A 71,534-nucleotide genomic window follows, 5' to 3' on the forward strand; every position below is an offset into this window, starting at 1 on the left:
AGGGCTATCAAATCATCACCTTTCACAAACAAACAAAACCTCTCCTAAAATTTATCCAGGATCGGAGAGGAGGGCAAGTGGGGAAGGGAAACCCAACATTTAAAAAAAAAGTTTGTGTCCCTACCTCTGTCAATTTTGTCTAAATCCTGTGATGAGAAAGGTGGAATCATTGACAGTTGTCCTCTGTCATTTGTTTGAGGGGGTTTGGTCCAAGTGCCAGTTACTTCCGTTTGTCTGCAGTTTTACAATCCTTGATATGGTTAGGTTAGGTGAATTACAGCTCCAAATCAGAGACGTTCTCAATTGTTTTCTTTTGCACTCAATTGCTAAGAGAAAATTGGATTCAGAATAAACAGAAGACACGAGTAGGTAATATATAAGGGTGTCTGCACAGGGTAGGTAGGTAGCTAATACATAGGACCTGTGTGTGGGTAGGTGATACATATGGTGTGTGCAGGCCCTCTTTGAGGTCCAGAGTGGCCTGGGTCACTTCCACCTTTTGAGGCCCCTAGCCCTAATAACAAACAAAATAAGGCACCAGAAAGAGTGAGGAATAATCTGTTGTTTTTTTTTTAATTTAACACATGCTGTTCTAGCCTTTCCCCTGTGCACATGCACTCATTACCGAGGGCTGCCCCTCAAAACAAGGTGGGAAACCTATCCAATGCCAAAAACTTCACAAGTATCTACATCTGAGCCCCCCCCCCCTTTGAGCTTGAGGACAGGACCAAATGCAGCCCCCCCCCCCCCCCCGGCTCCCCACTTCTCCCCCCTTAGGCGTGTATAGAGCGCACTGGGAGCCGAGGTAGGTAATGTCTCGGTGGGTACCCATCTAATATATGGGGCATGTGTGTCGCTAATACCCTCTGTGGGGACTTTCCCAACACAGGCGGGGAGCACCTGGCCCTGGCCTGACATCGCCCCACCAGACCCTGAGGAGCAGACGCGGGGGAGAGGCTTTGTCAGCCTTAGGCCGAGGCGGGAGCCACAGGCCTCTCCGCGCCCCCCCTCCCCCCGCCGCCTCACGCTGAGCCGCCTCCCCGCGCTGGCCTGGCGGGCCGGGGCTGCTGCCATGCGCGCCCCTCCCTCTGCCGGCGCGGCGCAGGCCAGGCCGCGGGAGGCAGGGCGCGGGCCGGGCCTGACGCCCCTGCATCGCTTCCGGGCCCGCGCTCCGGACCCCGCGGGCCGCCTGGCGGCCAGGGCAGCCGAGCCTGCGAGCGACCAGCGCTGCGCCGAGCCGGCGGCCTACGCCCAGCAGCCGGGCTCCTGCTGGGGCTGTTCCGCCGGCCCCGCCCCGCCCCGCTCGGACTCGCCCCTCATGAGCCTGCTCGGGGGCTACCGCAAAAAGCCCGGCAATGACGGCTACGAATCTTTGCAGCTGGTGGAGAGCAACGGTGAGTCCTGCGGCGGCAGCAAGGAGCGAGCCGGCGGCAGCAAGCAAGGGGTGATCCCGGCCGTGCTGGCCGCAGCCCGGAGCCCGGCCCGACAGCAGCCGCAGCCGCAACCTCTGGACGCCAGCAGCAGCACCATGGACAGCTCAGGTAGGGGGCCTCCCCTGCCCGCCCCTTCGGCCTCCATGTGGGTGGGGATCGGGTTCCAGACCCACCCTCCTGCGCCGGGCCCGGCCCTGGATGGATGGGATCCTGCGTGGCGCAGAAACCTGAGAGGGGCAGGGCAGGGTCCTGCCAATGTAAAGAGTTCTTCATCCCGGGTCAGGAATAAACACAGCCAGGTGCTGCTGTGGCCTGCTGATTGATTGGGGTGGTGGTGGGGGGTGAAGTATTTTTCCTGGGGTTGGTGGTGGGGTGCTGCTGAGACCTCTTAATGGCAAGAAATTTTTGAAGCTGTAGCAAGAAAATGTAGGCGGTTCAGGATGCAACCTGTGCATTGCCTGTGCGTGGTAGATCTTTCACATGAGCGTGCTTACGAGAGGATCTAAAGGAGACATGCATTGTGGTGGCGTTCAGCTAAATCTACGGAATAGGTAACTACTATCCTGAAGATGCTGATGCAGTGTTGCAAGCATCGCTTGAGTAAACAATGGTGGAGTGGTCTTTATAAGGAACCATGACCATGAATCATAGGGTAAGTGACAATAGAAGTCCTTTGTCCAGGCTTTCATCAAAACTGGAATAATGTTGGTGGTTTGGTTGGTGGTCAGGTCATAGATTCCATGCAGTTTTAGAGGGCTGGAAACAAGAAACATTTCTCGATACTATACATTTAAAAGCAAATGATTATCGTTACAATGAGAAGAAAAGGCTGTTGTGAAATCATTGTAAGTGGGACTGAAATAAAAGAAAAATTTGGGAATATAGTTCTATTAATTTCTTTTGCAGTCATTTGGGAATCATTTTGTTCTAAAAATAACTCCTAGAATTAAATCAGACAGATTTTGATGCATGCTACACTAACTTTTTTGTTTTATTTTTGTTAAATCTTGCTGTGGAGAGACCAGATGGCATATGCAATTGGTAATAGGATATAGAACCCTTCACCTCTAGGGCATATTTTCAAATTTGCCTAAGTCACTAGTGATTTGAACATGGTTATCTTATGGCCTTTCAGTGCCAGCAGAAATAAATTGGTTTCAGTCCTGTTCCTACTGGGCCACATGGTCACATCACAATTGCTATACAGAGTCTTTTCAGAGAACTTTAGAGTAGAAAAATATATTGAGTAGGAGCATCCTTTTGAGCTCTAGAAGTCAAATATAATGTCTAAGCATTCTTAAAGGGTGATCTGTGAAAGTTTGCACTGCCAATCTCCTTGAATACTTATTCTTTGCATGGGGAAGTTCAGTCCTGAGGCATACCTGTTAAACTAAGTCTGGTGCTTTACAAGTAATGAGCAGAATTAAACTTTAAAAATATTAAAATTTCTTCCTTGAGGAAAAGAATTTAGGGCATAAGAAATATCATACAGAGAAATAGTTGCATTCTTGAACATGCGTGGGAGGATCAAGTTAAGCGACGTTTTGCAAATGAATAATTTCTTTCTAGTTTATAACTGCCCCTTGCTCTTGGAGAATTTAGAAATCTACTTTAAGTTGGTAGCATGATGTCAGTGCAAGATTTGCTTGCAATTTTAATATGCTCAGTATGTCAGCTGATGCTTATTCACAGTAGGTTGCTAAATTCTAGCTGTCTAGGTTCTCATATTGATATCCATCTGAGATATTTGGAGGCTATGGTCTACTTAATATGTACTGTATTTTTGACACATTACTAAAGCAATTCGTCTTGGAGGTGATTAGAATAATAGGAATAGAGGAATTAAGTGTGGCAGATGATAATATTTATATCTAGCCAGGTCTGGCAAATATTCTATAGTAAATGTCAAATGGTGACCTTTGCTTAATGCTCCTTTGCATGTTACTTGAGTATTCCTGTGGCAATTGCTCTGCTGTTTGTTCAGTTGTCACTGTTTCTTTCCTCAGTAAAAACAAGAGTTCATGGTGGAGGTTACATAGTGTTTGTTTGGCTATAGAATTTTCTATAGGTTGTACTGGAATTTCTCAGCACTGTTCAGACTGATTTGCTATGTGCTCCAACCCTCTTCTTCTATAGCCTCTTCATGAGTTTTACTCCACACCTGCCTCTCTTTCCATCGTCTTATCAGTACTGTCCCCCTCTCACCCTTCCTTTCTCCCTTATTTATTGCCCCCCCTCCAACCTAAACCACCTTTCCCCCCAAAAAATCATGGAAAATGTAGTTTGGTGCCATTGCATTGTTCACTCTGTGTTATACCTCTTCTTTCATGTTGCATCTGTCTTGTCCAGTTAGATTGTAAATGCTTCAGGGCAGCCATCTACTACTTTCTAGGGCTTCTAGCAAAATAGGACCCCGTTCTTGGTTGACCCTGGGGGACTGCTGCACTGTAATTATCAGGATTAGTAATATCTACTATTTGAGGAATTTCACTGGTGCTGCAAGTGACTGTATCAAACAGTACAACAACATTGTTTTTATGCTATTGAAATTGGCTTATAAAATTTCTTGATAGTGACTTATCTCTGTTAAAAATTAAGACTGTTTTTGGATTGATGGGGTATTCTCAGCAAAATCAGGTTCACTATGATAGTCTGCTTAATACCTTATGTCCATTTCTTCCTCCTTGTCTGAAAAAATTATGTTGACAAATAAGAGATTTTATCAATTATAGCCTACAGTAAATATACAAATTTACCTGGTCTGAAGAGTAAAACAAGTTTTAAGAGCTGAAACTACTAAGGTGCGCATATGATTCCCATTGACTTCCACTAGTGAGTTGCTCTCGAATGTAAGGACATGATTTGTTTTTAAAGCTGCACAAATATGTTTGGGTAGTTGGGTGAAATTAGACAGTCCTGCAAGACAAAGATAATAAACCGTATCTAGTAAAAATTGCTATCAAAGGGAGCACACAGCAAAACTGTTAAGATAATCTCCTCTGTTGGTAACCTGTATAAAATTACCAGTTGTGATATGATGCTGTGTCACAGCAAAGTTAGTGTTAGAACAGGCCAGGGTATCTGATAGCCACATCCAGTGACCTAAATGCTGCAAGATATGCTTGATGATTCAGTGAGTAGTACTCTTCTCTGTAAACTAATGTCTTCATGGTATTAAGGAAAGTTATTTTGTGCTTTCTTTTGGATGAGAGAAGGTGATTCCTGATTTATTTTATATGGATTATATATTGTATATTCAGAACATACAATATATAATCCATGATGGGTTTTCTGGCCAAGTTATATATAAGTCATTTACTTTCTTCTCAGATGACCATGGGGTTTCAACTGGATCTAACAGTCTTCCCTTCCCATCTTGAATTAGGTTTAGTGTTAATATTGGTATTCTGATTCTGGAACAGTTGCCATCTTTCTGCTACAGAACTGGATGTGTTTGGGTGGTGGTGGGCAAAGTGATCAGTGGGTGTAGCTATAAGTGATCAGGTATCTTGGGGTGGTTCAGAATTAAAGATGCCAAGAATGCAATGACTTGGCATGTTTGGTTAAAGCAGTTGTTATTGCACGTTGGACCTGCATGTCTTTGGGTGCAGTGAAAGATCAGGGGCCTGATACTTGACTGCATCACATCACCCTGCACTAGCAAAACTCCACCAAAGGAACATTCTCTGAAACTGCAGAAAACAGTGGGCAGTCAGGCCCCTCACCTCTTTCCTATAGAAGTACAGTTGAAAGATATTTCCATAATTAAGTAGCAGTGCCTCCTATTAAGACAGATTTGATGCCAGTGGCTGAGGAGAAATCATCGCTGCTCTCTTGCAGGTGCTGCAATGGGGAAGGCAGCTTTAAAAATGGTATGGAGCTTGCTAAGAGTTTCACTGATGGGAGGCCTAATGAGTACATTTTCCCTTTGACCTTACCTGGATCGTTTGTAGGCAAGCTATACCCAATTTGGTGGCTGCACTTGTAACCCATATGTCTCCCAGGTGTGGTATATTGTCCCATCTTGTGGCACAGAGGCTTCTTTCAGAGAGAATTATATGTCTGATGTACAGTCTTAGCTTACAGCCAGTTGGCTATTGCAGTAGAGGCTTATATGCTAAGTTCCAGAAGTCCTAGGTTTGTTTCTGCGTGCAGACAGCTGGGCTCTATTGGTGTTATGGACTCGTTAAACCAGGGCACTTTATGGAGCAGGTGTTATCGGTAGCCTTTGTCCCCTGCACTCCAAGACTACATCTGCACAGCAGCATTATTCTGGAATAGCTATTGCAAAATCACTTATTTCAAAATAAACACAGCTACATGCAAGAATACATTTCAAAATAGCACCCAGCGATTTCAAAATAGCATGTCTGGACACCCCATGTGTCAGTGAGAAATTTGTGTGATCCTGTAACTAAATATTCTATCCTCATTTATAGGAACAAGGGAGCCAAATTACAAATGAATACTTTGAGTGGAAAATTGTCCCTGACTTCCACCCCAAGAGACTTCTCTGTATAATTTTAATAGGTACACTGTTTATCTTTATTCAAGAATAATCTGAAAGACCAACCCTTATTGGAATCCTAAACTATGGCTATACTACAGACCTTGTAACAGCACAACTGAACTGATAAAGCTGCACAGCAGTAGCACTGCTCGTGAGGATGCTGCAAACCAATGAGTGAGAGGTCTCTCATTGACGTAATTACTCCAGCTCCCACAAGCATCAGTAGCCATGTCGGCAGAAAAAGCTCTCTGGCCGACATAGCTCTGTCCACACTAGCACCTAGTTCATTGTAACTTATGTCGGTGAGGAGGGTGTCTTATTCATCCCCCTGAGTGACATAACTTATACAGATTCTGCCTCTCTAGTCCAAGGCCAAGTTTCTCACCGTCCGATTAAGGTTTTTCTTTTATAGTTACCAGTCCCAGTGTTCTGGGCTTGTATTTAACTGTAATTTATCCCTAAATGTCTTCTAAGAGTGCAGTAAGCAGTGGAAGTGTTAGTGATGCTGCTAGACAATGCTAAACTTTTGTGTTTCAGCAACTTCTCTGTTTTGGCCCTGCCCATCTCCCGCAGGTGTTGAACTAGAGAGCTTCAGCCTGTGCCCACGTAAGTGGTAGTGTGTACACGGCCTGTACAAGTTTAGTTTAAACTTGAAAAGCAACTTTCATGGCTTCAGCAAGTTTCAGCATTTAATCACTGTGACTACCAATACTTTTTTGCTAACCACAGTGTAAACCTCACAAATAAGGGAAATCTTTCATTTGGTATAAATACACTTGACTTATCAATAAGCGGGAGGGGGAGAATTGCTCATAATGCAGATGTTTTCCTCAGGTTACTTATACCACGGGAATATTTCATAACTCTCCCTTAAAATATATCTGCTTCTTAGAGTGGAATGAATTTAGAATGAGGTCAAAAAAAGGCAAAATTAGCAGTGGAAGATTTGAGCAAGAATGGAAAAAGATGGAAAATATAAAACAAATACAGAAAAAAATAATACCTGTAATGAAATATGGAGAAGATTTTGTGGGTGGCTGGAAGGTGCTAGAGAAAGGGGAACAGGCAATAGAGGAGTCAAGGGAGCTTCTTGCTTCTGCTGTGATATGTAAAATAGTCTCTTGAACTGGCAAGCTGAATCCTGAAGGAAAATGGGTGTTTGGTAAACACACAAATATGAAAGTGACAGTAACAACACACTGAATAAAATAAATGAAATTGCTGTTCACATTAGTCTTGTACAGTGTTTTAAATTATTCATAATCTTAAAATGATCTAAAATCCATTGTAAGTGTAAAGTCAGGATTTCTTTTATTGTCTTAATTCTGCATACCCACACAAAATCTTGTGTGCTGGTGCTTACCCCTGACTGAGTCAGGAAAGAGACATCTCCATATCACTGACTATGAGATAGAGCATCTCTCAGACAATGTCTGCTTTGTTTTGTGTCTCTGTCTTTTTAAAAGAGAAGGTTCCATTTCATAAGCTTCTTTGTTTGAACACTGAATAGCGTGGCCAGATTTTTCTTGCATGTGATGTTTCAGTAGCTTTACATGCTGTTTAATTCTCAGTTTTAGTTTAAACTTGAAAAGCAACTGTCATGGCTTCAGCAAGTTTCAGCATTTAATCGCTGTGACTACCAATACTTTTTTTGCTAACCACAGTGTAAACCTCACAAATAAGGGAAATCTTTCATTTGGTATAAATACACTTGACTTATCAATAAGATGGAGGGGGGGATTGCTCATAATGCAGATGTTTTGCTCAGGTTACTTATACCACGGGAATATTTCATAACTCTCCCTAAAAATATATCTGCTTCTTATTAAAGAGTATTTTTTAGACAATGAGGAAAACTGACAAAGTTCTGCACAAACAGTCATAATATTTCCTAGAATTCTCAGCTAGGGTGGTAAAATGCCATTTAATCGATTAAAGGGGAGGCATGCAAGGTGGCCAGAGGGGGTCCACTCCAGGCCGTCTCAGCTGCTGCAGACCAGGGCTGCAGCACTCCTGGCCTGGGTTTGCCATGGACAAAGGCTGCTCTGGCCAGCCTGGAGGACCCCTGCCCATGTAGGCAGGAGGATTACCAGTTAACCAGTTAACCATTAACATCCCTATTCTCAACATTGTCATGCAGTGGCACTGGAACTCTTTTTAGGGTGCGGATGCTGATCTTTTTGTACCCCTCACTGCCCCAGGCTGAGGTCACATGTGGGATTGCCAACTCTCCCAGATCAGATGTCATTTGATGGCACTAGCCTCCACCCTTGGAGAGTTGGCGACCTAGCCACAGCTGGAGGTGGCTGCAGCACTCCGGGCCAGCAGCAGGATTCAGCATGGAAGTGCAGCCGCCAGGACTGGTGTCCTGTACCCCATGGACAGCGGGCTGCAGAGCCTGTGGGGCAGCAGGCAGCAAGACTCCAGGGAACACTGAAACTGGCAGGGACAGTGGGACCACAAAGGGTCTGCCTGGGGGCCAGGAGATGGAGCCACCCAGTACAGGGCTGGTGGAGCTGGCCCTTGGACGTGGGAAAACCAGAGGGACAACCTAGGGATGCTGCAGCACCTCCTGCACCTTAGTTTTCATGAAGTTTATATGTAGGAAGCCTGATCCCAGGAGCTCAGCTGATCAGGGTAAGTGACCAAGGGTCATGTTCCAAGAGCTGCCTCTGAGCTCTCAGACTTCATTGTCCTTCTCATCTTCGCTTGAGTCAGCAGGAACATACTCCTCTAACGGGGCCTTTTATACAGGCTGAAGGGGGCAGGGTTCTCTAGACTCCAGATCATTGCTGGGTGCCCATGAAGCACCTGAGGTTCTTGTAGTGGCAGGTAAAGTACTCAACAGTTACTCCAGGAGGGAACCTAGCACATGCTCATGCTAGGATGAGCTGGACCAGGACCCTCTAGGAGTTCAAATGTGAAGATCACCTGAAGTGATTCACACTCCGCTCCTGAACCCCTCTGGCCTTATTCTATAACCAGGGGCAGTTAATGCTCACAGTTTGGAGGCAGCAGGGGCCACAGACGAAGCCCCAGAAAAGGTCAGAAAAGCCACAGCCAAAGCCCCAGGAGGAAGAGGAACCTGATTCTGCATTTCTGCTTGGTTGGCTGAGGAAGGCCCCTTGAAGAGCACCCAGAGCCTGTGCAAGAAACAGCACCTGAGGGTGGCTAGTTACAATGCACCTGCACGCTCCCAGAAATTAGCCCCTTGCCATGGTAATGTCTGAAGTGGCTCCTTGCCCTAGCTCCTCCTGACATGGTCCCAAAGCCAACTAAGCTGTAGATCAGTGACTTGCTCAGAACCCCACGAAACACAGTGACGTACACAGTGGAAGTTATGATAGATTACCACGGAGCAATGTGGTAGGGCACCCAGCCCCACACTTCATCTGAGGACTTACATGCTGCCACCAGGCTACGGCTGCATCAAGATCCCCGTCAGGTCTCGGTAGCAGTCAGGCCTCAACAGGCTTAGTCTTTATATCCCATCAGGCCCCCACAGCCTACTCCCCAGTAACAATCAGACCTTTCAGCCTAAGCAGGCCTCAGTGATCTTGGCAGGTCAGTGTTACTCCTTCCTGGAGGTCATAAGGGTGGGGGAAGGGGAGCCCAGGCCCTCCCTCTCCACCTGGCCCCAGCCCAAGGCCCTGTTGGTGGTGGGTATACCCTCAACCACCGCTCAGCAGGGGATCTGTCTGCAACACACTGAGCTCACCAGGCCAGCCTCCTGACTCCCTGCCCAGGACTACTTCCTACCCCTTCAATCCATGGTGTGCTGCTCAGGCAGGTGCTCCCAAGCTATAGCAGGAGTTCCTGCTGCCCAGTGGTGAGCCCCAACAGATTGGCCTCCTTGGCCTTTATACTTGGGCTGCAGTTGGAGCATGTCCAGGAGGGCTGTGGGGTAGGGGACTTTCCACCCAACAAGTCTGGCTCCCACCCTCCTAGCCAGTGCGGTTGTGGTGTACCCTGTCAGAAGCAGTCACTGTGCTCCTGTGTCTGTGCAGTTCTTGTCTGGTACTAGGGCAGTGACAGTCCTTGCGCAGTGCTATCCGGGGCAGGGAGGATGCAGATGAGTTCTGAAAGGGTCCCAGTAAGAAAAGTAGTTCCATGACATTATGGTGTGCGCTGACCCCCCACCAGTCCCCTTCTCTCTCCACCATCATTTTCTCTTCCCCTTATGAATAGGAGCTGCATGAATTAGGGCCTTTGCTCATTTGCTTGTGAGGCAGTCTAGATCCCAGAAAGGAAGGGGAAAGAGATGGTTGTGCGTGGTACATCAGTTCAGTGCACTCCCACTGTGACCCTTTCAAATGGTTATTACCATTCCCGGTTCCTGGTGTCTGTCCTCTCCCCACAATCATCCACCCTGCGGAAGCTGAAGAATGTGAGGATGGGTGAAGCCTTTCTCCAGGAGTTGCCCAAGCACATGTTCATGTCTCTTAGCAGCAAAGAAACACCTGACTTACAATGTTAATACAACATTTCTGGAAATAAAATACACTTGCAGTCCGATTGTTTGCCTGTCCCATTCAGTGTGGTGTGCTGGTCTAGGGCTGGGCTTTCTGGCAAGACAGAGGGTTAGGTGGAAATTTTTACATGGTTTCTCTTCCATGGGCATGCTGCTTGTTTAGAATGCAACCAGTTTCCTCTCAAGTTGCCTCCTCATCCTGCAACATAATTCAGCAAATTTTTGATGTGGCAGAAATCCACTCTGGCTCTTCCAGTTTAACAGCAGGGCAAAAGGGTCTGGTTTACCTTCATAGCTCACCCAACCCCTCACCAGTATATAGAGAGGTGAACATCATCAGAAACATTGCATAGGCAGAGACGGCCATGTGTCCTCTATAGCACTGAAAAGCCACTTCCCTTTATTCATAGAATCATAGAATCACAGTGCTGGGGACCTCCAGAGGTCATTGAGTTCAGCCCCCTGCTTCAAGTAGGATGAACCCCAACTAAGTCATCCCCACCATGACTATGTCAAGCTGTGACTTAAAAACATCTGGGGATGGAGATTCCACCACCTCTCTAGGCAATGAATTCCAGTGCTTCACCACCCACCTGAAATAGTTTTTCCCAGTATCCAACCTACTCTTCTCCTTCTGTAACTTCAGACCATTACTCTTTGTTCTGCCGTCTGTCACGACTGAGAACAGCTTCTCTCCATCCTCTTCAGGAAGTACCTCTTCAGGAAGTTAAATCACCCCTCAGTCTTGTCTTCTGCAAACTAAATAAGCCCAAATCTCTCAGCCTCCTCCTCACATGTTCCAGCCTCATAATCATTTTTGTTGCCCTCTGCTGAACCTGCTCCAGCACATCCACATCCTTTTTATGGTGGGGGCCCCCAAACTGGATGTAATACTCCAGATGTGGCCTCACCAGTACCAAATATGGAGGAACAACAACTTCTCTAGATCTGCTGAAAATACTCCTTCTAATGTACTCCAATATGCTGTTGGCCTTCTTGGCTACAAGGGCATACTGTTTACTCATATCCAGCCATTCATCCACCATAAGCCCTCGGTCGCTTTCTGCTGTACTGCTGATTAGCCAGTCAGTCCCCAGCCTATAAGAATGCTTGGGATTCTTCTGTCCCATTCTGGTTCCTTGAACACAGCTATGTTCTCCAAATGATGCCTTTAAAGAAGGAATAGGTAGCCAGAAACGTAATCCCTGTAAGGAACCAAATCCCTCCTTAACTGTTCCCTACATGCACTGTAAACCATGGAACATTTTAATAACAGTGCTGCAGGTATCCTACCACTTTGCCATCTTCATCTTTGTCTCGGGCTGTAAAAATAGTCAGGAGGAAGGAGGCTGTAACAATGTATTCCTGAGAAGCTAAAAGGTATCAATATTGTAGTCTTTGGCAGTGGTGTTAAGCTATGTGTGTTTGGGTGGGGTGTCTTGTATTTTATTAAATATAAAAAGTAGGATTTTAGTGGTCACAAGTGAAAACAGTTCTAGAGTTACCCAGTCTGCAGTTAAGTCCTTTTTGCTTGAGTTGGTGACGTCAGGGAGTGGCAGCAGGAGCCATCTTAGAAGTGGGTCTGTGAGGTCTCCCAAAATAGCTTTTGGCACAGAAACACTGGCTATAACTGTGACAGGTTGGATTACCACCTTTTGGGATGCTACTTGATGCATTGGGGTGTCACTGAGCCTGTCCTACTCCTGCAGCTTGGGTTTCCTCTGCCATTTGCTGAATTAGGCTCTCTGGCCTCCAGCGGCTCGCACACATGGGTAGGGCCACACCCAGCCGCTAGCACAAATGGAAGTCAGCTCCATGCAAGAGGACTTGCCAGCACTCATGTGCCCACCCCTTTTTGGGGGAAGAACCCAAAATAATACCATCTTTTGCTGCATAGAAAGGTCTGCACAGTGCAAGTTGATGTATATTTTCCATCTCCCTCAATGTGAAGAGAGGTATGAACAGCTTCTTTCCCCTTCCCCCCAGTTTGAATTGCACAAGCTGGGGTATGTTATAGACAAGAAATAGTTGTATTAACTTCAAAAGGTAAATTTTAACGATTCTAAGGGATTAGTAAATGGTTCAAAGCAGATTACTTTATTAAATTAACATGTTGAGTGGTAAATAGGCTGACAGATTCTCAAGGCACAAGTTGCCTTCGCTTTCCCAGGTTTTCTTACATGGGCTAAATATCCTTCCAGCTTGGGACCATCACTTCCCACAGTTCAGTATTTGTTCCTCAGATATTTCCAAGTGTGCTGTTGAAGGGAGGCTGAGAGCCCTCCCCCATGGTGCCATTATCCCGCAACCATCCCTAGAAATTTTGATGCCTGTTGCAGCCCCCCATGGGGGCGTGGGGCAGAGCCAGCTCTGCATAGGGGCCCTGCACTCAGGGCCATGGGGGTAGGAACTGTGGGGGGCAGGAGCAGGACAGGGAGGCAGCAAGGGCTGGGCCCACCCCTGCCTCACTCTCAGAAGCAAGAAGCAGAAGGACACAGCCTTAGCCCTTCTGCTCCCTGGGGCTCCCAGCTGCATTGCATGGGGGAAGGAGCATAGGTGTAGGGGTGGAACCAGTGTTCCCTGTAAGCTTTGCACTTGTGTGGCTGTGCAGGAGAAATTCAGATGCTGCCCACCTGATTACCAGAATTCCCCGAGCTAGGTGTAGGGCTGGAATCTACTGCTGGTGATGCAATTCACACGTGCCTCCCAGCCTGCACTAAGTGTATTTTGCATGGATTTTGATTGGGACCATCCCCCACACTCACCAGCAGTGGGAAGTTGAGCAATATGGCGAAGAGCTGGAAGAATGGAGTAGGCTGGGGTCAGGTTGCTCCACTTCCCCTGATTGCCACTGATGAGTGCAGGGTGGCAGAGTGATGCCCAGCCCCCAGGCTCCTCAGTATTTCCCCAAGCCACACCACTTGAGGGGAAGAGGTGGGATGAGGGGGCAGAGTGATTGTGTGTGTCCTAGGTTCCACAACCTCCTCCTGCCAGGGATGGACCTGTCCCAGATTTCCTGATGCAGCTTCATACTTTGCCTATTGATAGGGACAGCCCTGCTAATTATCCCTCTTTTACATCTCCTTCCCACTTGCTGGAAAGCTCTTTTACTGTGAGCTGGGTCAAACAGTTCTCATTGTGTAGTGCTATCTCCAACGTTTCTGTTTCCCACAGTTCTTGGGGTGAACCTTGTGCTCGTGCAAATTTCCTCAGTAAGCCCTTACCAGTGTTTGACCTTTATGCTGTTGTACCCAAAAGACGGCTTGTGAGTGTTTTGCATTTCACACCATGTTTCAGTAACACATACATAGTTAAACTTCACAACTTCCCATACAACGATAATACATACAGTGCAATGAGATAGGAATGTTTCTAAAAGTCTTGATCTGCTAACGCTACCTCAGGATATACTTTGTACAAAACATATCAAAACTACATGACAGTGGCAAATATTGGGGTCTCAGGGTGTCACAATGACCACACCATTTCTACACAAGAAAGTCCCTTTTTTACCCCCTCAATACGATCTTGAGTCCTGGCAACATGGACCTTTCTCAGGAGTCTAGCGCTTCATGAGGCTCACTGAGCCTTGTAGAAGAAAGGCATAGTAACCTTGTTGGTTCTCATATTCCCTGTCCCCGTCCAGTAAACCAAATATTCAGATTGCCCCATGCACAATTCAGAACTGCCCTCCCACTCATCCTTGGAAATCCCACTATAATTCATGGACTTCAGTTATGACAGCCACCTGGGGGTAGCTTACAGTATGGGCAATGTAGCAAACCTCTACTTTCAGCACCTCAAAGTTGTCTTCCCAGTCCCAGAATGGTTTGGAACTGACTGGGAGCAGTCAGGTTGCTAACTTCCAAAGAGCAGTGGCCTCTGGGGTGGTATGCATTTCCAAAATAGAGGGAGCTGGCATTGGTGCAGGTTGCTTGCATAAGCCTGTTTCCTCATTTGGAAGTTATGCAGCCACTGGTCATCATTCCAGGACTCCAAGACAATGTGGCCTCCAGGGCCAGAAGCAGCAGTTCACTGTGGGCATAGTATTGCAACCCCAGTTTCAAAGACATCTGTCATGGATTTTCATTCACACCCTTGGTCAGTGGTCTTTGGGTTTGAGAGGGAGGAGAGAGTAGAGTGTGGGGGGAAGTTACCAGGGGCCAAGTTACCAGCTTCCTACAGAGGTGGTTTTCAAATTTTTTCATTTGCAGATCCATAAAAAAATCAATTAGAGGAGAGGACGCCTTTAGAAATCTTACACATTGTCTGTGGATTTAATTTAAATGGAGAACTGGATCAAATGAGCAAAACTGTAGCTTAACTATTTCTACTTTCTAATTTGATAATTCATTAGAAGCAGAGATTAGGGTCTAGAATCTGCTCTCTCCTGGATGCCTGAAGATCAAGCAGAGTACCATTTATAAATCTACTATGGACTTGGGTGCTTTAAGTGTCTCATTTCGATGAGATAAATCTCAGAGTGCACAGCTATAACTGCTCATTTCCAGTTTGCAGTTGTAAGTAGGCGTGGATAAAGGATTATCTCTAACACTTGTTAGATGTTGATGGCCCCTCTTACAGGTAAACTTGAGAAATGCAGCACTTGTGGCTCTGAATATTCGTTATCAGTGGCTTAACTAAGTCACCTGTGCAGAGAAGTGTCCTTTAAAAATACCAGCCACCTTCATATTTTAAGTGTGGCCTTATATATGTCCATTAATGCTCATAAAATGATTTGAGAGCCTCTGATGAAAGACACTAAGTGCCAAGCATGGAAAATAGTGTCATAGTCTAAGGAAAGGAGTGAGTTAGGAAATCTTCAGTTCTAATCTCAATTGATTCTCCCTCTGGCCTTGAACAAGTCATAATTTAACTTTCCTCCTTTGTGAGAATGGGGACAATACTGAAGCATTTCATTGACTCCATTAGTAGTTGTGGGGGGCTAGGGAGTGCATGATATTAGACCCCCCATCTATTTCATAGAGCTGTTTGTGTGTTTGAATGTTAACTTGGAAGAGAAGTTCTGGGTCATAATTATAGAGGCAGGTGTGTCAGAACAATTTGTAGAGTGAGAGTGCTGAGAGCCATTGAACCAAACTGAAAACCATCTATATAATGAAAACAACTTCAAGCCAGGGGTGCTGCAGCACCTCTTCCCCCTTTGTTTCAACAGAGTTTGATTGCTCTAAAGCTAGCATGGTAATAACTCAAGGAAAAACCAGTTCTTAGGTCTGCAAAGTGAAGTGCTTTGGGGAAAATGAGTCTTAAAGAGCCAGACATTTGGAAATTGTCAGGAAATTGAAGCACCTGTGCAAAGTCAGTTGATGAACTAGCTGACCTCTCTCCTTTAAGTACAGTGTCAGAGGTCTAGCTTGGAACCCAGTATGTTCATCAAAACATGTGACAGTTTCAGAATGAAACCACCACTGGTCTGTAGGAGGAAATGGAAATCTTGCATTTTTTGATTATTGATCTGTAATTTCCACTCTGATTTAAATTACATGCTATATTGCTGCAGTAAATTTGCCTTATACTCTGCTCTTAGTTTGCAGGAGTCACCACCACTGGGAGAAACACAAGGATACTTTTTCTAAGTATGCAGCTGGGAGCTCCTTGTTAAAATTTAAGACACAAGGGGATCCTGTGCTTCTAGTGGGGTAACTCCCTGTTTAGATACAGCTAATGCTAAAATGTCCCTGGGAGGGAGTGCTTATCTAAGAGTGTGATGTAATTAAAAAAAATCCCTCCCTTCTGATTCTGAAGTGGACCAGAATGCACCAGGAGGGAGGACACACCTGATTCTTCGGGGGAAGTGAGTGAGGAAAGGGTTAACTTGCTGTAGGGACAGCAGCCACCTGCTCTTGTTGCATGAATCTGCAAAGGAATAGGTTGGAATTATCCCTAGAGGCTTGGTGTTCCTCTTCCATCTCTTTCAAAAGGGAGTAGAAATACTTAGGAGTACAGAGAAAAGGAATATTCTTGGTCTAGGAGCTGTGCTATGGAGCATGGAGAGTATCCTAATTGTGATGGTGAGCTGAAGTAACTCTGATTCCTTTGCTCTCTTTCTGTGTATCTCTGTTTGCCTTTGCTTTAAAGGGGTAGAAAACTTCTTGGGTTTGTTAGGTATCTGAATGAAGAGCCTTAATGAGCTTGTCTTTGCATGTTTGCTTGCACTTCCACTTCAAGTTAAATACTGTCCTATCAGTGTAAATATTCAGACTGTGTCTTGGAAGTTTGCAAAATAAGTGTATTATTGGCCCAATGGCTTTTTGCTTCCCTTTTAAGGCGTAATAAAAACTCTCTTACTGAAATGGGAAAATGTATCCAGTGCTGCCAACACATATATCTGTAACAAGTTTCTCACAGGCTGAAGTGATGTGCTTGTGGAAGCTTCTTGTCAAAATATAGGCAAATCATCTCTGCTGTCCTCTCATATCTGTTTGCAAACACACTGTATCTGAGTGTCAGGGAGGATGTATTCTAATATGCTGCACTGGAGCTGGCCCTTGCACAATAGATTTGACTAAACTCCCATGGACTTATTTTTCACAGTTAAGGCTTTTTCCTCTTTAGAGAGAGACCAATAATTACATGGCTGTAAAGGAACGAAGGCAAGATAAAACTCACCATAGATAAAGCAAAACTTGAAAGAGAAGAGGCTCAAGGAGGAAGGAAAAAGCAGTAGTTCCTAATCCCCGGTGTTTGCTGTTAGAGGTATCGCTCAGTCTATGTATTTGCCCTGAGTGTGGTAGCATCAGTGTGCCTTGGTCCTTAATGGCTTTTATCCTCCTCATGCCTGGGAGGAGATACTGATATCCCTGTTTTACAGATGGGGAACTGAGGCAGGGGTAGATTAAATGACTTGCCCAAAGTCATGCAGGAAATCTGTGGCTTAGCTAGGTATTGGGGTCTGATATCTGTCCACAAGGCCACCACTTCTCCAGTCTAGCCTGTTATGCCAGGCTTGAGTTTAGTAGCACTCTTTCTGTTTCTTCTCTTTTCTTCTGGGTCAAATCTTTTCTCCATCTTGTCTTCCTTTAGTAACCCACACACCTATGTGTAGTTAACTGTCCCATGGGATGGTAGCTACACCACTTCACATTGAATGAATGAGTTTCCTCTTCAGCCTAAGCTAAGAACCAGCCAGCTGGCCTTTAGCTCAAGCTGTAGAGGCACTTGCAGTAAGCTCCAGAGGTTCTCAGGTTCAAGTCTGCCTGTAGAACACTTCTAGTTTGAATTTTTTTTTTTTATTCGGTCTGCTCCATGGGTGCTCCTCCTGTACCTTTTCTCCCATGTTTGATGCCATGTGAGGTCTGTGGGTGCATCTGGAGCCTGGGCCTCCTGCTCTTGCAGCAAAATGGGGTAATGTGGGAGCAGAAGCAGAAAGCTTGCAATAGGGCATGGCTTCCTGTACCTGCAGTCCTGTACACAAATAGCTGTTGTAACCAATCATTTAAGCGTGAGAGAATGAGAGTTTCAAGGAGCTGCCCTTCTCTTTGCTCACAGCAGCATATATGGAGTGACAGAATTGATTTAGGGTCATGATGCTTTTCCTGTGTCGCTTGTCCCTACCTCATGTGGATGCCATCCAAGAGACAATGCTGAGACAGGGGTCTATGTTGTTTAGAAATGTATTGACTGCTCCCCAAATATGATGAAACTTCACCATTTCAGCCAAAAATGGGCACTGGTAGTCCAGGAGTTGTTCTGTACTTCTGTAAAGCATCCAGAGGTAGAACTTGTTCCCCCATTTAAAATGGCTGTGTCCACCTTTTCAGATGCACTCTGCCTATTCCTGCATGTTTCCCCTCTTTTTTTTTTCTTTTTTTAAGAAGGCAACCCTTTATGTAACTTTGCACTAGTTGTCATATCTGTAACTGTCTTTCAGCAATCTGAGTGCTTTGCCTTGTTGTAAAGGGCACTGCCAGGAAGAGCAGCACATCTTGCATTTGGGGTGGGTGAAAGAGGAGAGATAATTAAATGGAAGTGTGTGAGTTTTCTTTGTGGATCACAGGGGGTTTCTCTTGAACAAAGTGTCAGAGGGATATCTGTGTTAGTCTGTATCCACAAAAACAATGAGAAGTCCTGTGGTGCTTTATAGCCGAACAGATTTATTAGAACATAAGCTTTCTAATGCATCTGACGAAGTGGGTCTTTGCCCATGAAAGCTTATGCTCCAATAAATCGTTTAGTCTATAAGGTGCCACAGAACTACTTTTTTTTTTTTTCTTGGACCAAGGGGACTCCATGTCTTGAGAAGAACTAAGCAGACACCTTATGCAATTAGCAGAAATATAAAAGTAATAATCTAGGTGTGGCTGATAACCTATATTGATAGGGTGGCGGTATATTATAAATAGTTGGTATGCATGTCTGACTGGATAATATGAGGGAACATCAGCAGAATGAGGAGCTGCGTGTTGAAATGCTTTTTTTTTTTTTTTTTTTTTTTTTTTTTTTTAAATTTCTCCTCCATGGCAGATGAGTGTTTGACCTTGTCAACTAAATGAACCAAATTTTCATTTTATCAGTCTGAGCTGCTGATGTGGAAATCTTAGAAGATGGAAGAAATTGTCACTGCTAACGCATGGGGCATTTTTAGGGAAGGTATGTTTCACTAGCATTTTACATTACACTTGCATTAAAAATGCTGTTTGAAGTTTCATCATTATTAGGAGAGGTAAAAAGTCATGGCTGGCAAAATACTTCAACTAAAACCTGTATTGCAAATAATGACCAAATTGTATAGAGCAAGAAGCTGTTAATGGGAGTGTCTCAGCCTTCCAGTGACTATCCAGTTACTGAATTAGTAAAGCATTTCTTCTGCATACAGACAAAAAAAAAACAAACTCATACTCAGCAAAAATCAGATCTTCATGACCAAGGATAAAATCACAATATAATAATTGATCACAACATCAAAGTTAACTAGATTAGCTATGACTAAATGCCCAGAGTAGGCTGGGGGGAGATACGCCTACCATTCTAACTTGCAGGGTGTATTTTTATGAAGATATGTCTGCACACTCTTGATGTTGTTGTAGAATAAAAAGTTACCAGGTATTAACACTGGATTTCACATATGTTCATATTTTTAATATTAAAGCATAAGCAAATGGGCATTTCCAATGCAATTGCACTTTCCAGGGTGTGTGTGTGTTTGTGTAACTTGGTGATCTTGTGCAGCAAACCTACTTCCCCACACTGGTAATGTGTTTGCATAGACTGCTACAAAACATGCCTGTTGCCTTCACATGCTAAGGAGGATGCTTTAATCTTATTGCCAAATATTAATTACCAAGTGTTCTTGGGGTTTTTTTCCCCCTATCAATAGAGGTGATTCTTTAATGCTGAAAGAACTTCTGTTGCAAACTGGGTCCCTACCAAGCATGTGTCCGTCTATTCAACTGTATGTTAGGGTCTGAATCATTTCATTTAGTATCAGACAGCAGTTGTATTGAGAAGTGGTCCTTTAAACTCAGCTTATGATCGTTTTTTTTTTTGACCTAACAGTTTTGAAAACCTTACTTAAATGGAGTTTTAGCAAAGGTTGTGAACTGAATCTCAGGTGTTTATTTTTAGTAATATGCTTAACTTATTCCTCAGAAGCATTCTGTAATTTTGCCGAACTTCTACTGATTTCTTCAACCACAGAACAGAGTTTTGTGGACAGTGGTCAGGATGCTAACTCCATCTGTTGGTGGTCACTGAGGTTTATGTGTATGATATAAGCAAGCCTTTGAAGATATCTCTCTCCTTTTATGTATTCTGTTTTATTTGATCAACGCAGTCCCAGAAGTGGAATCTGGCTAGCCAATCGGTGGTGGTGGTGGTTGACATTAGGCTTGCTTGACATTTGCAGCAAGGGAGGCTAGAGGGATGTAACTTATAAGCTTTTGAGGATAATTTAATGTCTTGTTCAGACAGTGCAACTTTAGGACAATATTTATCCTGTTTCCAGTGTTGCAGCCACTGTCCCAGGGTCTGAAAGAGAGAAAGTGGGGGATGTAATATCTTTCTTTGTATCAGCCTCTATTAGTGGAAGGAACAAGATTTTCAGCTTTACAGAGATCTTCCTTTAGGCCTGGAGAAACTGTCCAATCTCCACACTAGCTTGTCCAGCTTCAGAGCCAAGTCAGCATGTACACTCTGGCTACCTTCTTTTCTCCTGAGGAAGAGCTCTGTGATACTCAAAAGTGTTTACTTTTCACCAACAGAATTTGGTCCAATAAAAGATATTGCCTGTTCCACCTAGTCAAATTCTCAACATAAATCCTGGTTAACTGAGTCCTTGTATGGTGCGTGCGTGTGTGTGTGTGTGTGTGTGTGTGTTTTAAATTAAAAGGCCCAAAACACTTTAATGTTGCACTTGAAGAATCAACTTCTACAGTAAAAATATTGTCCCACTAGTTAGCATGTATAAGCCAAACAAGTCCTCCCGGGATTTGCATAGAAAGAAATGGTTACATAGAAACTGGCTGAACAGATTATATAATTTTACAGTTTTGTTCTTCTCGTGGATTAAATCACTGGTTGCAGTATCCATGGTTTGCTTAGCATGGGAGATGCTCTATCACTTCTGCTCAAGGATACCGACTTGTTCTGGATTTCAACACTTTTCTGGTTTTGCATGGCTTTAGGAGTGTTTGTCAGGTTCAGAGGAGCTGTTGATGAATATACACTTTAAATAAGAAAATTAATGTTCACAATAAAGAGTTTCAAGATGCACCATCTTTGGAATGAAGTGTCACTTCATGCTCATGTAAATTGTTTGTGGAATCTGCCCAGGATCTTATAACTAGTAAACTTTTTTTTTTTCTGTCAGATTGTAGGACACACTTCAGTTTCACTGGCTAGAAGATACCAGGTGTTGTAATTACCAAGGTTTTGTGTCAAGTGGTGGTGTATTGTAAGCTTCTCAATATGTGTAGGAGGATAACTGTGATAGCTGCCTTTTCTTGAACCTGCATTATTGGTTCTGTGCCCTCAATTGCTTGACGTGAGCTACCTGAGCATTCTAGTGACATCTTGAGTTTCTTTTTATGTACTTTTTTCCAGTACCATGTCTATCTGTAGCACATATAGACTTGTTCTAATATCTTTGCATCCGTCTTAAATATTTTGTTCTCTTCCCCATAAAGATGGCTTTTCTATTCTAACTCCTGCATATTCACTTTTTTTGTGGTGGGGGATCAGCCTTTCCATTGTGTTTTTGTAGCTCCTTCTACAATTACATTTCAAGGTTACCACTTACCTTCATCTGCTTCTATTTCCATGTTCTCTACTATCTCACCTCAGTTCTCTCAGAGGTGAATTGAAAAAACCAAGAGTATCTTTAGATTACAAAAACTGCCTTCCTCTCTTTTTTTCCATATGTTTTATAAATATGTTGATTTCTCCAGTGTAGGGAGGGATAGCTCAGTGGTTTGAGTGTTGGCCTGCTAAATCTAGGGTTGTGCATTCAATACTTGAAGGGGCCCTTTAGGAATCTGGGGCCAATAGGTTTAATTTAAAAAAAAAAAAAAAAAGGTGGGGTGAGGGGAGATAATGCTTGATCCTGCTAAGAGGGTAGGGGGCTGGGCTTGATGACTTCCTGAGGTCCCTTCCAGATGTATGTGATGTGTATCTCCATATTCCCCTGCATGTCACACACTCACCTTCTTCTGAAAAGCCAACACGTTATTTTAATCAGCTTCACACTATCCTATGACTTGAGTGTTTTGGAAGTGTGTGGGGTGGAAGGGAGTAGTATATACCTTCCAAAGGCAGCAAGAAGCACCAATAAAAGTAAGTTAGCAATCTCTCTTATCAGCATGCAGATGAACTCTTGACAATTGTTCATGAGTTGTTTGTTTTTTTTTTTTTGTTTTTTTTTTTTATTAACTTCCTATTGCCATTTACATTTTAGTCATAATATCCTCAAATTATAGGTCAAGAATATAACTGATACAGATGGTTAGCTGGTTTTGGCTTACTACAGCCTTACAGATTAACAAATAGAATGTAGCCTGAGTAACGTGTGAATCGGGATTACAGATAATCAAAGGATTTTAAAATCTTTTTAGACTGATGCTTTGCAGTTCAGTTGCAGAATGAAATAAAAGAACCTGTGTACTAAAGTCCTTAACACAATTGGCAGGCCCTTCCAGACCAACATTCTCAGCTGGAAATTAACAGCATTGTGCAGCTATAACAAAGGTTCCACAACTTACTTATTGATGATTACAGTTAAAAAAAATCAATCACTTTTTTTTAAATTTGTGAGACAAAGGTTATACTGTGTGTATGAATACGCTGCACCCCACCATATGGACATTCAGTTTTGTTTTGCTCTGGAACATTCACTTTGTCATTGGTTTCATAGCATTAAATCAAAACTTGTGAGGCTATGCCTCTTATTGTCTCCATTGCATTAATTCCCCAATCTGCTCCAGGGCCCATTGTGCAGCATACTGTATGGTCCCTGTCCCCAAGAGATTAAATTTTCTTTATTAAAAAAATTCCACAAACATATCCCTTCTGCTCATCCTCCCCCACGTATTATTGACAAGTCTCCTTTGTCTGCTGACAACAGATGATACCAGGAACATGTAACCCCATGCTTATCTCCACTCTTTAGATACCCTGTCTGTGAAATGGGATGCCTACTCTCCTCCTTGTGTATTGGAGGAAAGGGGTAGAGGGCAGAGAATAGAAAAGCTACTGGTCTGCATTTCTGCTAGGAGAAAAGAGCTGCAGTTTGGTCACTCACACTGCCCTGCTGCCCACAGACTGTCAACCCGATGCCTTGCACACGACGCTAACAGCATCTAAAATGCTTTGCATTGGCCAGAAGGAGATTTTCTACACCTCTGGAAAAAATCAATACTTAGCTGGAGACCAGTGAGAGTAGCTTGTTTTGTTGAGCTTAAGCAAAGCACTTGACTGTGCTGCCATGAGGATAAAGCATATTGCCAGCAGCATATTGTTCTTTGTTCTCAATGAGTGACACCTGTCTCTCCCTTTTTTTAAGGGGCATCATCCCCAGACATGGAATCCACCTATGGAGGAGGCTTGCTAGACATGGTGAAAGGAGGTGCAGGGAGACTCTTCAGCAACTTGAAGGACAACCTGAAGGACACCCTAAAAGATACCTCTTCAAAAGTTATGCAATCTGTTGCCAGGTATAGTACAACCAATGCTTCTCTGCACAGGTAAAACAAATATTGTAGCTGCAGGATGCTCGAAGGGTGGGTGAGGTCACATTGGGGGGCGGGGCAGGCTTTTCCAGGTTATCTAGGAAGCTTGGAGGGTTTATTAAGGACTCAGCCCTATAGTTAGGAATATGGTTTAAATGAAGCTAAGACCAGTAAAGCAAAATTTGCAACCTTAGGATGAGTTGAGGTCTGAGAGCCTGTACATCTGGATAGGCACTTCCTCTCTGCTCTCTACTTCTCCAAGTCTCTCTACTGCTTTTAGGGTCCCACTTTTGCCCTACGCAGACTGTTATTTTGTCTTTCAAATACTGATTCTCTTAACTGACTGACCTCTGTTTCCGCACCCGTTTGCTGTTCTGCATGGGACAATTCCTTCTTGCTTCTCCCTATTTAGCCCCCACCCATTGTTCCTGTCTTAAAAGGTAGCAGTCAACAATGGATTTAAAGAGAATTCTCTTGATTTGTTGTAGGCTGTTGGTCACTGCTGCTGACCACACCTGGGCTATGTCGTGTGCTCTGGTGTTGCCTTGTGGTGTGCTCTGTGTATTCTGGGATAACTAACCTGGCAGAGCACTGTATAGCTCAGGAGCCTTAGAGAGGCTTTCAGATGTCTGTGGTATCCGATAGCTCAAAAATTTCTATTAGAAACTGGAGTCAAGGCTGCTACCAATTTTTTTAAAAAGGTGACGGATGCTTTTTTGAAAAGAAACATGCGGTGCGGTAAAGACAGTTGGGTATAAAGAAGAGAGGGTTGTCTGGGCCATTGTTAGAAAGCCATATTTTAAATCTCCACTTCTGTCATGTTTACACTAACTTCCAAGTATATTAAGTAGTTGGTCTCACCTGCTATCCATTCCTAATCTGAAGTGAGTCTTTGTGTTGCGTTCTGTACTCAGTCTTCTCCCATACGTAGGTGTGCAAGTTAACAAGTGTCTTCCCTGTTTTTCTTTCCTTTAGTTACACCAAGGGGGAGCTAGATATTTCTTATGTTACCTCAAGAATCATTGGTAAGTGTCATTCACTTGTGCAAATGAAATTATGCTGTCATGGTGCTCTGTGTTTAAGAACCAACTTCTGAACCCTGTTGTTGTCTACACTCACTCTTGTCTGGTCTTGACAGTTATGTCCTTTCCTGCTGAAGGGGTTGAACTGGGCTTCAGGAATCATATTGAAGATGTGCGGACATTCTTAGATTCACGACATCCTGACCACTACACAGTGTTCAATTTGTCACAGAAGTCTTATCGTAGTGCCAAGTTTCATAATAGGGTAAGTGTTTTCTACAGGGATAACAAAGCACACAGTCACAAATTTTGGAGGACAGACTACTTGCCAGATGTCTTGGTGTCTTGCTCAGAGCTCTTACAATAGAAAGGAGCAGGCTGGTCTTAAATACACATCATGCTCCCTGGATTCTTGCCTGCTGCGAGTCCTTAAAGAGCCCTGGCGTAAGTTAAAGCAACCATTGAAGGCTCCGTGTTATGGGCAGAACCAGCACCAGAGTTTGAAATGGGAGATGTTTTGTGGGTATTTAGGTAGCTCCTATGTTGCTTGTGCCTCCTGTTCAGCTACTAGGCACAGAGGAGAAAGGAATAATACTTATTCTTGGCAGGGGGGACATTCTGGAAGACTTATCAGTCTATAAAAATTAGTGTTAGTACATTGACTGAGGTGCGCATGTCTTGAAAATTGTAGTGAGCATGACTGAAGGCAGCTCCCATCTGCATCACAACTGCACGGCATCATTCTCTGCTGCTGAATTTATTGAAGGTGTGAAAAGCAGAGAACAGTAATCAGCTGCTTACTGATACTGTATGTAAGGAAGCTTCACTTCTCTGCTAGAAAGAATTTAAAAGCAGAGGTGCCCCTAAAGAAGTTTTCTTAAAATAAACCAACATATTTCTGTGTTGCAAAGTTGTCCTTAGTTACTGAAAACATTGATGCAGTTCATGGTAAAACTTTATTTGGGAGGGCAGGAATATCTGGTGACTAAAGCACAGGGTTGTGTATCTGCCTCTGCCACTGATTTATTTTCTGAGACACCACTAATATTTTCTGCCTTAAATTCCTTCCCAGTAAAGCCAGAATGATACCAGACAGAATTGTTTGGCTCCAGCTCATTGAGGGTTTTAAAGCATTTGGAAATGCCTATAGATATCAAAGGTTAGGTATAATAGAAAACTTTTCTAAAAATGATCTTCCTCCTCCTTTCTAGCTTTGTGTTCCATAAAAATGCAACAGTAATTACTAAACTTCACTTTCATTGGGGTAAGGTAAGATCTTGCCGCAGTAATTTAACTCCAGTTTACTCTGATCTGTAGTTGGGTCTATTTGCAGCCACTGTCTAAATCAGTGGTATTTGCATATACACCTTGGATTTTGCCACTAAAAATGGCTCAGTTTGTAAACCGGCTTTTTGTGACCGTGTTGCATGTCATGAATGATCCAGGAAAAATGATTAGGTAAAAGTAATCAAGGAGCTTTTAATTTGATTTTGTTTAACATATACAGATATGTTTGCGGGCAGAGGGGCTGAAAGATGGAGTGCTCACATGCGTCATTGGGAGATCGCGGCCGGATCTGTGTTTTCAGCAGATCAGCTAAAAAAAAAACTAGTGATGCTGCTTCTGTTATTTGTGTGTTGAAAAAATGTGAGCATGAGATAACATTCATGTTTGTTTTTTAACATTGTGTACATTACCTGCTAAGAAGAACTAGCCATTTGGTTAGCTGGTTCACAGAGACATGAGGAAAAATGATAAATAACATTTATTTATACAGGACTTTAAGGTTCTGGGCTGGGATAGCCTGTCTCTACTAGACAGGAATGATAAGGTGTATATGAAAATACATGAGATAATTTTGCATAGTTGTCCCATGGTTCTCTTGCAGTGCATGCGGTATACACAAAAAATACCAATCAGTTCTATCAAAGCTGAAACTCTTGTATGTTCTCCATTTAGGCTTTGGCTCAGGATTAACGGAGAAATGTTCTTTCCAATCATCTCCGCACACAGTAGCTGCTTGTTCTGTTCTTTAGTTAAAGTGGATTATTTCTTATTCTCTAAGACTTTTTTCTTCAAAAGGAAGAGATCTTGTGTATAAAAATGTTTCAAATTCTTGGTTACTGTTAAGTCTTGTCTTCCATAACTATATTTTGCCCCCCTCTGGCTTATTTACCTCCTCTTTCACAGATTTGTGAAGAGGAAAAGTAGCTGCTGTATCTGGAGATAGAAGACAGTTTTAAAAATAAGAGAGGCAAAATGTAGAGCAACTGCAAGAATATAAATAGTGACAGTATAATGCTCATTTGTCCTATAGTAGTCCGTTCTCCTAGAGACTTTCTTGGTAGTGGCTTATCTGGCATTTTCCCAAGGAAGCTGGGAGAAATTTAAAATAATGGTTTCAGCATTAAAAAATGTTACTGTCTCAACACTAATATCTTAAACCTTGGCCGCAGGCCCCCATATTCCAAAAGAGATTTATAAAACTTTGCACTTACGTTGTATTGAATTTCCTTAGTGATTTTTGAGGTAGCACTTCAAATAACGAAACCTACATAACCTATACTTAAAAATTTCTTAACTGCAGATCTGCTTGCTGCCCTGTAATTACAGACCAAGCAAATGCATAATTATGGACTGCCTGAAATGCATATTTACTTCATAGATAGTAATGGCTCTTCAGAGCCCTTACAGTCTGCTGCATCAAGGCCTAGTTAGAGGCTATTTAGTTCATGGGTCCTTCGTCATATTGACCATAACGACTTCCCTTGGAGAACAGCAAAACACAATCTTGGCTAATTTACACCCTAATGTTTGAAAACAGGCACAGTGTCTGTTCTGTGGCCGGGGGGCGGGGTGGGGGGGAGGAAGCATTTCAATGTGCATAATTATAACCTAAAAGACACATTGTGCTTTATGTGAACACTCCCTAATGCAGTGGAGGGCAGCCTGTAGGGCCTCATGGAACCCACGGGGGCTTCACCTGTGGTCTGCAGACACCTGGATGCCCCGTCCCCTGTGTGCTGCTTGTGCACCGGGGTACCAGAGCCTTGCGCTGAGAATTGGTGTTTGGCATGCCAGCTCTGGGAGGAGTGGGGATGGAGCACAAATCAGGTGATTTGAGTATTCTGGAAGTGCTGGGGGAGAGGAGGAACAGGTAAGTGCAGGGCTCTAGTGCCCTTGTGCGTGAGAGCTGCTGAGGGGGGTGGGAGGAGCTGCAGGTGGAACCCCAATGGGTGCAGGCTGCTGTGTCCTGAAGAGGTGAAGGAGAGCCACTCATTGGCCACTATTGGTGGCTGCTATCTCTGCCCTAATGTGTGTTCTCATGCTGTAGCTCAGAATGACTAGTTCTCACCATTGCACGTACATTAAAATAAGAACTGTGTTACAGCTCTGAACTGCAGCAACAGATACTATACTAGGTATTTACAATGGAATACGGTGCGTGCTTATGTGGGAATTCACCCTTCCTGTTGATCCTCCTCCTAGTACTAGGGGTTCTAACAAAATATAATCCAAAATATAGGGTTAATGGCTTAGACCAGTGGTTCCCAACCTGTGGTTCGCGGACCCCTGGGAGCCCGTGAGGGTAGTGCAGGGGACCTATGGAAGAATATAATAGAAAATAAGTTTTAAATAAATTTCAAAGTTACAATCAATTATTTTTAAATTAATTGCTGGCTGAAAATCTTGGTGGTTTCCTTTTTCATTTAATGACGTGTACATAGCACCTAGAATTGGCTTTGAACCTGCGAACGATTTGGGGGTCTGCACTAGTGAAAAGGTTGAGAACCACTGGCTTAAGCATTATGGAGAGTGTCCAAGTAAGGTGTCTTGCCCAGTTCATGTCATTCTCCTTTAAGTGGCTATATAATTATCCTAATTATCTTCCCCATATTTAGGACAATCTGACCAAACCAACTCTTCCTTCTCCCCTCCCAAAGTAGATTTCAAATGTTGGCTTGCGGGGTAAAAAACACAGCTCTTAAGACAAAGAGTAAAATTTGGTGCTGCAGCTTCCTATCTTTGGACAGAAACATCTTTTCAAAAGGCAATTCAATTAAAAATAAGCCAAATGGACAAATGGGTTTGCAGAAGCCTAGCCAATCTGCAACTTGGCAGAGCACTGCAAAAACTGCTTTTGAGACGACAGCTGTGTGATTCAGGGGGTATGAGGATGAGTGGCAGCTAGAAGAGCTTTGCTTGTTTGTACAGCTTAGTATCTGAGAAATAATGTTCTGGCTGACGTCTTAGTAGCTCTTTATAACCCAATTCCTTTCCACAAAGAATCACTCAGAAGTACTAACATTGCTGTAGAAGTTAGATCTCGCTTAGTAATGAGTGTGTAGGAATTAATGTTTACTAAGTAGGCACTAGTGGCCTGATATTCTGGGTTGCTACGGTCTGATATTCCACTCCCACTAAGTCAATGGGAGCAAGAGATGCTTGGTACCTTTTCAAAACTAGACCCAAGCTTTAAGAACCAAATGGCTAACCTGTTTAATCCTGTGATCTAGTGCAGGACTTACTACAATGTAACTGTGTAATCAAAGCACAGCAATTTGATCCAGCTCTTCCTTGCAAAGAGAGTTCAGTGCTTTAAATGACTCCTAAGGATGTTCTGAATTGCTCACTAAATATTTCAAAGCCATTTTAAAATTTATTGTCCAGGACAAAATATCAATTTCACATTATGAAACAAAGAATCCTCTTCTCTTGCCTTGTCTATAATTCATGTCTCCCGCACTAAGCAGCATTATGCATGAGAAAAACACTGAGGGGGTTTAAAGTACATAATTTACCTTTGTAGAGAAGGGACCTGATCTTTTCTATCAAAGAGAAACGTGGAAGTGTCTCAATTAAGGGGATTATGAAGCTTTTTTTTTTGTTCACTGTGTGATCCCTTTAGGTATCTGAATGTAGCTGGCCAGTGAGACAAGCACCCAGTCTGCATAATCTCTATGCTGTATGTAAGAACATGCACAACTGGTTACAGCAGAACCCCAAAAATGTATGTGTCATCCACTGCATGGTAAGTCAGCCAGTAACCACATTTGGGAAATATCTGTTTCTGAACACTTACTTCCATGGGGAACTCACCAGCAACAAAATGCACCATTGTATAAGGATACAATGAAGTAAGTCCATACAGCAAAATAAGCATTATACAATCTGTGAATATCCGAATCCAAAGCTGAAATATAAGGAGAGAATTCAGATTGATTACAGATGAAATTTTTCTATGCCTTTAATCTTGTATGCAGTGCAATATATTTGATTACCTAGTTTGAGAAGCCTTTAATGTCCAACAAACCAGCAGATGTTGCATTGAGTGTTGTCATGGTTTGCCACAACTTCAAATGCAATTTCTAGTTGGGGTGGGGGAAGAGCTTGAAATAAGAATAATTCAACCATTAAAGTGCAGGTCTAGTCAATTTTTTTTGCAACAAGAGGGAAATATAACTACTTAGAGCTGCTTCCTGTATTGAATCCATTCTACTAATTTCCATGGAAAAATAAGTTGGATGGGGTTTACTCCATTTAGCCCTGTAAAGGCAATGTGCCTCCACATTGTACACATCCTTGTACATCAACAGACTTTTTGATGACAGATTAGTGTTTCCAGGGCCTTTGTAGGTACCTGCTGAAGACCATGTTATTGCACAGATGTTGAGGACAGCATAGGCTGAAGATTGTGTAGCTGTCGCTCTTTGGTCTGTGGAACCTTTCCTGTTGATAATAATCAAGAAGGAGTTGTATTTAACTTTTTGGAGCTCAGAATGGCATTCCAGGGCTGGCAGTTTTGAACTGTCAAAACTTTTATGATCTAGGCACACTTCTTCTGTAAATGCCTGAAAAATATTAACCTCGAGGGCCTCCAAATGGCCCTCTCAATTTAAGTACAATTCTTAAACTGGTAAGTAGGGTCCCAACCCAAAAGACTGACGTGACAGACAGGGAAGCTGCCAGCCTCTGTGGATACCAAGAGGTGGAGGGAGTAGGGTGGGGCTGGCTCCACTCACTGGAGGTGGCAGGGCCTCAACTGGAAGGAGTGGGGCTCCTCAGAGCCATGTAGAGCTGGTTGCATGGCACTTCACAGGCCATTTAAAGGGCCTGAGGCTCCAGCCAATGACACTGCCACAGTAGCAGTGGTGGCTGGCAGCCCTGGGCCCCTTTGAATCACTGGGCCCTATGACAGGTGGCGCACCTCCCCACACATTGGCAGGCCTGATGACACAGCTGCTAGACCAAGACAGCTCAGTGCCCAAATGAATGTGTGTAAAAGGGCCTTTTTCTCCTGCACTGCCCTTCTGTACCTAGCTTCTGCAGCCAGTCAAGCCCAAAAGATAAGCAGATATTAATATAGGGCCCCTCTTCAGCAAGGTACTTAAACCAGTGCTTAACATGCAGCAAAGTTGTATTCATTTTGGCCTCAGGGTATTAAAAAAAATTGGGTAGGTGAGATGATATATTTTATTGGACCAATTTCTGTTGGTGAGTGAGATAGGCTTTTCAGCTTACATGTTGCTCTAGCCCTGAAAAAGAGTTCTGTGTAAGCTCAAAAGTTTGTCCCTATTGCCAATAGAAATTGGTCTGATAAAAACTATCACCTCACCCACCTTGTCTAACTTGACATGGAGGGGTCCTTTTGACTTAAAGCACATGCCCATATGCAGCAGGATATGTAGGTCTTAGTCTGTTCTGGCTGAGGTGGCAAATCCTGTATCAAGAAAACTGCTTTAGCAGATGTTTGAAATGGCAAATTGCAGTGAAACTAAGATGTGCAGTTTATATTTTAATATTACAAACTTAATTACTAAAATGCACAGCAAAACTTCCAGTCTAAAGACATGAGCTAGTTCAGGGCCTTCAAAATATCGTGTGACCCATCCATCTACTCATATGCATGCCCATAATTTAAAAATAGCTTAATCAGTTTAAAAGATCTGTGCCTACTTTGGTTCAAATGTTAATGACTAGAAATTAAAGCATCAAAAAAATTTCTGTACACCTTCCTCTATCTGTAATGCTGCCATGTCACTGAAATCTTGCTGACGTGTGCTTTTAAATATTCATTGGATTAAAACACACCAGCCTTCCCCTTCAGTTAAAAGGATATCTCTGATATGTGCTCTTGCATTTTATCTGACAGGATGGTCGTGCAGCATCAGCAGTTCTGGTCAGTGCAATGTTCTGTTTCTGTCATCTCTTCTCTAGTCCCACCCCAGCTATTCAGTTGCTCAACTCAAAGAGACCAGGAATAGGACTCTGGCCATCCCATAGAAGGTATAGTATGTTAGTCAGGCAAGCACTATTCAACCTAGTTGAAATTGTATAATTGTTTTTAGGCTTGGGGTCCCCATCTCCTTAGGTGACCAGGACTGGCTCCTGAAAGCATGCCTGTGAGTAGTCCCATGGATATCTGGAGCCGCTCATGTGTGACATGCCAATCTGAGCAATCTTGGCCTAAAGGAGGGGTTTGGACCCTGGAATATTTGAGTTCTAGTCTTGGCATGTCGACATTACCAGTGCTCTGTGGTGTCAGACAAGTGCCTTAGTCTCTGTGTCCTAGCCTTGCCCTTCGTAGAGTGAGAATGGTGAACATGGTCTTCATCAAATTGTGGCGAAGGGTAATTGATGAAATCTATACTTGTTCATGATGATGGCTTTGTTCCTTAGCTTGAAAAAATATTAAGACAAGTCTGGACGTAATATTGCTTCAGACTTCCCCTGAATGTTCGTCTGATCAGAAACTTGCTGTGTAAAACATCTTGCTGGCAGTAGGCTTGTCTTGCAAGAGAAGTCTATCTCGTTGGCAGAGTAAATAGGAAAAATGCCATGATAAACATGTAGAAACAAAAGTTTAAATCCCCAAGACCCTTAGCTTAGTTAAGTTGGAAGCAGCATATTTGTATTCTGGCTAGTTTTGGAATTGAATTATTTCTTCTCTTCTAAAAGTGCTGTTTAAGATCCTTACAGCAACAATTCTCCACCACCAGCCTAACTTAGCTGGAGCTAAACCAACTTCTCCCTAAGGGTGTATCTACAAGGCACAAAAGAACACCTGCAGCAACAAGTCTTGGAGCCCGAGTCGTCTTGCAGCGGTGCTTACAACTGGTAGTGTAGACATTCCCTCTCGGGCTCTAGAACCCCGTGAGGGAGATGGGTCTCGGAGCCAGAGCAGGAACATCTGTACTGTTGTTTTTTAGCACCATAGCATGAGCCCAAGTGTGACTGAGTTTACACATACTTGGATAATGTTGAGGCAGAGGAAAGGAAGTAGCAGTGCTGGGGTCAGGAAGTGCTGCCCCTCAGGCACTGCTGAGGGTATTCCTAGGAGAGAAAAACGTAAGAGTTCCTGCTGCCCAGACAGAGTGGGGAGAGAAGCCATTTCCAGGAGTGGCACTGTCCTGAGAGAGGAGGAGAAGTTCTTGCCAAGAAGATCTGGCTCTTAGTCTTGCCTTGCCCCCATTTTTTAGATATCAGCCAAGAGGTAGAGACCCCAGAAGGTCACCTGCATCTGGCCTGAGACTTGGGTTTGAAGCAGGGAAAGTGAGTAACAGCCCTCCCCATACTGAGGCATCGGGTGGTGCAGGTGGATAGGAGATGGGCCAAGTGGAGGTCAGTCCATGTTGTTACACTTTCAGGTACTTCTGCTGGAAGCTTGAGGAGTGAGAAGGCCTAAATCCCTCTAACCACCTCAGATTCCTCTGTCCCTCATCTTGGGACAGGCAGAACTAGTGGTTACCATCAAGGAGGCCAATCCAGCTGTACCCCATTCATAGGGTGGTCATTTGTCCTGTTCCACCGGGATAGTCCTGTATTTTGGGTGCCAGGAAGGTGTCCAAATTTATTTTTAAAAAGGGGCTCATTTTTCCCATATTGGGGAAAGCTGGAAGTGCACCCGCACAACTGCCACCTGACTCCGAGCTCCCTGTGGCCCAGGGGAGCCGGGAGTTGAACCAGTGTGGCTGCCACCTGGCTTCTGGCTACCCACAGCTCTGAGCTGGCCTGCAGTGTGTGTTTCACTGTAGGCAAGCCCTAAAATTAGTCCTCATTTTTAAAAGCAATGCAGAATGCTTACATACCTAACTTTTGTGGCTTGAGAGGAGTAAATGTATGTTGTACAAATACTGACCAAATTGGAATTCTACAAGCTGTTCATTTCAAGTTCATGCTGACCAAGTGCCTCTCTTGTAGAAGTCTTAATTGATCACTTTGTGTGATGGGATCATTTGATGTAATGACACTCTCTCTTGTTTCAGATACCTAGGATACATTTGTGATCTAATAGCAGAAAAGCCTATTCACCCTCACTGCAAGCCTCTTACTATCAAATCAGTCTCTCTCAGTCCAGTCCCCTGTTTCAATAAGCAGAGAAATGGGTGTCGACCTTTCTGTGACATTTTAATTGGAGAAACCAGAATTTTCACAACCTCCCAGGAATATGAAAGAATGAAGTAAGCTACTGTGGCTTTCTTGCCTCATAATGATGCTAATAAGTCTTTTTATACTCTAATATATCTAATTTCTTATATTCTGTGTATTTTTTTCCTTGTCTGTGATTGAATTGGGGAAGATAATGCTACTAGAAAAGAAAATGTTATTGTAAAGTTGATGCCCATTTTTAAAACTCGACTGCCAGAGCTTGTCAGTATTTCTGTCATGAGGACCTGCAGCTCAGTACTACATTAGTAGTTCGATGTGAAGCATTCACATTTCAAATAACAGCTAACAAGAGCTGCTTGTATTCACTGATTATGGTCTGAGTTTTGAGATGATTGTATTTTAAATGACTCAGACAGTAGCTTTCAATGGTATTGCAGAAGTGACCATAACAAGAGATTTCTTCCTGGCTTTGTTTTAAAGGGAATTCCGTGTTCAGGAAGGGAAGGTCGTAATTCCGTTAGGAGTCACTGTTCATGGAGATGTTGTCCTTTCCGTCTACCATATGAGATCCACCATTGGGGGACGACTTCAAGCAAAAGTATAGTTTGGTCAACCTTTTGTTATGCATAACACAAGCACAAATATAGGGTCAAAGATTCACCCTGGCACTCAGAGCTTGAGGTGGAGGGAGCAGAATAGCCATGACTCCAAAGTCTAAGATTTGGGTTAGCTGGGAATGAAGCTCAGGCCAGGTCTACACTAGACTTAATCAATTGTAGATACGCTAGTCCAGCTGCAGTAATTACATAGCTAGAATTGACTTATCTGGCCATCTTCCTTACTTCTCACAAAATTGAGGAGTACAGGGGTCAACTGTCAACCCCTGATAGTTTGATTTTGTGTATCCCTGCTAGGCACATGAAATCAACCCCCAGAAGAGCAACAGGATCGATCTTCTAGGTAGTGAAGACATATCCTCAGAGTAGGCAGTGACAGTGACTGTATGGAAAGGGCCAGGTGGGGTTCTTCCAGCTGCTAGACTGCAAAGAACTGAAAGTCCTTGTGCCAGTGACCAGCCTGAAGCAAGAACCCACTGGACTCCTTCCACCTAGAGAAGGAGAAGGCAACAAGCTAGTATCTCCATATTCCTAATGTGCCATTTAGCCCTTCTCTAGGTGATCTGGGCTGGAGTGGAGCATCCTTTTGCAGGAGGAAAGTTCCTGCATACTCTCAGGATTGGGTTAACAGATATATTTAACACATCATGGCAACATAGTTTTATTCCATTGATTTCTATTCTATATCTGTTGGGAAACCAAAATCTCTTGAGAAATGAGAACAAAAGGGAGAAACATTTAAACAGCACTGAGGTGTTCTGAAATTATGTGCAAGGAAGGAGAGTTGACAATGAATGTTGGACTCTGAACTAGAGAAGATGTTCCCAGCTCAAAAAAGGGGGGGGGCAGTGATGACATAATAAAATGATGTAGCAGGCAACAAGACTTTCATTTGCTTATATAATGATGAATGGTGAAGTACAAATAATTATCTGTCTGTAGTGACATATAAATCTAGAGAATTCCCTTTAAAAAGTTTAAATTTTAATGTTGTGACTTTTTTTTAGATGTCGAACACGCAGATATTTCAGATTCAGTTTCATACGGGATTCATAGCACTGGGAACAACTGTGCTAAAATTTGCAAAGTAAGTATCTCTTAAACAGACCAGAGACCAGTGCTGCACACCTACTTCAGCATGGCAGCAGCATACAAACCACTGACTGTCTTTGACTACTTTAATAAAGTAACCAGCACCTGCTGAACCATAAACAGGGAATACCTACAGCAATGGCTCTTCGACGATCTGCTGCCTGAGAAGCTTTGAGATTTACTGATAATGGACTAAACTGTCTGTCAGACTTTTTCATTCCAGTCTCTCAACTACTTGTTCTGAGGTGCTGCGGAAATGGGAAACAGCTTTCTACAGGACCATGTTTCTTTTACTTTTGGGGAGCCATCTCTTCACTTGGTACCACTACAGGATTCTTAAGTTGCATAATGGGCAGTTTTGCAGATGTAGAAAAAATAAATTTGGGCTCCCCATAATGAGTGATTGACAGTTAACCCATGTGCTCCTCAATATTGTGAGACGTAAGGAGAATGGGAGGATGAGGGAATGGTAAAACGGGTAAGATATTGTTCCCTTTCATGGGTTAAAAGAATAAGATGTCTCCCTTGAATACTTCTGGAGAGAAAGCATCTTCTATTGATTTATTGGTAATAACTAGCTCGATTTTATAAATTTTAAAATACCCAGACTAAAGATTGAGTACTCAGAGCACGTTCACTGCTCACAACCTTAACTGCAAAATCCAACACAGAGCATGCTCGTTATGTGATGCAGTTATGATAGCTTATTACTATGCCTTCTTTTCCTGACTTTGCCCAATAGCAAAGTGGAAAGTCCGGTCAGAAGGCAGCTTAATCCATGCATTGAGATGAAGGAAGCCCACGCTGGGCAGAGAGCAGAAATGAGTCCTGGTCTGCTTGGGAGACAGACCAAAACTGGCAGGGGTTGGGTGAGACTAGCAATTTCAAGGCTGGAGGAAGTATGTAGGTTTCAGGCTCCTAATCAGTAACCCAGGAGGTAACAGAATAGACAGAGGGGAGCCGCAGTTCTCCAGATTCAGCAGGAAGTGGCTTGTCAAGGACTGCACTCATGTGGCGAGAGAAGGAACTTGCTTGGTGATTGGTTTAGACTGTCAAATCACTGGATGAGTGTGAGACGATTGTATATATAATATGACAAGGCCTTGGTTCAGAATAAAACAAATTATTTTGTTAGTCTTTAAAGTGCTACAGGACTGCTTTTTTATATTGAGTGGTGAGCTTTCATAGGGCAGACCCACTTTTTTATTTTGCTAAGGTACAGACTAACACGGCTACCTCTCTGTTACTATTCAGTTCAGAATACTTGATTTTTGAGGATGGGGCCCTAGTCCACCTGCTGGCAATGGCAAACTAATTTTCATAACTAATTCACTTTTATTTTAAATGAAGCCTCTCTCTTCACATTTTCAGTAACAGCAGCATGATCTGCAAAAAGAGAGGCTGACTTTTGACATGGGGACTGTTAGGATGGAGTGAGGGAAAGAGCCATTGGAGCACAATTTTTTGCCTTTCTGTTTTTCCTTCTTTGGGTGCTAGCTAAAGAATAACTTAATATACATGTTGCTGATTGGCATATGTTACTACAAGATGAATCATACGGATGGTTGCTTCATCCTTGCTACTTGGCTACTGTTTTATGTGCAATTGAAAAGATACTAGACATGAATGGGGTAAAGTAGAAAAATGCCTAATGTGGATGCACATGTTAAAGACTAAACTTTTTATCTGCCTACAAAAAAACAGGCACTTTGAACTGAACAAATTTCTGTCAACATTTAGATCTGAACTGGATGCATGTGACTCACCAGACAAATATCCCCAGCTGTTTCATGTTATTCTGGAAATAGAAATAGAATCTGCTGATAGACAGACGGACCTGACCCCTCCCTGGGAGAACTTCACAACAAAAGACATTAATGCAAGCATTCTCTTCTCCTCTCACCAGGAGCATCAAGATGCACTCTCCTTGGCAGGTGAGACCTGCACTGCTTTGCGTGTGTTGTTATCCTTTACTATCTTGTTACTTCCTTCTATCCTGGTGTGTTTGGTTCTCTGTCTTGCAGGTCGAGGCCCTGTAGATGCACCTCAGGATAACATAAAAAATGTTGGACAGGGGGCATTCCTCTCCTCTCTCAGCTGGCAAGGTACTTGGACTTTCCTCTACTATTTTCAGCCAAAGCATTGCGGAAACAGTGTCCATAGTTTTGAAAGGACAAATATGATCAACAAAGGGTCAGCTTGTGATCTTGTCTTTGACGTTACATCACTCTGGGCTGCTGATTTATGCTGCAGTTTGGGTTAAAATGAACACTCCCTTTCTCTTGAGGTGGCATGCGTCACTGTGCCTACTTATCCTGGAGTTGTCTGACCTGAGATAGACTCATTGGGTTTGAAATACTAGACTATCTGCTAATATAACTTTAAATACTTCTGTTCCAATATTGCTCTTTCACTTACTACATCCCTGTGGCATCTTATATGATTACATTTGGGGGTGTGGGGAGGGGAGTGTTCTGTGCTTGCCAGTGGGAGGGCCAGAACTTCTGCATTATGAGCAAGGTGGAGAACTCCTCCTATAACATGGATAGCACACGTCTCCTGTAGCATCTATGCTACATAAAGGATAGGAGCCCAGTCTGGGGATTCCCTTTCACCAAACTAAAAAAACTGGATTAAAGTTCCAGTGATTTCATTAAAATGCATCTCTGTTTTTGCTCATGCCCTGTGTTTTAGTCCCAGTAAATGAAACCTGAGACACATAAGTGTAGGCACCACATCTGGACTCGGGTCCAGCTTCTGATCCCATCCAGGCTCATAAGCTGCCCTATTCTGTAGAGTCAGTTTCCCTCCCAGTAAAGGGGACTATTTTCTTGCAGGACTGAGTGCTTGGGACTTCCATTTTCAATTTAGCTCAGTGGTGTCCAATAGGAATTCAAAATCGCCACACTTGTGGTTTTTGTCTTTCCACATTCCCTCCCCATCCCCCAGTTCTAATTTGATGCCAGCGACTCACCAGGTCTGCTGGAGCCGCTACATGTTTCTCCCACCAAGCAGTGGGGAATGTGTGTGGACCAGGCTGATGGCAGCCCCTGCATGTGGCTCTCGGGAGGAGCCACACTTAAGGGTTTCGAGTGCTGTGTCTGCCACAACACAGGGTACTGTTCACCACCTGTGGCAATTGGCAAACATATCGAACACCCCTGCTTTAGCTGAACCCGTGAGTTTTGGTTATTGCTGCTTTCTTTCCAGGGAGATTAGTAAACTGCACATATGTAAAAGCTAGAAGAGCTAGTATCTAACTGAAATCCTTCTGCTCGCTTAGATCAGAAATCTGACAAAAGCAGCTCTCACCCCACCTCTGAGGATCGGGCAGCACTAGTGCATGAGGAGAGTGAACAATCGGACGATGAACTCTTATCCCTCTCCAGTCAGCACAGCAACGCTAGCAGTGACAAGCCTCATGGGACTCCAAAGTACAGCAAAAAGCAGCAAGATGCTCCAGCACCACCTCCGCCTGAAGATGTTGACCTTCTGGGTCTAGATGGTAGCCCTATGAGCAAGAATTTCTCCACTCAGTCTGCTGCTCTCCCTTCTAACTCTGATTTGCTGAGTGATCTGTTTGGGGTTGGTGGGTCCAGTGCCCCCAGTCAGGGTGGGCAGGCAGCTTCTGAGGATGTCTTTCACGTGGGAGGGACTGGATCTGCACACTCCACCCCTCGACGCTCGGCAGCTTCTGTCTCCCCATCTCCATCTCCAAGAGTAGGAGAAGGTAATACAAACCCACAATGTTCAGTCTTCATTTCCAAAGACTGTTTAGTGGTTGCATGTGCATGTCAATACAGAACTGAACTCCACAGCATATGCTGGACTTCCTTGTCATATTTTTCCCCTCTGTAATCAATTTACACTCCTATGAGTCTCTGTGCTGTGATGTTCAAAATCTATTTGTAGCACACTAGCTCAGCACTGTTTAAAACTTGAGTAGAGCTCGCTGTAGTAGTACCCACTAAATGTGACATTGTCACAACCAGTTCCTTACGATCCCACTGCAAACTATCATAGGGAAATCTAGTATCCTGTTTTTAGTGGGAAACTTTTATCTAGGAGTGCACAGATAAGAGGAAGGAAGGGAATGGTTTGATGAATAACTTGGTCAGAATGAGGTTAGGTGAGAGAGAGAGAGAGCGCGAGGGGGAGGGAGGAAGCACTAAACTATAGACCTTGAAAGCACAGATGAAAATATTAAACCAGTTTTAGATTTTTATATAATTCAAAAGCTGCTACGACTTAAGCAAGTATAACTTCACTAGCATTCAGGGTTCAAAGCTCAGGACTGTATTCTATTATCTGTGACAAACTTTTAGAGTGATTGTTCCCCTCTTCCCTTAAACTTTGCTCCTTGCTTCTGGTAGCGTCTCCAATTTACAAGTCAATGGGGGGGTAAATCTGTACTTTAGAACAAAATTTATGGGGGCGGTGAACTCAAGATAGTTCTTGCTTAAAGCTATTTCTACAAGAGCCTCTTGGATGCTTTATCATCTTGGACACCCTCTGGGTGTCTTCAAAGCTCTTAGAGAATTTCCAGGGCTTCTCTTTTTATTTCTCAGGAAGGGGAAGAGGTTACATGCCAATGCTTAGTTTTTGAGCTATTTGCTCGTTTCTCCACACAGAGTGTAAGTCGGAATTTAACGCTCCTTATGTGAAGGTGTGCAATGTGCGTCTGGGTTGTCATTGAGAGATTTGACAGAACCTAGAGTGGCAGCACTTGGCTGGAATACTCTTACACATCAGTGCAAATCCCACTTGTGATCCTGTCTCTTCTGGTTGCATCTGACCTCCTGTTACTGTATGTGGGAATGAGAAAGGAAGCTTGCTATTCCTTCATAGCTACTTATTTTGAGTGGAATGGATCTAATTCAGATCAATAAATGGGAAAACATGGTACAAGATGGAAAAAATTAATGTCCAATTCATTTTTCCAGCAGCTGCTTTTGACCCATTTGGAGGTAGCCCAAAGCATTCTGGTCCCGATCTACTTGGCTCTTTTCTTGGTTCATCAAATGCCACGGGTGATCCTTTCCTTCAAGCAGCAAGAAGCCCTTCACCTACAGTGCACAGTGACCCTTTTCACATGGGTAAGAAACTCAGTGACTCATCCATTGTATTTAAAACAGGTGTTTATATAAGTAAGGATGAGAGAGCAAGTCATTTAACAAGCACAAATGTACTTATCTCTGAAATGACTAAAGCAAAGCTGCTCAATGGATTTGCAGCTTGTTTATAATTTGAACCCTGTTACACTCTCAATCTGTGTTTAATCAATGAACCATTTGTGCCCATGAAGAAATTGGACTGTAAACAATGATGCCTGCTTGTGTGCTCATGTGGTTGAGGCTCAAGATGAACCAAAATGCCATTAATTGTACTAAGTAGGACACAGCACTAACAAGAGCACAGGGTGTGTCAACACAGCAAAGTTATTTCAAAATAGTGGCCATTCTTCTGAAATAACTTCGTGTATCTACACAATGCAGCCACTGTTTTGAAATATTTTGAATTTGGTAAACCCCATTCCACAAGGAATACCGCCTACAAATAGGGGCTGTGTAGACATGGAAAAGGTGCTCTTTTTGAAATAAGCCATGGTGCATCCAAGAGCTCTAATGTGAAATAGCCTTTGTTGTGTCTAGATACTCTGCATTGAAATATCTGAGCGCTATTTTGATACACATTTGGTTGTAGATGGGCTGTTTTGAAATCAGCTATTACAGAAAATCTCTTCCAGAATATGTTGTTTCAAAATAGTGTTGCTGTGTAGACATAGTCTAAAGGACTTAAGTTTTCTTTACCAGGCTTAATGTTTCTAGATCAGTATCATCTTGGATCTAGATTTCTGGTGCTTCTTCACATCAGACTTATTTTGTTTCATTTTATCTTTAAGTCTCTGACTGTGAAGCTTTGTGTGCTTTAAAACAAAAACAAAAATGAAAAAAGAGGGAAGGAGCTTTTCTGCAGCTACCTATCTCTCCTTGTATTGCTGCTCATTCTCTGTGCTGATTTATTGGTGCAAGAGCCACCAAGTAGTCTCTCACTTGAAGTGAGCTAGAGACCATATTGTTCATTCACATAGTGAGAACTTTTGACCCTGTAGCCCTCTCTGTCATAAACAAATCCAGCTTCGCTTTAGTCCTGGTTAGTGATCATCTACAGCTCCTTTCTCAGGTAAGAGATTCTTTCTGGAAAGTGAGCATTGCAAAAGAGGGAATTCTGATCTCACTGGCACATATTAGCTTTGTGAATTGGACACTTGCATCATAGCCAGAGCTTGCTGTATCAATGAAGGCAATTAAGCAATATCTCTCCTCTTCAAGATACTAAATTACTGTGCTAGTGCCAAGAATTAATGAGAACTTGGCAGAATGTGGTTGTGCGGTCTAATAATGTTTGAAAACCTGAGCATTTGTTTCTCTCTGATGCATTAAAGAACTGCACTTTGATTTATCTGGATATTTTTATGCCACTTTATTGACTTGAAACAACTTGCTGTCCCTTCGGAAATGCAGTTGCACCTTTGCTTTCCTTTAATGTGTCTGTGGTTGCTGATCTTTCCTGAGATGGTGTATAGTTCACTGAAATGTTAAAGCTTGCTCTGGAATGAAGTGCTTAGGGAGTCTTTTGGCTCCTTTTGGAGTGTGATGCTGGCCCAGAACTGTGCTACTTAGATGATTTCTCAGAGGCCAAGGAGCTGGTGAGTGTGGGGAAGGACAAGAAACAATAGGCTTTAAACTGCAGCGAGAGGTTTAGGTTGAACATTAGGAAGAACTTCCTGTCAGGATGATTATACACTGGAATAAATTGCCTAGGGAGGTTTTGGAATCTCCAGCACTGGAGGTATTTAAGAGCAGGTTAGACAAATGCCTATCAGGGATGGTCTAGAGACTGGACAGTGCTTGGCCCTGCTGTGAGGGCAGGGGACTGGACTTGATGACACTTGAGGTCCCTTCCAGTTCTAGTGTTCTATGATTGTATCAGCCACTTTCTCAGGAATCAGAGCTGGGCTTTGAATTTAACACGTTTAATTTCTGATGTTGCAACTGAACTCTTGCATTTTGCTTTGTCTACCTTTTTGTTATTTTTTCCTAATGAAACAATCCCTGCACCAACTGTTTTATCCAAGGGTCAAGATTATTGACTTCATGGAAGAAACTTCGAGGGAAAGGGCTTATCGGTGGAAATTTCTGTAGGGGTTACAGGAGTGGGGAGCTACATGAAAGAAGACAATGCAGAATGGGGTTGAAGGGAATGCACAGACTCTTTGCGGTGTACATATTTTCTTTGTCTCCAGCCCTTGGCCTCTTTCAAGCATGGGTCTGTCACAGGCTTTGGCCGCATGTGCGGTCTTTGTTCTACACTGGTTGTGGGAATGGGGACACCCACATAATGTAGGAACACTGTCTATCACCATGGTATTGGTGCACCAATTCTGTATTATTCAGGAAGTGCAGACTTCTAATGTTGACTAGGTTCAGCTCTTAATAAGCAGTGTTCTGGCTGGCTGTTTACATCCAAAGCAAATCATTGCATCATGATTTAGAGACTTATGTATGAGGTGCAGTTTTCATTTGGTTTTCATTATGCATTTTCCCTTTGTGCTGCTATGTATATGTCAAGGTACTTACTTTCACTAGATAGGCCTGTCTGTCCAGAGAGACACTCATTTTCTCAAAAGTGGATACAAAAAAGATCAACAAAAGGCAGAAGGATCTGTAGATTTGCAGCATTCTGTTGAGTTCAGCAATTTCTGGAATCAATGTTTTATATAAAGTAGCTCAGTGTATGGGATTATGGGGGGGAATTTTATATATTCCTAAATTGCTCACCCAGGAGTTCGGAAGTATTTTAGAACTTCAGACTTTCTGGGAAAATATCAGCATTAGTAGATAAAAGGAAAGTAATAGGTTTCAGACTAGTAGCTCTGCTTTGGTAACTACTTAAATTCTTTCTGACAATTAGTATGTGCTAATAGGCATCTAAAACTGACCATTTGATCAGAAATTCAGCCTGAGTTCAAGCCAATGAAACTCAGTTGATTAAAACAATCCCTGTATGGTCATTGCAGATAATTGCTTAAATCTCCTAATGTGTGGTATTGATTTATAATAATGGCCTGTGTCCAATCTGGGGAAACTTTATTGGAGCATGCACCTTGTACAACTGAACCATTTGAAACAGATGTTAAATGTATGTGCCATAAAAAACCAATGGGGTGGGGTCAAAGAGTTACTTTAGTTTCACTAGCTGTGACTTTTGCAAAGATGTGACTCTTCCAAATCAGACAATCACTGAGAGCCAGTAGAAAATTTTCATTCTGTCCTGTAGTAGTCTTTACCTTCTTGTTTTTCTTCTCTGTCGCTGGGTTATGTTCCTTTTTGCAATATCTTAGTAACAATCATTTTGGTTAGCTTCCAGTACACCAACGGTTTCCATACAGCCAGATGTTTCAGGTGGCTGGGACTGGTCCAACAAGTCAGGTTTGTATGGTTCTGCTTCCTACCCACTTTTAAAGGTTAGTTCTTAATGGGGAAAATATATTACCACTAGCTGGAAGAGAGCTGGTTTCAACATCCATTACCTAAAATCCATTACTAGTTTACACAATATTAGAACAGCAACTTTATTTAATACATCGACAGAACAAGATTCTGCCCTGAACTTAGGCAATCTAATGCATGCTCCTTCAGAGGCATTGAGGAAATGTAGGTATGTGAAACTGCTGCCCTCTGAAGATGACAAGATTGCAGTTCTTCACTAATAGTGAAATAGTGCAAAGCATTTTTTCATGCAGAATTTCACATCCCTGCTCAAAAATGCCTAAATGTGGTGAGAAAAACAATTGGGAGTTTATAAAATGGCTGCAAAATCTAGGAAAGGGTGTGTGTGTGTTTTTGTTTTTGTTTTAATCCCAACAGTGTGCAGAACATCCAAATGTTGCATGCCATAATGTAAAAATTAATCAGAAGGTATGAAGGTTTAGACTTGAAAATAGGACTATGTGATTCAACCTCATTTGAGCAAAAATAAAAACCCTGAAAAATGTAGCAGGTGTCTCATGAAATCCCTACATAAGATTACAAAATACCATTGTTGCTGTAGAAGCAATCCCAGAATCCACACCTACTATTGTCTTATATAGCTGGTGCTAAATGTCAGGCCCACGCGCAGGAATTTCTGTGGGGTTCCCCCTTCATGATCTGCAGGTTCCCCACTTCACAGCAAAGCAGGTAGGAAGGGAGAGAAACCACACATGGGGTATGGAGTCTGTTCACACCACACACACAACTGCATATGGACGTGAATGTAGTCTCTTAAGGGTGTGTGTGCAAGTAAAATATTTTGAAACCATTTACTCTTCTAAGTACAAAATGTCAGCTCAACATATACAGCACCTCAGTGTTCTGTCTACAGGAATATGTTTGACTCAAACATCAAGATGGTGGTAGGCTGGGGTGTATCCTAATGATACATTTGAGCAGACCTAATGTTAGAACAGAGTTTGTAAAGCCTATTTTTTTTTTCTTTAGGTGGCCTTGGTAGGGGGAGCAAGTCGGCTGCTACAAGTCCCACGGGATCTCTCCATAGCACTCCCACTCATCAGTCCAAACCACAAACTCTGGATCCTTTTGCTGATTTGGGGGCTCTTGGTGCAAATCTAGCAGGTTGTGTTTTTAATAACAATATAAAAGCACTTGTCTGGCTAATTTAGAAGAGATGCTGCTGTGAAAGTATTGAGTTAAATGGGCACCTTGGACTTTGAGGCAGCGGCCTGGGGGTCTAAGTAGCTGTTTACTGCACTTGCACCTCAGATATGATTTTGGAAAGCAGCCATTTCAAAGTAGGGACAGAGGACTAGATTCTTTAAAGCTCTTCAGAACTTGGCCTCTTCTGAGCATTTATCTGTAGGTATTGGCTTGGCTGGGAGCTCATTGCTGTTAACTAGCATGGGTCTGTAAGGTGGAACATGAAGTCAATGACCTTGCTAGAGGCTGCTGCCTTGATTTTTCTCCTTAGCTTAAATCTGAAGGCAATACACCTGATAAGACACAAAATGGGGCCTGAATTTCAGAGGTTTCTGGGAATGACTTGTCACCTCGCCTCTGTAGCTTTGTTTCTTCTGCCTGGCTTTGATTGGCCCCTCCACTGAGACTGACTGGCAGCAGTTGGCTAGTTCTTTTGGCTGTCCCTTCTTCTCCATCCTGACTCACTGCTCCATCCACAATTCCTCTAAAGATGGGTACTGGAACCCTAAGGACCCCGCTTTAATCTCTCCTTACAAACGGCACTTTGCTTTCTGACTTCTAGATAAATGCTTTCAGTTTACACAGCCCGTCAAAATGAGGAGAGAACACCAAACTCCTAATGTTGGGAAGGCTTTTGGCCAGATTGGTTTTAAGACACTCTAATGCGTTCAATTCTCTCACGTCCCCTTCCACTTTAGCTTCTTACACTGGGAAATCTAATGTGCCTTTTGACTGAAGTTTTATTTCCAATGTCAGCATGGTTCTGGAATTAGGTTTCCCAGTTCCCTCTGCTGGTTTTTTACTTGCTGTGCAGGAACAAAACAAACAAGTGCCAGGTATCCTGTAAGAGAGCAGCTGTTGGTCTTGCTTTAGTGAATCTGTGTAGGGTTCTGTGATGGTTTCTAAAAGATGGACTCCACAGGATATCTATCAGGCTTAAAATGTTCAGTGGTGTTCAGATATTTTAGGGCAAATAAACATGACCGAATTTCAAGCACTAAAGACTATTTTTAATTCTTTGACCACTTTGGTGCCTTATGGAAATGCTCCTCAAGAAGAAGTATGTCTCTGAATATAATCTCATGACAGATGTTTTAGTAAGGTGCTACTTGGCATTGTAACCACCACAAGAAACTTGTTGGTTCCTGATTTCTATCCTGTGAAGAACCTGTTTGTTGTTTGTATTATAGTAGCCTCCTAGATGTTTCAACCAAGGTCAGGGCCCCTTTTATGTGTTGCACAGACTTAGCAAGGGACACTCCCTTACAAACTAAATATAAAATAAGACCAAAGGAGACCTAGGCACAGAGGTGACGTGACTTGCACAAAGTCGCACAACAAGTCAGTGGCTGAGTCAGAGCACTGGGTTTTATTCATTTATCCATTTCATTTATTCCAATTTATCCACTGGAACACACTGCTAACTTTTTTCTTTTCTTCCTCACTGCTTCCTATATTGCAGGAGGATCTTCGTTTGCCAGTAAACCAACCACACCAACAGGAATAAGTGGAGGATTCCCTCCGATGGGTTCGCCACAGAAACCACCCCCTCAGCCAATGGGAGGTAGTGGTTGGCAGCAAGGTGCCAGCTATTCTTGGCAACAGTCACAGTCCAAACCCCAGCAAAACATACCACACTCTTCACCCCAGAACCGACCTAACTACAATGTGAGTTTTTCAGCAGTGCCTGGTGGACAAAATGATCGTGGCAAAGGAGCAGCCAGTGCTGGTAAGACATTATTTAAATGACCTCCAAAATGCCTGGTGCTGTGTGGTTTTGTTTTTTTTTTGTTTTTTTTTAAACGTAATTCATGGGAAAAAAAAAAAAAAGATGAACAATTTATGATTGGAGCAAATACTGCCAAGCTAACCACTATATGATCCCCAAGGGCAGCTACATCTGTATTTGAGCAGGCAGACACAGAGGGGAATGATTCCCAAGTTTGGGGATATTCTTGAAATTCTCCATTCCTAACATTTATGTAACATCTGCAAAAGTGACAGTTTTTTTGTATGGCTCCATTTGAGTGTCCAGCTTGACATGTCTAATTGCAAAACACATGTGATTCCCTTCACCTTAGAGCCTGCATGCTTGAAATACCAGAAAATTTTGACCTGGTACTTTTAAGTTGGATGCATGCAACTAGTAACCATTTCTGAAAATGCCTTGTACTCTGGAGCTTGTTTCTGTACCACGAGGTGATGATTTTCATGCAGACCACTGAAGTATTGCGGTTATGCTTTTGTGATAAGAATATTGCTTTGGTGGGCAACTTGAGGAACAAGTTTAATTCTGTAAGATATTTGCAAAAATAAATTCTAACATAAGCTTTCTGGTTTATTAAGACTCAAAACCAAAGATGTCTGCTGATTTTGAAGACCTGCTTTCTGGGCAAGGCTTTAATGCCCACAAAGACAAAAAGGGACCCAGAACAATAGCTGAAATGAGAAAAGAAGAAATGGCTAAGGAGATGGACCCTGAGAAGTTAAAAGTAAGCTGCATTCTTGTAGTGTGATAACTGTACCCTCATTCAGAATGGACTTCCTTCCAGCAAATTGAAGACTGAAATCCAGCTCAGTTTCTTCATGACAGTTCGTAAAACTAATCACTTTTAATGCTCCATGTGATCCATTTTTAAATACAAAATCCTTTGCCAGAAATGAGTAATTCTTTTGTTTTTACAATATTTCTGCACTCAGGTAGCATTTGCTTACTCTTGTATGCACTCATCCACTGCATGCTTGGGTCTCAAGAGCTATGAAAATGTACGATACATCAAACTGTTGTAGCTGGGCCATATTTAAATACCAGTGATTGCTAGCTACTTCACTCTTGCTCATAATCCTCAACTACTTTTCTGAGATCTGCCACCTTGGTCACACACTGGGGATTGAACCAGGGAAAGCTTGAGTTGTTAGTTTGACCTGAAGAGCCATTTCTCTTTAGCTGTGTCTGTAACAGACTTGGGTGCAGGTCAGGCTCAGAGGAAGCCTTGTAACATACACCTGGGAGTTGCATTTACATGGAAGAGAAATACTTTGAAAGCATCTAAGGCATTTTTAGATATCTCAATGCAACTTGGTAGCCGGAAATGAGGAGTCTGCCCTCTGGAGCCCACCAGCAAATGCTCCAGTTGCTAACATACCACAGTCCGGGGCTGTGGTAAATACCAATTCTTAAATCCAAGAAGGTTCACAAAATATAACTTTTGCTATGTAAAGTCAAGAGCACTTCATACAGCAAGCTTCTTTTTAAAACATGTTTGTCCAGAATAGAGCTGAGCAGCTGTTTTTTGTACCAGAAAAACACCTGAGATGCTTCATAAAGAGGCATTCTGGAGAATTCTTACAGTAACTTTTTAAAACATACTCCTTTCCAAGTGAGAGCTGCTCCTCCACTTAAGATTTTTTCCCCTTCTTCCCATCCCTGCTCCACCATACCAACATATATCCCTAGTGAGCGGGGAGGGGTGGGGGTGGGGAAGAGACTTGATAGTGTTGAGTAAATCTTCACTGAATTTCCTTATGCTCTGGAGTCCCAGCTTATTATTTAGATGGGCCTCTCTGGTAAAGTGAGTTTCTTGCTTGTTGACATCACCATGGATGGTGGTCTGCCACGGACTACAGTCAGCTGTACCCCCAAAAGCAGGGATGCATATAGTTCTCTTGGGATCAACATATACATAGCTCTATCATTCTCCCATTTCTTCAGCGGAGACTCTTTGTCTGTCTGTGAAGCAAACTTGTTGATTGATTGAATTGACAGATTGTATTGGGGATAGGAAACCATGTAGCTACAGAGGCTGTAGATGTAGAATGGGGAGCGAGGTGGAATAGTTCAATCAAAAGCCCAAGTAAATTTGTTAGCAAAATACAGTTAGTGTTAAAATTGACTGTCATAAGCTTGGGGGAACAGTGTTAATATGCAGATACAAAGAGCAAAATGTTCAAAACACAACAATGAACAGTATCCCCAGCTTGATTATGACTAGTTGTAATCTTCAGGCTAATTGGCTGTTACTCTTATTTAGTATAGGTCACAGAACTAATTATTTTAGTAATTCAGCTGTTCTTGTGCTTAAAGCATGCAGTAATGTCTTCCCATCAATTTCTTGGAGAGCAAATGAAGTCACCAGTCCAACTGATTTTTTTTTTTTTTTTCCTCCCCACAGCGTACTTGTCTTCTGCATTTTACTTCAATGAGTCATCTGTTGTTTTGGAACCGTTGAAATATTTATAGTAACTTTCTTTCACATCAGTGGGGAAATAGGGCTGAAACTGGCACTAGCTAAACAACGTTCTAATGCCTACAAAGCATACAACTGGTATATTTGACCATTGGACTATGTACGTTGCTAGTCAGCATGAGGGGAAATCTTAAGGCAAGGTCCTCCAAAATATGCACTTCTAGGTAGCCAGATGTGGTTCTTCTCAGTCTTCTATAATAGCATTATTTTTAGTTACATTATGTTCAAAGGAATGTACATATTTCAAACTACATATGGCGCCTGAATTGTGGATCTTGGCCCTAGAGTACTTGTCTGAGAGAGAAGTAACACATTACCTGGCTCGAGACAGACACACAACCCGCCCCCACCCACTCAACTCATGCCCCATAGGATATAGCATGGTCTCCCTTGGTGCATGTTTCTCTTACTGAAAGGCTAGCATGTGAGGACTCAGTCAGCTCACCTTGTGCATGATCTCCCTTCATTGTCACTTAATCTGGACTTCAATTTCAGTCTGCACAGGTGTTAGTGGAGGTTAAGTACTAGTGTAACATAGCAGTATTGCTACATCTAGTTTTCAGGTCACCTGAATATTCTGGAAACTAATTGCGCAGAGCTAGAGCAACAGTGGGCATATGTTTCCTACTGATAGCTTTTCAGTATGAGTTGGTCCGTCCTCTTCCTACTGGACTGCATAAGTGTCCTCTCCGGTATGTGCTAAGTAGCACACTCATTGGCAATCTGAGCAGAGAAGCCAAAGATTAAATGGACCTAGGGAATTATTCTTTCCTTTCTTAAGTTGCTTCTTCCAAGTTAGAGCTGAGGGGCAAGGAAATAGTTGTTTCCATTCTATGGATAAATGGAATTTCAGTGTCCATGGTGGTAACTCTTTCTTCTCTCCAACTTAAATTGCACTTAATCCTCATTCCAGCCTTCTGAAGGGAACATAATTTTTCCTACTTTACAAATAGGGAAACTGAGGCTAAAAGATGATGATGATTTGCCCAAATGCAGATGCACTGTTACTAGAGTTGTTTCAACTGGAAACTCCAAATGACTGCTGGACACTTTTTCAGCTGACTGCTGACAATGCACATCTGAAAAGTGTACATCCTTTTTCTGGATGTGTCCACCTGCTCTTTGGGGGGCGGGGGGGTGAGAAAAGGTGGTCACAAGGGAGGTATTGTAGGAAAAAATGTTGCAGATCTTTAATTACTCCTTTCTTTCAAAAAAAAAAAAAAAATCCAAAGGTAGAATAGGAGAAAAATGGAATGGGAAGGAAAGGAAGTGGTACTGGCTCAATTAGTTTCTGATTTTCTTTCTGCAAGTTGTGACTACATTCACCAATGTCTGGTAAACTGCCATGCTGGGACATAGTTGCCTCCATCGTAGTTGCCTCACAATCAAAACCTTAAAGGGCCTGTTTCATAATTTCAATTGTTCATCAACTGTTGCTGTGAGTAGTCCACAACCATACTCCCAATGGAGGAGAGGTAGTTGTCACAAAAGACTCCATGGTGGTGCAGTTACTTTGATAATCCTGAGATACTTGATCTCCAAGATTGTATTCATATTAGGCATGTACATATATGTATAAATGCTACTTGCTTTTAGAGCCTCCTCCCACCAGTGTTTTGCTATAAAAGGCTAGTCAGGCCTTGTAAAAAGCCCTCTTAAAAAAGGAAGGGGAAAAAACCCACTTTTTCCACTTTGAGATTATCTGATAACATGCCCTTCAACCGTTTCCTAAAGTTCGAGCCTGAGTGTGCAGGAGCGATCCTTGGAAACCTTTGCCATCTAAATGGCAAAATGTGGATGTGATGCTCTATTTAGCATTTGGTTACAGATGTTGAGAATTGTCTCTATCTCCAGATCCTAGAATGGATTGAGGGGAAGGAGAGAAACATAAGAGCACTGCTGTCGACAATGCACACGGTGTTATGGGCTGGAGAGACCAAATGGAAACCCATTGGCATGGCAGATCTTGTAACCCCAGAACAAGTGAAGAAGGTCTATCGCCGAGCAGTGCTTGTTGTTCACCCTGACAAAGTAAGTAGCTTTGTTTGCTTGTTTTAGAACTAATCTCATGAATAATACACATCTATTGCAAATGAAGGGTGAACTGGAGAGCATGAGATGTGATTGCATCAACTCGTTAAATGGATCAATATGGAAGCCGAGTCCAAACAATTGCTAACTGTGTTCCCAAGACTAGCCCCTCAACTTGCAGAGAAAGATCCCTCAAACACAAGATGTTCAATTCAGGCTTTGGTTCATCCTCATATTGTAATTTTTAAGCCAAAATGTCCATGAACTGCTATGATATTATCAAATGTCCTGCAGGATATTAGTTTATAGTGAATGCAAATGTGAAGAGATCTTAAATTGTTCTTAAATTATTTTTTCTTTTCTAATTGAAAATAGAAGAATTCCATTCTACAGTCTGTCAGAGCGACATCAAACAGGACATCGGTGTTCAGATTTGACTCACCTGATCCCAGGCTAGGAGTCTGGGGATGGGGCTGTCTCTGAGAGGAGGCAGCTTTTGGTTTTGCCCCAAAACAGGGTTGACCATGAGCAGAGATGAACTTTGAGAATTGTTGTCTGGTTTGTGACTCACCACAAATGATGCTTGCAAGATGAGGAGGGAGATGCATCTGTTGGGGGACTGGAATGAATTGTGGTCAGGCCACAGCCCTTTTTGTTGTCTGTGGTGATAGCCAATTCAGTGTCCTTTCACAAAAGTCTGAAGTTTTTATTAAATAAAAAAAAACAAAAACAAAAACATAACCCTCCTCTGGGACTTCAGTGCTATACTCTAGAGACATCAGACAGGCTTCCAGACCAACTCTGAGAAGCCTTCGTGTACTGAAAAGTTGTAGAGCAGCAAGAAGGGCCATTCCAAGGGAAGAGTCAGGAAGTAGTGAACTGCATGGGTGTGGGGTGAGTCTGTAATCAGAATGTGAATGTGTTTGCCACGTTCCTGGTGAAGCCCTACCCATTAGTAGAACTGTCCTGATAGCCTATGTTTTTTACATTTCATTAAGCTGTAGCCAGGTTGAGCATGTGTCAAGAGCAGTTAGGTTTAGTGAAGCAAATGCAAATGGAGAAACATTTTGTTCCTCTCTTGAAGTAAACTACTAACTGCTTTTTAGCATATGACAGTTTTAAAAATGTCAAATGTGCATACTCCACTTTAGCAGATCTGACTGATTCCTCATTCTGTTCTCTTTTAGGCTACAGGGCAGCCCTATGAACAGTATGCAAAGATGATCTTTATGGAGCTAAATGATGCCTGGTCAGAATTTGAAAACCAAGGCCAAAAGCCTTTGTATTAACATACTTTCTCAGACCCCTGCTTGTGCTTATATAGTCTCTGGTCACAGTTTTGCAACTTTTCACCAAAACCTGCAGGAAATTTGAAAGTTTTCAGAATTACTCATGATTCCAACTCCACGAAGAACAAAATGTTTCCTCGTATGTAAATCACAAATTTTGAAAGCACTGGAGAATTTTAGCCACATATCTCCTAAGGGGACCTGTGTAACTAAAATCACTCATCATGCCTTGAAAACTTATTCCATATTTCCAGAGTCAAGTGGGGGAGAGGGAAGACTGCATTCTGGACAACAGTGGGACTGGTTTTGTGTTGGGTTGTTTGATGTCTCACTTCTGTCAGTGAAGTCAGGTGAGACACAGGACTGCAACTGAGGGCAATAATTGAAGATTACATCTAACTTTCGAAGGTGAGATCCAAATGAAAGCGTTCAACTCCAGGGAGCTGGTTTAGGCACACCTAATAGTATCAATTTGGTACCTAATCACTTTTAGGCTATTCTCTGAGATGAAGCTGAGTGACTGGATAAGTCAATATGGCAACTTAATGAGCCTTAAGCAGAGAACTGTACCACACATTAGTGAAGCAGTTAAATATTTACAACAAATTCTACATCACCACAGGGCAAGGAGTGATTTACACTGCAGATCATATATTTGATGTTACACCAGCCTAAGCTAAACCTATGTTCAGGGAATAGTGAACTTGCATGGGTGTGGGGTGAGTCCATAGTTGTAGAATGTGGTAAATGCTTATCCTTGACATTCCAGTTGCAATCTGTCCATTAGCAGAACTATCTGATAGCACATCTATTTAAGACTGTGGTGTCAGTTATAATGCTGCTTCAGAAATGTCCCACATTAATTTCAAACATTTCCCACTTGAGGATTTGGATGATCTTGCACCACCATGACTTATCAGTTGCAACCAACTATTCAGATGTTTTTTGGAGCATTTGGACAAGGGGTCATGATACAAATACTATCTGTTACCACTTGATTCTTCAGATCAGTGTGCAAGTTGTACAGGAATGTGGAATTTATCTGGTCTTTGAGGTAACAATAGGGCAGTTCGCATATTGAAAAGCTGCATTGATCCAAAGCCGCCATGGTGACATGGAGAAGCTGAAGCCTCTCTCATCTAGTTATAGGGCGAGTTTTCCTTTTGTAAAGTAACTGGAAACAGTGGTTTAGTTACCAACACACTTCATAGATGAGGTGAAATCTTATCGGCTTTAGCTTTAAAAGTTCAGTATGTGCATAGCAGATGGACAGAAGGTTTTCATATTGATTCTTTAGGAAAAGATCAACTGCTGATGTGAAAACTCTTTTGAAAGCTGTTATTTTTAAAGACAATCCATTTTTGTTTGTGTACTTTAATTTTTCAGTGGCAAAATATTTACAGCAAAGACAGCATGTCAAAGGAGATTATTTTCTTATAAAACCTTTATCTTTTTGTTGTACTGGTCCATTATTTATTACCGTTAACTGACAATGTGATACCAACACTCATTTTTTCCTTTTTTTAATATACAAGTCCTTAAAAATTCAAGATAACAATAACAAATTATATTTATTAACATATTATGAAATGTTTTGATTCAGTATGTGCTTGTCTTTCTTAAAAGGATAACTGGAATGTGAATCATGTTCCTGTGGTTTGTTAGTTTATTTCCTCATTCATGTTTGTAGCTATTGTGTGAACTATGCCTATATAATAAAAGGATCTCATTGATGTAATATACACTTTTGAAATGATAAACTACACTAGCTTTCTATCAAGTCTGTCATGGCAGAGAGCTCTGGATAACTCATCCATTTTCACAAAATTCAAATTGGTGTTAAACTTGATATAACACAGAAAACCTACCCAAATGTAAACTTTGATTCTTCTCCAACCTAATGTTTTTATGGATGCATGAAACTTTTGGGACCTAATTAGCTCCAAATTAGTTTAACTCTGCAATTGTTCATTTCTTGTCATATCTTGTAGTGACAGAGCTTATTGATGTTCAGGGTTACTGTTTGTCTAAAAATTATTGTAATTTTTTTGTAAATATGCTACATACTTGAAATGTGAGTAGTCTAAAACATTTGTACATATATATATTAAAAAGCTCCAATTCAATAAATTCAGGTATGTTCTGTGCTTATAAAGAAACAGCCACTTTATTACTCTTAATACAGTTTGGGACAATAAAACTGTAAATACAGTCTGTGCAAGCAGGAGAGCTACTGATTAAAGTTAAAATATTACAAAAAATACATGTGACTAAACAGACCCTCTTTTTAATAATAATTTCTGAGGCAGAATGGACCAGATCAGCTCTCCCTGGGCACTTATGCATAGGCCATATTTCCTCTTGAGCAGAGGTGCTCATACTTTGTAGGCTGCTTACCTCTTTCCAAATAATGTTCTTCCATTTAGCAACAGCTTATGGAGGTTATCAAACTGGGGGCAGGGGGCGCAGAGAAACATGGAGAATATAAGAACGGCCACACTGGGTCAGACCAAAGGTCCACCTAGACCAGTATCCTGTCTTCTGACAGTGGCCAGTGCCAAGTGCCACAGAGGGAGTGAACCAAACAGGTAACAGTCTCTCTCCTGCCATCCATCTCCAGCATCTGTCAAAAAAAAAGGCTAGAGACACTATTTCTTACCCATCCTGGCTCATAGCCATTAATGGACCTAACCTCCATGAATGTATCTAGCTCTCTTTTAAACCTTGTTATAGTCCTAACCTTCACAGCCTCCAAAAATTGAAACTCAGAGTGCCTGGTGTTGCTGCTTGCCTCCCTACAGGGCACATCTTACAGTGTGTAAGTCTCTGTACTTTATAAAGTGTTATCTGGCACTACAGGATTTTTCTCGTGTACCTTCTGCCAGGAGCTGCTACATATACCCCACTTTGAAAATGCCTGCTCTAGTGTAAACAATTTGAGCTAGGGCCTTCCATTGCTGAAAAGAGTAATAGGGCAATAATATCTTGGTGCACATGAAAAAGAGGGTACAGCAAAAACATACAATGTGACAATCATTTGTAGAAAAACCTAAAGGGCCAGAGTCTGATCTTATTTGCATATATACATTTATACTGGTATTTTAGATGTATGGAGGTGGAAATCAGGTTTCCCAGGATTTCAGAAGATGGGATGTCTCTGGTCTGCCCTGTTCCAGCATCAGTGACCCTTTCAATATGCAGGACCCAGGGCAGAGATTTGCAATATTAGGCTTCTTGAATTGTGATGTGATAGATAGCACAGACATGTCCATTTTGGCACCAGGCCATCAGACTGTAGAGTGCACCAGTAAGAAATGGCTACTTTCCCATGGTTATTCTAGTGCTGATAGCAATAGGGGCTGGTCATGGATAGGGTGTGACACCTGCACCTTTAAGAACACAACTATTCAGAAAGCTGCAAGTAGGGTCCTTCTTACTTGACCTTTTCATTTACCGGAGGCAATGCTGAAAGGCCAGTAGTGATCCTAGAGGATCCAGGTTATGCCTTGTCCCCATGGCATGTGAAGTCATACATGGGTCCATGACAACACCAAGAAAAGATCCAGCTACTGGCTGAGCAAGTTCAGACTGCTAGCTGAACGCACTTTCGGTAGATTGAAGTGAGGCTGGCATTGTGACTTACTAGACTGGAGCTCGGTGAGGAAATACCCCTAAGTGTTGGGTACTGCACAATCTTGGTGAGGCAAAGTGGGGAAAACTACCACTTGGATGGAGGGGCAGAGATGGAGCAGATGTCTTTGGAGTTTGAACACCTAGATTCAAGGGCTGCTAGAAGAACTCAGTGCAGAGCTATGTAACTGGGGGAGGTCTTGAAAGATCATTTTACTGTCCAGCCACAGTAATGAGTAGTGGACTGTATTTTACCTGGTTTTCATACAATCATAGAATTCTAGGCCTGGAAGGGACCTCAGGCAGTCATCTAGTCCAGCCTCCCACCTAAAGCAGGAACACCACCAACTAAATCACCATTCTACGGGTTTGTTATGAATTGTGTAATGGTCTAAATTTATAAATATCCCACTTCTAGTGCACCTATGAAATAGTCACTGCTTGGTACTGTGGAGAGGGTTATATTCCCCTACTGGTTCCAAGAAGGCTGACTTGGGCTGGTGTGGGGAGCAAATCAACCAGTTAAGTAGAGAGAAGGGGAGAGAACTAGGCTGTGAAGTGGGATGTTAATTGGAAGCAGGCTCAGCTGAACAGGAACAGAATGGGCTTTTCTAAAATCCATGAGCAGGGGAGGCAAGTTGTAGTCATTCTTAGGAAGAGGAAGTCATATTCAGGATTTTAGTGAGTAGCTTCTTGTGATCAGATACTGGTAAATCCTAAAGAGAAGGGAAGTGAAGCTAGGAGGTCGGGTCAGGCTCAGGTTAAAACAAGGTAGGACAATGGACGCCATGGCTGTTGGTGGGCTCTTGGGCTGGAACTGGGAGTAGAGGGTAGGCTTGGGAACAGGTGCTGGAACTAGGGGTGTGGGAGATGCTGTAGTTCCCTCTGGCTTGAAGGGGCTTCTATTATATACAACATTTACAGTTTGGTTCAAAGGCTCTCAACAACCTTACTATCAACATTGTTCCAGTGTCCTAGGCCTGGGTTCTCCTAACAGCCCCTGTGGATGTGGCACAGACCAGTCAGAGGATGAGGGACTGTGTGGAATGATTTGTCCTGGAAAGATGCTGTTACCCCCTCAGCAGGGGGATTCGTGGAGTAAGCTAGCTGGAGGGCTGAATCATCAAAAGGCAGCTGTGTTTCTGGAGTGGGGGGAAGAGATCACCCAAAGAAAGCATGATGCCTGGCCACAGCAAATTCCCAGAGCAAGCCATGGGCGGTGAAACACGCTGTGTTTTGCTGAACCGCTGAGTTCTGTGGTTCTATACAGTAAGAGCCAGTGGGGAATGCTGGGTAGCACTGAGTACCCTGCAGTATATGCTTTGAAGTGGTAAAACTGAAATCATTTCCAAAAAAGAGAAGCTTAGTGTATACTGAAAACTGCAAAACAACTGTACTTAGAGGGTTAACAAAACGTGAAAAGTCAAATGGTAGAAAACATGTCTATTTCAATCACCTTTGGCTATATGTACAATAACTATGGCTGTCACAGCTGTGTGTGTGTGTGTGTGTGTGTGTGTGGCTGTGATCACCTTACTAGTCCTGGTGAGGGCAGGGATGTCACCCCAATACAATGTAAAATGTAGCGGGTGATCGAGAGGCACCAAATTGGAGCTCTCTATTGACTACAAGAAGTGAACCTGTAACTATTGGACCTGTAGGTCAAGAGTTGGTAGTATTTATAGTGGCTGCTGACAAAGCTGTATTATGTCCTGGTGCAGTTCTCTCCACTTGTACTGGTGGGGACTTCTAGGCCTTTATCCTGTCCACTTCTTTCTTCTCCATAACGTGTACTGTATTTACCCAGTAGGCCTGCTGAGCATAGCTGCTGATTCCCTGCATGCTCTAGAGCTAGAGCACCAGAAGGAAAAATGAGTGGGTGCAGAGAACAATGAGGGAAGAAGGTGTAGCGGTCCTACCCTACCCCCACAATTGGCTTGAAGAGGCTTTCATTCTATACACCAGCATTTCCCAATTTTATTTGGCCACAGAACCCTTTTAAACTTGAAAGAATTTTGCAGAACCCCCTTCCCAAGCTCTATACCCCTTTGCCCCCAAACCTGCCTGCCATCTCCAGGCTTTACCAACGTCTAGCCTCTATCCCCAAGCTTTACCCCACTTCCCCATCCCCAGCTTTAACCTCTCTCATCCTCAGACCTACCCCCACCCTCCAGGATTAATCTGCCTCAGCTACAAACTGGCTCCCAGGACTAACCCTTCCCTGGTGCTGACTGGGGAACCTACACCAGGTGAGCACATGCACCCAGTGTACTTAAGGCTGGTATGGAGGTGTTCCGTTGGCAAGAGAGGGGGGTAAGCTAAGCTACACCCACCAAAGGGGTGTGGCCACTAAGCAGGGCAAGTGAGGGACTCCCTGCACTGCTGCTACTGAAGTAATGGAACTAAATACAGTTGGTTTAACAGTCGGACCCCTCCCACCACCCTGCTGGTCATTAAACCAATTAAGTTTAGCTCTGCAGTTTCAGCGGAGGCAGGGCAGGGAGTTGCAGAGGAGTCAGCTATTGTAATGGAATGTTCTCACAGAACCCTTATTTTCACTTCACAGAACATCCTTTGGGAAACACTGGTACAAAGGCTTTACACAGACATGGTGGCAGCCACACTGATCTATTCCTCCCAGCTCCTTCCAAGTGTATCTGGTGCATGGCAAGCAGCTGATTTGCACTGCTTTGGGAAGGGGATGAGGTGCACTTAGGGGAAGGAGTGGGAATGGGGGCTTGTCTGGGGCAGAGTGTGGGGAGGTCAAACACCTTCCCCCTGACTGGAGGCCAAAGTTGATGCCTGTGCCTCTGAGTACAGCCTATGTAGCAGTAGTTTGCAGGATGTCATTGAGCATAGTCTTACATTCTCTTCCTATCATACCTCCAAGTTCCCTGTCCCTCAGAACTCTCAACCTAGGCTGGAAAGCTCTGCCAGAGGAACTTGTACCCTAGCTCCTAGTACCCTCTCCAGAGGAACTGCCTACACCTGCCTCCAAGTACCTTACGGAGAGGAGCCCTAATGCTAGCAGGCTCAGGTGTTCAGTGGGTGTGGATGATGTACTTTGAAAAGCTTCAAGGGAAGGAGCTACAGACAAACAGATGTATCATATTTAAAGTCACACTGGAAAGCAGCCATTGTTTCTGAACATCCTTCTCCCCTCAATCTTTATGTAAGCCAGGCTTATTGACACCTCAGTTTTGGATTGCCACAGTACAGCTCTCCAACCACAGCCATGGGCTGAGGATGGAATTAAACACAGAAGGAATTCTTTGTGCAAATGAAACAACATCTTGCACCCTATTTCCCTGGGCAATGGTACAGAAGCCAGCACTATTTTCTGAAAAACAAAAAAGCAGTCAAGTAGCACTTTAAAGACTAACAAAATAATGTATTAAGTGAGCTTTCATGGGACAGACCCACTTCTTCAGACCATAGCCAGACCAGAACAGACTCAATATTTAAGGCACAGAGAACCAAAACAGTAATCAAAGTTGACAAATCAGAAAAAAATTATCAAGGTGAGCAAATCAGAGAGTGGAGAGGGTGGGGGGGAAGTCAAGAATGAGATTAAGCCAGGTATGCCAAAGAGCCCCTATAATGTCCCAGAAAGTTTGCATCCCAGTTCAAGTGTTAATGTGTTGAATTTGAATATGAAAGAGTTCAGCAGCTTCTCTTTGTAAAGCAGACTGGAAATTCTTCTTCAATAAAACACAGACTCTTAAGTCACTAACAGAATGGCCCATTCCGTTAATATGTAGACTAACTGGTTTGTGGATCAGGAATGTTTTGATGTCTGTTTTGTGCCCATTAATGCTTTGTCTGAGAGAGTTTGAAGTCTGTCCAATATACAAAGCATCTGGGCATTGTTGGCACAAGATGGCATATATGTTAGTTGAGGAGCATGAGAACATACCTGTGATTTTGTGAGTAACCTAGTTAGGTCCAGTGATGGTATCGCCAGAATAGATATGTGGACAAAGCTGGCAGCAGGCTTTGTTGGAAGGAAGAGTCCCAAGACTGCTACTCCTGTGGTATAGACTGTGGCTATTGGTTAGAATCCTCATAAGGTTGGGAGGTTGTCTATGGGAGAGAACAGGCATGTCACCTAGGGCCTTCTGGAGTGTGGCATCCTGATTAAGGATAGGTTGTAGGTCTTCAACAATTTGTTGCAGTGGTTTGAGGTGAGGGCTGTAGGTGATGACCCATGGTGTTCCGTTCTTGGCTTTTTTGGGTCTATCTTGGGGTAGCTGGTCTCTGGGTATTCATCTGGCCTCGTCTTTGTTTTTTTTTTTTTTTTAAATTTCTCCTGGTGGGTAATTCAAGTTTATGAATATTTGGTAGAGATCGTGTAGTTTTTGGTCTCTGTCAGTTGGATCAGAGCAAATGCGATTGTACTTAAGAGCTTGACTGTAAATAATGGATCTAGTTGTGTGTGCAGGCTGGAAGCTAGAAGGGTGTAGGTAAGTATAGCAATCAGTGGGTTTCTGGTATAGTGTGGTACTGATCCAGCCATCCTTGATTTGTATTGTAGTGTCCAGGAAAATGTCTCTCTTGCGTGGAGTATTCGAGACATAAGTTGATGGTGGGGTGCAGATTGGTAAAGTCCCTGTGGAATTCTTCTAGAGTATCTATACCATGGGTCCAGTCTGCTTTACACAGAGAAGCTGCTGAACTCTTTCATATTCAAATTCAACACATTAAAACATGGTTTGAACCAGGATGCAAACTTTCTGGGACATTATAGGGGCTCTTTAGCATACTTGGCTTAATCTAATTCTTGACTCTCCTCACCCCTGCTCTGCTCACCTTGATAATTTTTTTCTGATTTGTCAACTTTGATTACTGTTTTGGTTCTCTATGCCTTAAATATTGAGTCTGTTCTGGTATGGCTACGATCTGAAGAAGTAGGTCTGTCACACGAAAGCTCACCTAATAAATTATTTTGTTAGTCTTTAAAGTGCTACTTGACTGCTTTTTTGTTTTGATAGCATATAGACTAACATGGCTCCTTCTCCATTACTTTTTTCTGCAGGTGGCAGCAAACTCTGTAAGCTGAGCACTTGGGTCACTGCTCAGGAGAGATTCTGTCTAAATGAGGGTTGGGAGTCAGGCTGATCATAACTACTGCTGCTTCTCACTGCATGTGTAGTTTAGTTTTAACTGCTGCTTGCTTGGTAAGGTGACCATATTTCTGTATGCCAAATACGGGACACCGGTCGGGGGGGGTACCCGTGGCTGGGGCTGCTGCTCGCTCTCTCTTTCTGTATTTTTCATACCAGACAGACAATGTAGTTATATTGATACAGGCCCGCAGCATAGACCTGACACTTGAATACCTTTCCCATATTTGAAGAAGAGTTCTGTGTACCTCCAGAGCTTGTCTACTTCACCATCAGAAACTGGTTCACTAAAACAAGGGTGGTCAAAGTGACAGGCGGGACCCTCAGGGGTGGGGTGAAATCTTACAAGGGGGCACAGCACAATCAGCTGCTGGGTCTCAGGCTCATTAATTTAATTAGTAACATTAAAATGTTTTTTTATTTGTGTGTATTCACATTTATATACCAATTAATATTAAGTTTAAGAATCTACATATTTTCTTAAGCATGCACCCCATGTATGTGGCTTGCCCGAGATGAATTTCACCACACCCCCCTGCCCTGAGTGCACTGGACACTGTAGTCCTACAGTATTCATAACATTTTGTATTGCCTCCAATTTGGAGAAACACTGGTGTGACTCTGTCCCATTTTTACTGGGACAGTCCCAAATTTGAGGCATGTCCTTCTTTTTTTTAAAAAAAAAAAATACAAAAAAAAAAAAAAAAAGATAGTTGTCCTGTGTATTCACTCCCTCTGCTGAACTGCCCTGTCCCCAAGTCAGTGCAGCTACAGCTTCAGTTTAAAAAACCACACACTAATCAGGAGCTGGCCAGACAGCACATACTGACGGGCCAGTCGTGGCAGGACCAGGACCCAGAACCAGGCACCCTGCCATAGAGGTAAAGCAGGGTATGTTTGGGGGTAGGGTAGTGTGTTTTGTCTCCCCCACCTAAGATTTTAAGGGGGACCTGGAGCCCCAGCAGTGCTGGACAGCCCCTCCATGAGCCAGCTGCCCATTCACCTAGGGAGACAGCCCAATTCCCATGACAGGGCAGCCTCCCATGTAGCTGCCCCCTCCACCCCCAGGGCAGCTGGCTCCACTGCCAGGCAGCTCTTCTGTGCCACAGCAGCCCCATTGCTGGCACCCCAGTGCAGGTAGGAGTTGCAGCCACCCCCTGCAGCCAGGGAGCGCCCTTGTCACTGGCTTCAGGGTGGTAGCCCCCCACAGGGTAGCCACCACTGGAGCCAGGGAGTATGCCTACAGTATTCCCCACAGCCTAGTAGTTTGGGGCAGCCAGCCAACCACTCCCTCCTTCCAGAGAAGCCTCCATCCAGCACCCTGTGCCATAGGTCAGCCAAGGAGCTGCACTTGCTTGGCAGTCCCAGCCACGGGTCCCCACCCCACGACCGGTGTCCCGTATTTGGCACACAGAAATATGGTCACCTTACCAAACATTCACCAGGAAAAACAGCGGTGCAATCTGGCATCTCAGGTGCCACATTTGCCACGTTTATCCTTTACTCCTGGTGCATCACATGCACCTCATTTAATGGGCCCGATCTAATTAGGTGGGAAAGGAGGAACCCGAGGAGCTAATTAGATAGTCACACCTGCACTCTTGGATAGTCTTGACACTGCTTTTTCCAGGGGAGAACCGCTAGTACCTGTGGTGCTCGTGTTTTAGTCAGGCGACAGGCGGCTCGCAGCTGGCCCTGCAGTACCTCTGCTTCACCCAACGTGGCTGTTCAATCCAGCTGATGCGGGAGGGCTGGTCCTTACACAAGCCGGCGCTGGGGCAGCACAGACCGGCCGCTCCTAGGAAAAAAACGCTCTTCCCCCGCGTGCGCCGCCCGCCATCCCCACCGCCCCGCGAGCAAACCCTGACGCCGGGGCAGCAGCTGTTGTCCCTGCTCGGCTCCCCTCCACAGCGGCTTACAGTGAGCGAGCGGAAGACAACGCCGGGCTGCGGTTGGTTCCTCATCCCTCTGCCCGGCTCCGCCCCGCTATGCCGCTCACCGGGGCAACCCACGTGTGATGCCCCCGGGACGCTGTGAGCCCCGAGCCCCCCGACTGGCAGCCGCCTCCGCTGCAATTCGCGAGGACGAGCCCGGCGTCAGGGGCTAGTTTCCCTCCCTCTAGAGGGGGCGGGCTAAGGCGGACACAGGTGGCACGCGCTGGGCACGGGCTCTTTAACAGCTCCCGCCCTCTGTGGCCACGTGGCGGGGGGCGGAGCTGGGCGGGGGTCGCCTCGGGGAGCGGAAGCCGGAAGTGGCGCAGCCCTGGTCAGCGCCCTGAAAAGCGGAGCTCGGCTCCTTCCTCGCTCCCCGGAACATGGCGGGGGTAAAAGGTACCGAGTGGCGCTCGCAGTTTTGTTCCCTGGGGATCTCTGGTGTTCCCCCCCCCCCCCCCCCCCAAGTTTCGTCGCTCGCGGCTCCCCGCAGTGGTTTCAGCCCCGGTTCCTCCTTTCCCCCCACCCCTACTAGGCATTAAGCCCGCCGCGCCCCTGCCTGTGTCTCCATATTCCTCCCCCCATTTCTCTTCTCCTACTAGCTGGACATGCAGGCCCCTCTCTCCCCCACAGGCCCCGGCCTCTGTCTGCGCCCTCTCACTCCTCCTCTTCCAGCTCCCCCCCCCCGCCCCCGCCCGAGTCTGGGCAGCGCGCTCCCCCCTCCCCACCAGTGGCTTAGTTCCTCCTCACTCAGCGCCCACCCCCATTCCCTGCTATGAGGCACGTCGCTTTTTTGATTCCCTCTCCGGCTTTGCCGCTCTCAGTTCCTTTTCCAGATCCAGGGCATCTGTGGGTTCTGCCTGGCCCCTCGCACACTGCCTCCCCCCCCCCCCCCTCCGAGCTGCCGGGTGAATGTCTGTTTGGAAGGGGACCCTGGTGGCACTAGGGAGCGCCCTGACTGAATTACTGAAAGTCAGGGTAGGTTAGTGGTGCTGAGGCGGCTCCCTGTCGGTGCTGGCTCTGTGTGGCTCCCAGAAGCAGCTGACAAATCCCTCTGGCCCTGCGTGGACGGGAAGCTCTCTGCACTGCCCCAAGCACCAATTGTGTAGTTCCCATTGGCCAGGAGCCCCAGCCAACAGGAGTTTTAGAGGGGACTGTTTGCGGTTGGGGGCTGTCCTTCCTCCTGGGGGCTGCAGGGACATGACTGCCACTTTTGGGAGCTACCTGAGGTGAGCACCACCCACACCCCAACTCCCTGCCTCAAACATGAGCTCTCCCTGCATCCAAACTCTGTCCCAGAGCCTGTGCTTTTCCTGGATTTCAAGCCCTTCTAGCCCAAAGCCCCCTCCTGCATCTCAAACTCCTCATCTCTGGCCCCACACAGTATCCTGAACCCATAGCTGGAGCCTGCACCCTACTCTCCATTCTTGGGGAACAGGAGGGGACTCATCTCCAGCCTCACCCTAAAGTGTGTATCCCCAGCCAGAACCCTCCTTCCCTCATGCACCCCAACCCCAGCATGGTGAGAATGAGTGATGGCAAGGGAGGGCAAGTGACAGGGAGGCAGCATGGCTTGAATAGATAGGAGCAGGAGTAGGAGCAGACAAGGATGTTTGGCTTTCTGCAGTCAGAAAATTGTCAACTCTACTTTCCTGTTCCTCCTTATCTTGTTCTCCATTTGTCCCTCTGAGTTTCCCAGGCACCCCCAATTCTCCCATTCCTTTCATGTCCTGGACTCTCTCCTGTCCCCCCTCCTCATCTGTACCATCGTCACACAGTCTGGATATCTCAGTTCTCTCTTGTGGTCTCCTTGGGCACCTCTGATTTTTCTGTGCCTGTGGAGAAAACAGTTCTCTGTAGTCCTATTTCTTATTTTGCCAATACAGTAGCTCTTCAGCTCCCTCCGCCTTTCAGCAGTGTTCCCTGAAGTAGCTGACAGCTCTAAAAGTTGCAAATAGTTTTGAAAGGCTTGAGGTGATGTTACCAAAGGCCTTTTCTTCAAAGATCAGGATCCAACAATACTTTGGCCTCTTATTTAGCTTGGGGCTAATGACAAAAACTTGCTGTTTTATTTTTACTTTACATGCATTTTCACAGTGGTACAGTGTATGGGTTCCAAACACTGCAGGAAAGAGTTTAAAGCCCAATAAAAGAGGAATACAGTAACGAGCAGAAACAGTGAAGATAGAACTTAAACAAATGAGAGAATGAAGAATGCATCTGTCTACTAAAATGATCATTAGTAGCCAAGTCTCAGTAAATTGAAACAATCATTTTGCATTGCAACTGCTGATTCATGTCAAGGACAGTTTTTATTGCCATGTGGAGAAAGTGGCTGTGAATGTCAGGCTGACGTCCTCCTAAAATGATAAGTTATTGTTTAGTTTTGAATTTTCATCATAACTGTCCATTTCTGTGTTCTTGTATAGCTCTTGTTGGTTTGTCCTTCAGTGGAGCCATTGGACTAACTTTTCTTATGTTGGGATGTGCTCTAGAATTTTACGGGTAAGAAATAATTCAGCTCAAAAATAAAAATTTGTAGTCTTGACCTTACCACATAAATACACCTATGCAGTCTAGTTGTGTGTCAGGCCCACATAATTTGAAGTATGTACATTAAATCACTGTTTTACTAAAAGATAATTTACATGGTTGTTAATTAAGAATTGTGGACTCTGGCCTGGTGTACAACTACACCCCCTTGACAATCTAAGGTATGCAACTTCAGCTATACAAATAGTGTTGCTGAAATTAACATACTTCATTCAGCCTACTTACTGCAGTGTCTTCCATGCTATAAGGTCAGTGTCTGATGCTCTCCTGTCGACTCTTAGCCTGGTGGAGTACTGAAGTTGAAAAGAGAGTGCTCAGAGGTCAATCTGCATATGTGATAAAATTGACTGCTGGTGGAGACAAGCCCTCTGATTGGATGGCTTTGTAACCCATTTAGCTTTGCATTTATGATTATTCATACTAAACCTACTATCCTTGATCACTACTGTAAGGTCCAGAACCAACGCTTGGTAATGGGGCTGTCCTTAAGTACCAAATAGTTATTGTAAATCCACTATGTTCATAGATGTTTAATTACTGTAAAACTGGATTAAAATAATACTCTCTCTCATATATATGTGTGTGTGTATATGTGTGTGTATATATATGTATTTACATGAAATACGTATTATCAGTTGAATAACAAGAGTTTTGTTTGAGTCAGTAATTTTGACTTCGTAGAAGTATTTTTGCAATAGATTGTTCTAAAATACTGAATAAAATCAACTCAACACTACTGGTTTTATTAAAAGAACAGAACTGAATTTATCTGAAATGTATAAACAGCATTAAAAATACAATAAATATTTACATTTTACTTATTCTAAACAACAGCTAGTTGATTTATGTTTGAAAAAGTATATAAAATAACTGCAAAATTTGCTGTGTTTAAAAAGATTAACGATTAGATATACACTTTTGTCAGTAGTGAATGAAGGACAAAAAAGTAAACATGGTTACATATCAATTATTTTCTGGTAGGTTTAGTACAAGCATTGGCCCTAACCTTGCAAAGATAGATACTTAATTTTGTGCATGTGTAAGTCCCTTGAAATCTTTAAAGTTGTTTGTCTGATTTGATTTCAATGTGGAAAAGTAACTTTATTTTGGTGGTATTTTTCTCCCACAGTGTGTACTGGCCCCTGTTTGTCTTGATATTTTACATCATTTGTCCCATTCCTCACTTCATTGCTAAAAGACTAAGTGATGACACTGATGCAGCCAGCAGTGCCTGCAGGGAGTTGGCATATTTCTTCACAACTGGAATTGTTGTTTCTGCCTTTGGATTGCCTATAATCCTTGCACGTGTTGAAGCGGTATGTTCTGCTGACTCTTTCTTATTAAAATAAACTGCCTGCTGCATTTAGTGAACAGTTTTTAGTCCCCTGCCTAACTTGTATTGTTCTTTTCACCTGAAATCTTGGGGTCATTTTTTGTTCAGACTTTCATTTTCATCCCTTAATTCTTAACTAGTCTGCCTTCACCCATTTCCAGAGTTCTTGATAGTGGCTCTTCTGAAAACTGTATCAATGCCTCTTCCTTTCCTTTGTTGGATTTTACAGCTCCATTATTCTGATCTTCTAAAAATACTGATTACTTCAGTTTAGGGCATCCAAAATTATATAGACAAAAGTATGCATTCTTGCTAAAGAAACAGAAACATGTGTCCAAAACTAACTTCCTGTTTTTTTAGAAGCATTCCATAGACCTGCTCTACCCTTCATTTTATCTGCTTGTCCTTGAGCTATTCCTCTGGGGAATGCATTCAGTCTGGCACTGGTTCTTTGCCCCATACGTAGAACTCATTCCTCCCTGCTGCTGAACTACAGAAGCACTTTTTTTCCTTATATCAATTGACAGTCTTCGTCTTCTGTTTAGGCTTTTGTACCCTTCATTCTGATGTATTTTCTAATGCTCTGTATGAAGGACAATATAAAAACAAATTGTTTAGCAAAACAAAAAGCAGTCAAGTAGCACTGTAAAGACTAGCAAAATAGTTTATTAGGTGAGCTTTCGTGGGACAGACCCACTTCTTCAGACCATAGCCAGACCAGAACAGACTCAATATTTAAGACACAGAGAACCAAAAACAGTAAGCAAGGAGGACAAATCAGAAAAACATAATCAAGGTGAGCAAATCAGAGAGTGGAGGGGTGGGGGGGGGGAAGGTCAAGAATTAGATTGAGTCAAGTATGCAGACAAGCCCCTCAAGTATGCCCATCTGCATACTTGACTCAATCTAATTCTTGACCTTCCCCCCCCACCCCTCCACTCTCTGATTTGCTCACCTTGATTATCTTTTTCTGATTTGTCCTCCTTGCTTACTGTTTTTGGTTCTCTGTGTCTTAAATATTGAGTCTGTTCTGGTCTGGCTATGGTCTGAAGAAGTGGGTCTGTCCCACGAGAGCTCACCTAATAAACTATTTTGCTAGTCTTTAAAGTGCTACTTGACTGCTTTTTGTTTTGATAGTGTATAGACTAGCATGGCTTCCTCTCTGTTACTATTCAAATTGTTTAGCAATTATAGTGTTCTTACATTAGGTAAATCCAGAAATGCCCACAAGAGGGTACTCTAATCCCTACCAATGTCTTTCCTAAAAGCAAATTATTTTTTAAGACTGGGGCATGAAATTGTTTGGTTTCAAAAAGCTATTGCTATTTATTATTGAAAATTATTGTTTGTTATTGCTTGTCTTGATTTTATGGGGTGTCTTTCAATTTGTAATGCATAGGATTTGTGAGAAAGCATTGTGTTTGAAAGAATGTTCTATTCACTGTGTTATTTACTGCAAAAGATTCTGCTTTAAGATAATTATTTTGTTCTGAAAGATGGTGTATTGAAGAAGTGTCTAATGAATGGAGAATTTATAAGTGTAATACTAGTTACTTCACTGCTCGCTAATTGAAGGCTTGAACTGAAAAAAAGTTGGTCTTTTTTTCTTTATGCTTTTAGCACCTGTGTGTAATATTTCATTTAGCTTATCTAATGCATGTAAATAACACATCTGTATATATGTAAACCAAATAAGGATTTTTTTCTTCTTGTCTTGTATTTCAGATCAAGTGGGGAGCCTGTGGTCTTGTGCTAGCTGGAAATGCAGTCATTTTTCTTACCATTTTAGGCTTTTTTCTTGTTTTTGGTAGAGGAGATGACTTTAGCTGGGAACAGTGGTAGGACTTCACTATGATGTTGGTGATACACAACATACATGTTTATATGCTGTGTGTGTATATATATATATGTGTGTGTGCTGAAATGTTTGTGCCTGCACATGTAGCCTGTGTATTTTTACACTTGCATGTTAGCCAGATTAAGGAGAGACTCTTCTGACAGCTTTTTTTAAATAGGTACAGAATGAGCTGAAATCATAATAGCTAAACCTGTTCTGAAATCTTTGTTTACACAGCGTGCACTCTTTTGGAGATGTTTAGTGTTTAACTTGATATAGTACCATTAGGATGCATGTTGGGAGTCAGCCAACATGTCTGACATTTTAACAGCATAATCAAAATGGGCCTCTGTATTCACTATACTGTCTAGTCTCCTGGGTTTGCTAATTTGATTAACTCCTGTTTTGTAACTAAGCTAGAACAGATGTTTGCCTTTATATTCAAATAATGGTAATCTTCAATAGTTTGTTCTCTCCATTTTAAAAAAGCCCCATTAAATATCTGACAGCTACTGACAACTTTCTCTTTTCTAGTCCACACTAAGGGAGGGTGAGAAACATTGGGTGCTTTAGTGAGGTATGTTTAAATTTCTCTGTATTTTCAGCTCAACTTTGTATCAGTGGCCCATAGTTTACTTAGCATAACTACATGTTGGATCCCACTACTATAGATAAAGTAGATTCAACAACCACCCTCCCTTCCACTCATGTTCAGCATTCAACAAATGAAAAAGGAAAATACTATGTTTTCATCCCCCTCTAGTTGTAACTGTGGATATATGTTGGGGGTAATTTGATAACACCAATTTAATGTCTTATTTTACAATGTTATACACTGACATTACTTCTGTATTTCCACACCAAAGAAATATTTCAAACTGCTGTCAGAAAGTTTATAATTAGAATTTATTGAACATCTCTGTTGTATTGTGAGTTAGATGCCTGAATTATAAAGAAGTGAAATGTTTGTTATACATCTTTAATACAACAGATACTATAGGACTTGCAATTGCCTCAGTTCATCAGTTTTTAAAAATACTTTTACTCAAACCGTTATTTTCAACTGTTGTAAGAAAAACTGGTAATACTCAAATGGTATAGTTTAAATATCATTGCTCTAATAAACATTCACATGATCACACTATTTTACTAGAAGATTTTATTATTTTGAGATAGTGAATCCTTCAGATTATGAGGGAAGCATTTAATTTTGTAAATATTTATTTTGACATGCCCTTAACTTTAGAAGTATGTGTAATAAGTTTCAGTACACTTAAAGGGACAAAGAATCAGTAACTCTAATTTTGTTATAGAAAAATGAGTGCATTAAATTATGACATTTACAGTTGGAAGAAACTTTATATTTAGATTGGGTAGATATTTAATCATGAATTTTCTGGAATAGCAATTGGAGGAGGAAGAAATTTCATGCTTGCATATTTGTAGCTTATTCATTCATAACTGAATGTTGTCAGCTTGTGAAGATATGGAGAATAAAATATCACGAATAAATGTGCACAAACCATGAAGAGTTTGGCCTGCAGAAATGATGTGATGCTATCTCCCCAACCTAAAAATATCTGTACAAGCATTGATGTCCAAAGTAAGTTTTCACAATTGATATCCTGTAGACTTGCACACATATAAAGGCTTGCAAATTAATTACTGCTATATCAGTGCTCTTAGACTGTGGACTTAAGAAGTATAAATGGATCATTGGGGAAGACGTGAACTGAAAATATTTTTGAAACACGAGACAGTGTGTTCAAATTTCACTTTTATGGGGATATATTGCTTATTGTATATTTAACATGTATAATTTTAGATTTATTTAGACGTAAAACTGTTATTTTATCTTCTAAGGTGAGACTGCACTATATTGATGTAATGAAAGTTTCCACAGCACTGAAGGTTAGATGCAACATTGCCCTATTTGCTCCATTTTCAGATTGAAGGAAACAAAAAATCGTTAAGAGTATGGTGTCAAATCGGCAAACATTCTTGTGGTTTTATTCATGACTTGCACAATCAAGGCCACTTTCCTTGTTGTAAAATTTGCTGCACAATGCTGATTTTTACTGTAGAA

At 43.0% G+C, this 71,534-nt stretch overlaps 2 protein-coding genes across 2 annotated transcripts in view; both read left to right on the forward strand.

Moving 5' to 3' along the window:
• The first annotated feature begins 1,318 nt into the window (after positions 1-1,318).
• DNAJC6 (DnaJ heat shock protein family (Hsp40) member C6) lies at positions 1,319-53,310 on the forward strand. Its single transcript, XM_075002737.1, has 19 exons — positions 1,319-1,541; positions 23,430-23,580; positions 24,571-24,620; positions 24,734-24,882; positions 29,527-29,649; positions 31,771-31,904; positions 33,884-34,078; positions 34,488-34,605; positions 35,632-35,711; positions 37,457-37,650; positions 37,741-37,821; positions 39,000-39,446; positions 40,660-40,794; positions 44,140-44,208; positions 45,259-45,378; positions 46,937-47,203; positions 47,821-47,966; positions 51,576-51,752; positions 52,940-53,310. Exons 1-19 carry the CDS (start codon positions 1,319-1,321, stop codon positions 53,039-53,041), a joined length of 2,961 nt encoding a protein of 986 aa, XP_074858838.1. The 3' UTR covers positions 53,042-53,310.
• A 10,709-nt stretch (positions 53,311-64,019) lies between these two features.
• LEPROT (leptin receptor overlapping transcript) overlaps positions 64,020-71,534 on the forward strand; it is an 8,743-nt gene continuing 1,228 nt past the window's right edge. The window contains exons 1-4 of the mRNA XM_075003132.1: positions 64,020-64,124; positions 66,155-66,230; positions 67,408-67,594; positions 69,337-71,534. The exon at positions 69,337-71,534 is cut by the window's right edge and continues 1,228 nt beyond it. Of these exons, the coding sequence (XP_074859233.1) occupies positions 64,109-64,124; positions 66,155-66,230; positions 67,408-67,594; positions 69,337-69,453 (396 nt within the window). The 5' untranslated portion in view covers positions 64,020-64,108 and the 3' untranslated portion in view covers positions 69,454-71,534. The remainder of the gene's footprint in view (positions 64,125-66,154; positions 66,231-67,407; positions 67,595-69,336) is intronic.

The sequence above is a fragment of the Carettochelys insculpta genome, chromosome 9 (assembly GCF_033958435.1).
Source record: "Carettochelys insculpta isolate YL-2023 chromosome 9, ASM3395843v1, whole genome shotgun sequence".
NCBI classification, from domain to species: domain Eukaryota; kingdom Metazoa; phylum Chordata; order Testudines; family Carettochelyidae; genus Carettochelys; species Carettochelys insculpta.

Excerpts from the sequence above, each read along its gene's own strand:
- DNAJC6 (XM_075002737.1), top strand. The coding sequence starts at position 1,319 with ATGAGCCTGCTCGGGGGCTACCGCAAAAAGCCCGGCAATGACGGCTAC. Across the intron at positions 29,650-31,770 it reads TATGTGTCATCCACTGCATG|GATGGTCGTGCAGCATCAGC; the intron begins GTAAGTCAGCCA and ends TTTATCTGACAG. Across the intron at positions 47,967-51,575 it reads TGGACCCTGAGAAGTTAAAA|ATCCTAGAATGGATTGAGGG; the intron begins GTAAGCTGCATT and ends CTCTATCTCCAG.